The 61135-nt window shown below is 39.8% G+C and overlaps 2 protein-coding genes across 9 annotated transcripts; one reads left to right on the top strand and one right to left on the bottom strand.

Annotated features, from left to right (window-relative positions):
• The first annotated feature begins 573 nt into the window (after window positions 1-573).
• On the top strand, window positions 574-28519 carry SAC3B (SAC3/GANP/Nin1/mts3/eIF-3 p25 family). Of its 5 annotated transcripts, XM_088902222.1 has the most exons (15): window positions 574-812; window positions 944-1219; window positions 3509-3742; window positions 5000-5236; window positions 5745-5862; window positions 6252-6505; window positions 6668-6768; window positions 6855-7070; window positions 7797-8024; window positions 8104-8195; window positions 8286-8379; window positions 24543-24635; window positions 24722-25503; window positions 25589-25703; window positions 26466-28519. In XM_088902222.1, exons 4-15 carry the CDS (start codon window positions 5104-5106, stop codon window positions 28323-28325), a joined length of 4086 nt encoding a protein of 1361 aa, XP_088758348.1. In that variant the 5' UTR covers window positions 574-812; window positions 944-1219; window positions 3509-3742; window positions 5000-5103; the 3' UTR covers window positions 28326-28519. The 5 variants fall into 5 exon arrangements, with proteins under 5 accessions (XP_088758348.1, XP_010242535.1, XP_010242537.1 ...); XM_010244233.3 differs by having other exon boundaries at window positions 591-1219; window positions 5686-5862; XM_010244235.3 differs by lacking the exon at window positions 574-812 and having other exon boundaries at window positions 950-1219; window positions 5021-5236; window positions 5686-5862.
• Window positions 28520-29857: 1338 nt separating this feature from the next.
• On the bottom strand, window positions 29858-35536 carry LOC104586863 (putative protein phosphatase 2C 35). Of its 4 annotated transcripts, XM_010244232.3 has the most exons (5): window positions 33520-35531; window positions 31685-31816; window positions 31010-31234; window positions 30866-30929; window positions 29858-30386 (listed from the first exon to the last, which is right to left on the bottom strand). In XM_010244232.3, the coding sequence occupies exons 1-4, from the start codon at window positions 34456-34458 to the stop codon at window positions 30927-30929; spliced, it is 1299 nt and encodes a 432-aa protein (XP_010242534.1). In that variant the 5' UTR covers window positions 34459-35531; the 3' UTR covers window positions 29858-30386; window positions 30866-30926. The 4 variants fall into 4 exon arrangements, with proteins under 4 accessions (XP_010242534.1, XP_088758444.1, XP_088758445.1 ...); XM_088902319.1 differs by lacking the exons at window positions 29858-30386; window positions 30866-30929; window positions 31010-31234 and adding an exon at window positions 31920-31960 and having other exon boundaries at window positions 31674-31816; window positions 33520-35536; XM_088902318.1 differs by lacking the exons at window positions 29858-30386; window positions 30866-30929; window positions 31010-31234 and having other exon boundaries at window positions 31524-31816; window positions 33520-35526.
• Window positions 35537-61135: the final 25599 nt, after the last annotated feature.

The following is a 61135-nucleotide window of genomic DNA, read 5'->3' as shown; positions in this document are numbered from 1 at the left end:
TGCCGCCCTCCCTTGGGATAATTTGGGGGGTTGGTTCGGCACAGACCACGGCCCAGGCCCGTGCGGGCCCATGTCGTGCTGTGGGCCGAACCTTGGGCCAGGTCAGGCCAAAGCTATTTATTTAAAAAAATAGACAAAAAGCTTAAAATTTTAATTTTATATAAATTTGATATATACAATTGCTTATATATATAATAATTAAATAAATTAATATAATAAAATTAAAAAAATATTTATTTTATTAATATATTATATATTATTATATAATTATAATATTATATAAATATATATAAAATATATATAAATAATTTATATGTGCCACACCAACCCAGCCCGTGGACCTAAAACCCCATACTCAACACAGCATGCACGATTATGCCAGGCTGACACGACGAGCAAACCATCGTACCGAGCCGATCTAAATTCGTGCCGGACAGCGGGCGGCATGGCCCGGTATTCCTTTCTAGGCAATTCATTTTTGGGCGATGGAACTTCCTTTGTCGTCTAAATCGCATCACGATTTTTTGATTCTTCAGTCAAGGGCTTAAATTCTAAGATGTATTTACTCGGTTTATTTAACTTCGATTGGAGCGGTTTCGAAGATGATACAACTACAATAGCTTGAGAGGATTCCAAATAAAAAAAAAAAAAACCACCATTTTTCAGTAGATCCTTTCATTTTCTCTAATTTTGGAGAGGAAATATTATTCATTTTCAACTTTAGTAGCAAGTTAGCAACGGACGAAGTCGGCGAAGTGCTAGAATTCTGAGGCAACGTCGACGACTAAGTTGCCACAGTAACTGAGACTGAGGTCAGAGCAGAAACTCTCGACTTTGCCTCGTTACTTGATCCATTGGTCTCTTTTGAATCTACCTTCTGTGATGCGTTTATTGTAATTTCTTGGTTTGACGGGCACTGTGGTTGTCTTTTCAATCCATACAGATGCCACATCTGACCTCGTCAGAGAAGAAGATTTTAGTACTCAAACCGAGGTTACTTATTGCGTAAATCCGTTACTCGGAAATCCTTTTCTGTCTGGTCGAGAGGAAGAATTGCGGACAAATCTCTACACTATGCATTAATGGCTTTTCAGGGGTTTGGCAAGAACTCTGGCCCTTCTGTTCCTCCTAAAGCACAGACACCTTTTGGGACTTTACCTCGTTCTCCCTCTCCAACAATCTCTCCCCACAACTCAACCCTTGCCCAACAATCTCGAGGGTAATATTCCGCCTTATTTGTATCTCTTTTATTTCTTAAGTTGTATCTTTTTTAATACCTCCCGGATTGATTTTTTCACCCGTGCATTTGTCTGTCTAAATCTGTCATGGTTGTTACCAGTGCGAGGATTTGCTCAAGAAGTTATACTACTTTTTTCTTTTTCTTTCTTTGTAATGTCTTAAAGAATTTGGGAACTAGACGCACCCTAAATCTGCAGCCAAGTGTCCACATTAAGGCTCTTCAATTTGTTTCAAGATGTTGCAATCGATAATGTACAACTAAGTAATTTTCCTTAGTTTAGACTTTCTTGTATTTATTTTAGCAGTTTGGCTATGGGCAACCCGCAGAAGCAACACAATTCATATCAGTGTATTAGTTTGAAGAATCGCTATAATGGATTGAGTTAGACTGTAGTAAAGCATATCGGGAAACCCTAATTTATAGGGTGTTACGCCTGCTCCAGTTCTTATAAAGCTTTGCACTTTACTTGGTCCAGGTCGTTGCTAGTTCTCTTAGGTTTTTGCTCAGAATCATATTGCAGTAGATGCTTCATCCGTCAAGTTATTAAACGTGAAGATGCTGAAGAGGACATCACCCCTATAATTAGGGTTAGGGGTGAGGGTGAATAAAGTGTCAGATGGGTGCTGGCCTGTCGGGAGTGCAATGTGATCCTTGTACTATTAAAATTGAAGAGGAAACGTTTTAGGGCCAATGGTGCTTTACTTATGGTCCTAGGATCATCTGGATTAGGTGGGCTGTTTAGAGGAGCAAATGGGAAAATTGCTGGTCTACTCAGGTTCAGGTTCAATTTGGGAGGGGTCTCTATAAGGGATTATATGCTTTCATCACCACAGATTTTACAGCTTGATTCCTTGCCTTAGAAGACCTCTTGGCAGAGGTTGGAATGAATGCTAATGCACTCAGATGGCCATTGGGCAGTGGGCACTGAGATATAATATTAGAAAGGCATGATATTTTGTAGAGAAACGACTTGCCACATGACAATTTCCTGTCTGTTTGTGGTGGGAATTTGGTCCTGGTTCTTTTCTCTCTCTGGGTGTAGGTAGCTTCTTCCATCAGATTTGGGAACTCTTTTCAAATCCTCATTCACTCTACCAAGGCAAAGTGGCATGATTATGTAGAGAAGTAAAAGAGGGGTGCTTGGAACAATTTGGAAAGAGAGAAGTGAAATAATTTTTAATGGTAAGACTCGGTTTAGGTGTGCAATAATTTAAGGCATCACAATGAAGGTGGTATGGAAGAAGATATGTAGTGAAGAAAAAAGGGAGATGAGGACTTAGGGGGCTGTTTCTAGCTTAAGCTGGAGGAAGCTTGGCATCTTTGTATATGATCCATTTTGTATTCTTTTTTCATAATCAATAAGATCACAGTTACCAATAAAAAAGTATTCCATTGTACTTTTTTTTTGTGGAAATATAACTATTACTTTGATCAAAAGAAGGGGAGGGATGCACATGAGAAGATGCACAAAAGCAAAGGCCTTGAGAACAAAAAAAGAGCAAGGCCAACTTTAAGTACTTGGCATTGTATTATCCCTTCCCAACCTAGAATTTTCAATGTCATCTCCCACCTGATTCAATTTTCTGGGATCCATTTGAAGTTGCAATTGATAGAGGAGACTAAAGGTTAGCCCAGTGCATGAGGCTCCTGCCAATGCAATCTCAGACCACCAATCACTGGGAAGTCTTTAGGGGACAGCAAACAAATCTTGACTAGTGGGTTTGGTTTGTTTGGTCAGAGCTCAAATATGTCACATCTCTGTGGACTCAGATTAGTAGTTTTATGGATTTGAAACATTGCCATTGAGGAAGATAATCTAATAATAGATTTGGGTGAGGATCTCCATGGAGGTTAAGTCACCAACTTTGATAGGTGAAGTCTTTGATTTCTAGATCGATTGCTTGTTCATTTGCGCTCAAGAACCATCAATTCCTTAGATAGTCTGTTAACTAGAGGAGGGGTTATGAACAATGATTTCATTGCTTGACTTTCCCTTGTTTTCATTTGTACAAGGGAGCCCACTGGGGCTTGGGCTGCCCCTATTAGCTTTACAATTCCAGGGTGTTATATGTTGTATATGGACACACCTTTGATTACTTAGTAGACTTAATGTTACTGATAAAAATTTTAAAATCTAAAATATCACATGCGCATATTTGTATTCATATGAATGCTAAACCAAAAAGTTTCTCTTAGATGTACTTTGCATTCATATAGTGTTGATGATATGCATCTCAGTAAATCCCATATGGTGATTCTCTTGTCCAGATCCACTATATCTCCTCCTCAATGGAATAGTCGGCCAGAACCACTTGTCAATGGCTCAAACTCACAAACTTTTCCAAGACCATATGCAAGTAAGCCATATGTTGGTCCAGGTACTGGAAGCAATGTTCCAGCCAAGCCTGCCAACTTTCAATACCCAAAAGGAACTGGATTGCCCCCTTTTCTGTCAGCTGATGAAGATTTCTTGGGAAACTCAAGCCAGAATGTCTCTAAAAGGTAAATCTACATGATAATTTATCTACTTTATTGATTGTGTTTAAACTCTTTGCTGTTTTTCTTTTTGATGGATGTCCAAGCCATAAATTTCAATTCGTAATATATTATAGGATGTATTAACAAACATAGTAATGAGATATAACTAGCAATTAGCCATTTATATTACAGTAAGGCAGTTGCCTTGTGAATTTTGTCACCTAGTTGCTTGGTTGGGTGCCTTTCTTACACAAGCATGGCATTCAGGTGAGGCACCTAGCCAAGGGCTCCTAGTATATGCCTTGACAACTATGGTTAGTTCCTGCTGTCATCTTAAATGCCCTTGTTCAAGGAACAGACTACATCATTTATAGAGGCCAATCTTGTGCCAAAGTCATCTATTTGTGATCACTGGGTGGTTGGGGGGATGAATTATTTTGAGAAGGAGATCATATTTCAAAGCCAGTCATTGAAGAGGCACTGATAGAAAACACAATAGTAAGGTGGTGCATTAGGTAAAATCTTTGAGGATCTTTGATCCATTCTCAATAGGTGATTTATTCATTGATTGGCAGACAGTGGCATCTTCTTCATTGGCTAGAATATTCATATATTTCTCCTTGGACTATAACAGCACCTGGCCACATTTAATTAAACTTTGATGGCTGTTGTTTGGGCAATCCTGGGCCATCTGGCATAGGCAGAGTCTTCAGGAATTGCCAAGCGAATACCGTGGCTATTTTTTTCCGGTCTCATGGGTTATGGTATTAGTAAGGGCGGGACTATAGGTAGTATTAAAGGGCTGCTGCTAGCATACTTGCACATGTATAATATATCATTATTTTCACATATTAATAAAACCTCTCATTACCAATAAAAAAATCATTCCATCAAGAGGGGGAGATGGCAAGATCATTTGAGAGGGAGATTATATACCAAAGGAATGCCAGGAGCATTTTGTAATTCTTTGACAACCTAATTTTAATGGATTTTAACACTCAATGCTTGTAAAAGAATAAGGAAATCTATGATATGGGAAAGACATGGTGCCAGAAAAGCTTTGACCAATCAAAGCCACCCCCATGAATTTTGATTAGTACCACACCTGATTGGTCACCTCTTTTATGATACCAGTTGATTGGCTGTAAGCTTTTCTGATGTTACATCTTTCTGGTATCATAATCGAACCCAAAAGAATAATATTCTTTCCCAGGACATTTGAGTCTCGTCGCCCTATTTATTTCTTTTTGTCTCAGTGAACCTCATATAATAAATGTGCAGGCCTGTTTTATCTCCTTCCAGCTGGGATAATCAATCAAGATCTCCAGTAACCTACACTGATTCACAGATTCATCAAGGTCCATCCCTGGTTCCAACTTATGTAGATGCTCATGATGTTGGAACACAGTTGCGGACCAAGGTTTCCAACAGTCAAGTTCCAACCAGAACCAGATCTCCTCCTGGTCCATATGGGAATGAAATCTTCCGAGCAAACCCTCATCCAGATTCTACTGGAAGGTAAAGTTTTCCAAATACTGATACTTGTCATTATTATTAGGTAAATACTGGGTGAAGTGAATGTTGCCACAATGGCTACATCCCACATTTCCTGTAATAACTTGCATGGTGTCTCTTGCCCTGCCATACAGTTCCCACCTGGATAATTAATCTGTATGTTGTGGCAAGGTCTATGTTGCCTAAGTGCTCCCCCGCCTTATTATTAAGGTTTGTTTGGTTCAGATAGGAATTGGAATCAGCTGGAATGGGATTTCATTCCCAAGGGAGGGGGAGGGAATGGCCATTCCACTAGGATTGGGAATGGGATTCAGATTCCACCCAAGCAAACAGTTGGAATTGATAACCCATTCTGATTCTGATTCCAGACCTGTATTCCTACGAACCAAATGGGGCCTAAGATCTCCTAGTTACTTATGCAGTTAAGATCGTCTTGTAATTTTCTTTTCCAGGCCTACTAATTCCCAAACTCACCAGAAGTCCTCTGTTGCTCGTAATATTAATGTTGAAGGTGCGGGAACCAAGTCCACCTCCTTTCTAATTCCCAAAAGGATGAGGTCACCTCCTTTACCTCCTACTGATGAGAATTCTATGGGAAGTTTATACTCCACCCAAGATGATAATGAACGGTAAGACATCATGCCACTCAGGCTGTGCTTGGTACGAGTGCAACTGCAAATATGTTCAATGCATATGCAAACATGTTCAGTACATGAAAATGCAAACTTGGTTTGGTTTTGCATTGATAAATTTTGTACTGGTTTTTACATTGAACAACTTAGAGTGAAAATGTTTGCTGCCATTTTGAATGCAAAAGTGTCAGAAAAACAAATTTACTTTCATTTTCAGTACAAAATATATTCTTACCAAATGTCTGCAAAACTGAACCAGAGTGCAAATTCACTTTAGTTCAGCATTTGCACCCATACAAAATGCAGCTTCAGTTTGACATTTATTCTCTATAGGTTTCTTTCCAAAACTTCCCTTTTGTTCTATTTTTACACCATGTATATTGCAGAGAAGCGCAAGCAAAGGCAAGGCGTTTGGCTCGATTCAGTAATGATCTAAGGCAAACTGAGCAAAGCATGCATGATCTAACAAAGCACAAATTGTCAATGTATGGACAAGATGAATCTCTGGTGGGGAGGCGGGAGTTTGTTGCAGAGCACCCAGTTGAAGCAGGGGGTGATTTTCCTAATGGCAGCACTTCTGATTTTGAAGGCTTAGAATCATCCCATGTCATAATTGGGTTATGTCCTGATATGTGTCCAGGTATGATTTTGAGCATCAAAATATGGATCTGTTTCTAGGTATTCCTAAAAGAAAAGATTTTGATCCCTAGGATCAATTGGATTGTGTTTAGATATTTTGGGTCTGTGGAATTGGTTCCTTCTCATTTGTTAAGGTAGCCATGAATTTTGCTTTGTTTTTCAGAATCTGAAAGGGAGGAACGTGAGAGGAAGGGGGATCTCGACAAGTATGAACGCCTGGATGGAGATAGAAATCAAACTAGCAAATTCCTTGCTGTTAAGAAGGTTTAACATGATCCCTTCCAGAACTGTTGTCATCCTTTATTACTCGTAATCGAGAGCATAATAAAAGTGTTTTTCCTTTTATGCAGTATAATAGGACAGCTGAGAGGGAAGCAGATTTGATAAGACCTATGCCAGTTTTGCAGAAGACGGTTGATTATCTTCTGGCATTGCTAGATCAACATTATGATGATCGATTTCTGGGCATGTATAACTTTTTGTGGGACAGGATGAGGGCAATTCGAATGGACCTGAGGATGCAACATATTTTTAACAGAGGCGCTATAACCATGCTGGAGCAAATGGTCTCTCCACTACTAGATGTCCTTTAGTTCTCTTGTGTTGTATATGCATAGGCTATTCTTTCTCATGTTAGAAAACTTCTCCTGAAGAATATATGTAATATCCCGATGCATATTGAGTTTTGGACTTGTGATAAAGAACTTTTTCTTCTCAATAGCTATAACTACATGCAATGTTAAGAGGAATCCTTGTATAAGGGAGGTAAAGAGGCTGTCCTTACTGAGTGGTCCAATTGCAAAATGGGCTGGATCCTGCCAACTAGTAAGTCCCACTTAGGAAGTCTCTTTTGCCAAAACACAACAGATTGGATGGCCTAGCAAGTTGATCTTGTACAATCTTTAGACAGTGGGAAAAAACCTTGGAACATACCAGGAGAAGAGGTTCATGGATAGGACAATTGCAATCATGTTGTCAGCTCAAACTTTATACTCAAGTGGGACCCGAGAAGAATATTCATTTCCATTGCATGCATGTCACATGTACAAATGTTGGGACTGGGGACTCAAAATCTTCCTTTTTTAGGGCCATTTCGGTTTTGAAAAAATGAATTAATGAGTTTCTCTCCATCAGTTTTACTACTTTTTTTACCCTCCTTCCAGAAAATTGAAAGTTCACAAGTGCCATTTGCTTTTACATTTTACGTATTGCATTTGAAATATGCATTAATTGGCTGGTATATGCCTTGTCATACAGATTGTCTAAATAGTCTTCTTGCTTTATTTTGCCAGATAAGACTCCATATCATAGCCATGCATGAATTGTGTGAATACACAAAGGGAGAAGGCTTCTCAGAGGGATTTGATGCACACCTAAACATTGAGCAGATGAACAAAACATCAGTTGAATTGTTCCAAATGTATGATGATCACAGGAAGAAGGGAATTAATATACCAACAGAGAAAGAGTTTCGAGGATATTATGCACTTCTTAAGCTGGACAAGCATCCTGGATACAAAGTAAGTTGTATGTGGTGGTGACCAACCTTGTTAGCTAATTTAATTTGAAGTAACCTATGAACATAAATGGCTTGTCTAGGTTGAACCTGCAGAGTTCTCACTTGATCTTTCAAAAATGACTCCAGAGATAAGACAAACCCAAGAAGTTCTTTTTGCCCGTGAAGTAGCAAGGTATTTGAAGTTTTGAATCTCTTCTATTTGTTAGTTTCAGCTTGTTTCTATCAAGCATATTCTGATAATGGAAATGATTTTCCTTTCCAGAGCCTGTAGAACTAGTAATTTTATTGCCTTCTTTCGGCTTGCAAGGAAAGCAACTTATCTTCAAGCATGTCTGATGCATGCCCACTTTGCGAAGGTATCTGTTACTCATATTATTATTGAAACTGGATTCAGTCAGTGCAAGGTCTGTTCCAACAACCTTTATAGCCTTGCATTGGGAACATCTCCCCATGAAATAAAACACAGAAGTACGGAGATGTTCCCAATGCAAGGCTGTAAAGGCTGTTCGAACGGGTCTTGCACTGACTGAAGCCGATCTCATTTTTATTAGTTTTAATCTCATCCCACATATTTGTGCCTTCAGTGCAATGCATCAAGTGTATATTTTTATGGGTGCATGTTGGGTATCAGTCTTGTAGAATTTACACAGTATTGGGCCAAGGTCCTTTGCCCAAGTTGCAGCCCTAATCTTTGGCCTTATGAGCCCAGATTCACCTTCATTCTTTTCTGCTGCCAGTTTTGTGCTTATCCAGAAAATGTTATTCTTTTCTTTTTATTGATGATTATAACCTTATTAATAGAAAATAAATATGTCAAAGAGGAACAAACAAAATTCTATTATAGTTATTCAGAATGCTGTTCAAGGAGTAAGCATTTGGATTCTGGATTTTTTTTTTTTTTTTTTTTTTGTTTTGTGCTGGTTGATTACCATTTTTTACATGTAAGGTTGGTTTCCTCTTGGGTTCCTTTCTATAAGTTGTTGGCTTGACTTATGTTTTTTCTTCCTTAACCTCTTTCCCTATTGTGTTACCTGGCATCCTTCTTGTTAACTTGTATTCTTTCTTTTTCCTTCTTGTTATTCAATATTTCTGTTACTAATAAAAGAAAAAGGAAAAAAGAATTGTTATGTCATCTACTAGTAAGAGTTGAACATACTCACAAATGTGAGTCTGTCCTTCAAATCTGATATAAAACTGATAAAAGAAATAGGAAAAGGTGAGAGAGAAAGAAAGGTTACAGCAGAATAGAAGAAGAAGATGGAGAAGAAGAGAAAGAAGAAGAGAGTTCGATGGTTCTCTTTCTCCCTTAACTAATCTTCATAGTTTTCAAGGTGCCAAGGCGAGGCTAGGCGACAGGGGGGGTGCCTGATTTTTTTAAGTAAAAACATGTATCTTATGGTAGTTCCCTAGGTTCCATAATCATATTTCCTTAATAAATATCCATAATTTTCATAAGAAAAGTATAAACTTTATGTTAAAGTTTAGAAAATCAACATATTCCAACATATTCATGAGAAGAAAAAGAAAGAAAAGAAAATTAAAAAAATATAGGGGCTGAACCCCTATTTCTGCTATAGGAAAAGAAGAAGAAGAAGAAGAAGAAGAAGAAGAAGAAGAAGAATAAATTAGTATATAAACACACAAAATTAGTTAAGAAAATGTGTTGATTGGACACCATTTTATGTTCTTCCTTGCTTATTGGTTCATGTTTTGAAGTGTTTGAGGGTTCAATACAACATTTAGCAATGTTCGTGTTGATTAAACCCTAACTAATGAGAAAATAATAAAAGAAATTAGTATATAAACACAAAATGAATATTTTAGTTTAAAAATGTCTATTTTATAATTATAACCGGAAAAAATTAAGAATATAAAAGTTTTTTATAACACACTATAGAAAACTACTTGGCGATTAGGCGAGGCGAGCCTCCAAGGGCGCCTTGTCGCCTAGGCGTCGTCTTGACAACTATGCTATAATCATGCGGATTACAAGTCTGCCCTTTAAGTGGGCGGCCAACAAAGCAATAACTTAAAAGAACTTAAAAAGAGGTTAATAGGCCCATTAAGAAAAGACCTATTAACACATAAACCAGATATAACATTACTTAAACATAAAAGAAATATTAGGGCCCATTCGGCCCAATCTCTCTACACTCCCCCTCAAGTTGAGCTTAGATGTTAATCATGCCCAGCTTGCTTATATAGTGTGTTAGCTTTCCTTTTGGAACACCTTTGGTCAAAACGTAAGCCAATTGCTCTTCTGAAGCAATAAATGGCAAGTAGACTTCCCTTGAAGCAACTTTTTCCCTTATGAAATGTCTATCAACCTCTATGTGCTTAATTCTGTCATGCTAAACAAGATTATGTGCAATGTTGATAACTGCCTGGTCGTTACAGTAGAACATCATTGGCTTTTCATAGTCAATACCCAACTCTCCCAAAAGTGATATCAACTACAATAATTTTGACACTCCATGTGCCATTGCCCTATACTCTGCTTCAGCTAAGGATTTGACAACTACAAATTGTTTCTTATTTTTCCATGAGATAATGTTCCTTGCCACCAAGGCACAATATCTTGAGGTGGATCTTCTATCATCAATAAATCTGGCCCAATCAACATCAGTGTATGCCTCTAGCTTCATGTGTCCATGCTTGGCAAACAAAATACTTCCCTGGAGTGCCTTTCAAGTAGTACAAAATTCTTTCTATAACTGCTAAATGTGTATATCTGGGAGAATGCATAAATTGACTAACACTTACTTCATAGGAAATATCTGGCTGAGTCATACAGAGATATAACAACTTCTCGAGCAGTCTCTGGAACACTCCCCTATCAGTTAACAATTCACCATCAATAGCAGAAAGCTTATGGTTTAGATCTATAGGGGTAGAAGCCGGTTTAGCACCAAGTTTACTAGTCTCTGCAAGGAGATCAAGAACATACTTGCATTGAGAAATGAAGATACCATCCTTAGATCTAGCAACTTCAATTCCCAAGAAGTATCTTAGATCTTCCAAACCTTTTATCTCAAATTCAGTGTTAAGAAATCTTTTGAGCTTAATCACTTCCCGAGTGTCATTACCCGTAACCACAATGCCATTAACATAAACAATCAGAAAAGCCACCAAAGAGTTATTTCTCTTCACAAACAAAGTATGGTCAGATTGAGTCTGTGTATAACCAAAAGAAATAAGGGCAGCTCTGAATCTCTCAAACTAGGCTCTAGGGGACTATTTGAGACCATAGAGAGATTTCTTCAATTTACATACCTTCCCTTGCATTTCCTTTCCATACACCCCTTGAGGTAAAGACATATAGACCTCTTCATGTAGGTCTCCATTCAAGAAGGCATTTTTAACATCAAACCGGTGAAGGGGCCAATCAAAAGTAGTAGCTAGAGACAACAAAGCTCGAATTGAAGTCATTTTAGCCACAGGAACAAAAGTCTCAAGGTAATCAATATCATACATCTGAGTGTAACCCTTAGCAACCAATCGAGCCTTAAATCTCTCAATAGTGCCATCAAAATGATATTTGATAATGAATACCCATTTACAACCCACTGGATCCTTCCCTTCAGGCAAGTCCACAATATCCCAGGTATGGTTCTTATGCAAAGTATCTAGCTCAGTCATCATAGCATCCCTCCATTCAGGTTTGGACAATGTTTCTGGTATAGACTTGAGAATCACGTGGGTAGAAACATAGGCAAGAAAAGAATAATAGGTAGGGGATAGAAAGCTGTAGGAAAAATGTTTAGAGATATAATGTGCTGTACACTTCCACTTGCCTTTGTGAAGGGCAATAGGAAGGTCAAGGTTTGGGAAGGTAGTAGGTGGGTCAGAGGAAGGCTGACTTGTTACCTCAGTAGTGATGGGAGGTGCAAGAGGCTTTGATGAAGGAGTGAAAACAACTTGCCCATGCATGAATCTTTGTCTTTGGTACCACCTTTAGAGAACAGGATGTGAGAAAAATATAGGAGAATGAGATGGGGGAGGGGGAGTATGAACATGTGTGGTAGATATAGTGGAAAGAGAGGCAACAGAAGAAGATGACTCAACAGAAGACTCAAAAGGAACTGGAAGAGGAATAGCTAGAGACATAGCAAATGGTTCCTTAGAATGCTCCCCCTCAGGAGGAATACCAAAGAAAGGAATAGACTTAGCAAAAGTGACATCCCTAAAGACAAAGCGGGTGCCACGAACCGGATCAAACAACAATGTCCTTTTTGTGTGGAGGCATATCCTAGAAAAATGCACTTATGTGACTTAGGCTCAAATTTGTGTCTCTGATGATTATGAACATGGACATAGCAGGTGCACCCAAAAACTTGGAGAGGAAGAAAAAAGAGATCCTCATCTGGAAAGAGAAGGCTAAACATGGTCTTGAAACCCAAAACCCGGGAAGGCATACAATTAATAAAAAAAGTGGCAGTAAGGACCATCGTTCAAAGTATCGACACGTATCGGCCGATACGTATCGTTCTGGGACCCCTTCGATACGCCCCTACAGTGGGTGTATCGGAGATCTGACCGGTTCAGGGGGTAGAGAAGACCTAAACCGGCCCCCCTGAACCGGTTGCGAAAAAAATAAAAAAAGCCTGAAACACTATCTATTCGCCCGATACGTCCGATACCGACGTATCGGGCGTATCGATATTTTGAACCTTGGTAAGGACAACATCCCCCCAAAATTTAATAGGAACATGAGATGCAAAACGAAGGCATCTAGCAACCTCAACCACATGGCGATTCTTCCTTTTTGCTACTCCATTTTGTTGTGGGGTGTAGGAACAAGAACTTTGATGAATAACCCTAAAGGTCTCAAAGTAGGATGAGAAGTTCTTCTCAAAATATTCCTTAGCATTATCAGATCGGAATATTTTGATCTAGGTGTTAAATTGGGTAAGGATAAGTTTATGAAATTTTTGCACAATAGTTGGTACTTCATCCCGAGATCTCATGAGATAAATCTAGGTATAGCAAGAATAATCATCAATAAAGTGAATAAAATATTTGTAACCCCCAATAGTAGGCAAATGATATGGTCCCCACACATCAGAGTGCACAATATGAAACGGAGAGTTAGATCTTTTATTGCTTACTGAATAAGAATGTCTACAATGCTTCGCAAGTTCATAAGACTCACAATGAAGACTCGATAAAGACACTTCCTTAAACATATCGGGAAACAAATGACTCAAAGCAGAAAAAGGTAAATGACCAAACCATAGATGACATAACATGACTCTTATCATTAAACTGACAAAATAGACTCCAAAGCAACTCCATTAGGTGGTCCAAGACTCCTATCGGGTGTGCCTAATAAGTATATTCCATTCTCCTTATGGCCACTCCCAATCGTTCTCTGGGATTTTAGGTCTTGAAAAACACAATGGGTAGGAAAAAAGGTTATGATACAGTTCATGGATTTAGTCAAGCTACTAACAGATAAAATGTTGGTATTAAGCTTGGGAACATGAAGAACCGAGGATAAAATAAGGGTGTTAGAGGCCTTGGTATCTCCTTCGCTAGAGATGGGAGCAAAAGACCCATAAGCAAGGGATATCTTCTCTCTACTAGAGAGGAGCTGATATGAACAAAAGAGATTAGATAAACTAGTCATATGGTCTGATGCACCAAAATCAATAATCCAAGGGATTTTATGATTACCTGAAATCGTAGCATGATTTGTAGCATGCGTACCTGAGTGAGCAAATACGGATGATGAGGTGTTGCCTGAAGGGTTGGATGGTTAAATAGTGGTCTCCAAGTGATTAAGTAACCTCCCGTACCTTTCAAACTCTTCCTTTACTGCTGCTAGTTGCTCCATAGCTGATCTTTCTTCACTTGTTTCCACCCTTAGGCATTGTGGCAACATTAGCATTCTTAGGCTTCCCAATAGGGGTGAGCAAAAAAAAAAACCGAAAATCGAACCGACCAAAGAAACTGAACCAAAAAATCAGTTAACCGAACCGGTCGGTTCGGTGTTTTTAAAAAACCGAAGGTACCGGTTTGGTTTCTGTTAACCAATATAAAAAACATGCGGTTAACCGAACTGACCGGTATACATATATTCTATATATTTTACATTTATTTATGTATATTTTATATATATATTTATATATTATAAATTAATATATATGCATTATATATAAATATATATTTTTAATATATGATATATTATTTATTAATTAAAATATAATATTTTATATTTATAATTTTTATTATATATTTATAATATATATTATAAAAATTGAATAACTGAAAAACCGACGAACCGAACCGGTCAACCGGTTAACCAATCGGTTTCGGTTCAGTTTTGGTTACTAGTTTTCCAAAAACCGGTAGTACTAGTTCGGTCTTAAAAAAAGCCCCATGGTTAACCGAACCGTGAGCACCCCTACTTCCCAGTCTAATCATTCTTCTTAAAGTTGTTCTGAAACCTATCCAGGAGAAGATTTGGATGAAGTTACCAACAAGTGTCCTTACTATGCTTCGACTTCTTGCAGTTAGATGTGTATAACGGGCTGTGCCGGTTCGGCACGACATGGCCTGCGGGCCGTCCTGGGCTGTGCCGCCCTCCCCAAGGATAATTTGGGGGGTTGGCCAGGTACGACCCATGGCCCAAGCTCGTGCCATGCCATGTTGTGGCACGGGCTTGGGCCGGGCTGGCTATAGGCCGTGCTGGGCTAGGCCATTTGGGCCTTGGGCGTGGGCCAAACCAGGCCAAACTGGTTTTTTTTTGACATTTTTGATTTTTTTTTTATTTCTTTGCTAAGTAAAACTAGAATATTTAACTTTCCCTTGGGAACTATTTGAAAAAATAAGAAATCTAACAAAGAAATGAAAAAATACTTAACCAAATCAGAAGTCAAAGAAACAAAGACTCAAAGTGAATAACAATTTCGAAGAAAAATAGTAATTTTATTTCGTTTAAATTTGAGTGATACAAAGCATACAATGGTTGGATGAGTGAAATATGAAAATTGGATAATGGAATAAATTAATAAAATATAAAAAATACAATATAGTTACAAAATTGAAAATAAGAAATTATGTTAATAAAAATATCAAATAAATTAAATAAAATAAAAACAAAATTTACAATAATTTGAAAAAATGCTATACAACTTTTGAGTATACAAAAAATATTGACTTCATCATTTTCTCCTATTGTTCTTGACTCTGATCATCTACTTCAGGTGAAACATCAGGTGTAATGTCATGTTCTCCTTTGTCTTGTAATATATTTTTAGCTTTCAGCCAATCTTTAAAGCAGATGCACATCTCTAGACTTTCATCATTTATACAACTTCTCTTGTCGTCCAACACCCTAGTACATGCACTAAAACAAGACTCCGGTGAAACTGTATACACCGGAGGGGTTAGTAGATCAAAATTATTTGTTCCTTTCGAGGTGAAGAAAGAATTACCTATAATAGAAAAATTTGCTTGTAAATAAAAATTAAGTTTAGTAAATGAACTTGTTGCTAAGGCAGTGGATTTCTGCCTCATACTTATTAAATAAACAAGTTTTTATCATCCATTATTGGACTCAAAAGTGGAAGATGTAGCTGTACAAGTTGTAGAATTTTTATTATTTCTTGTTACTTAGATTCATATAAACTATACATTTCAAATAATAAACTATTAATTTCTTCTTTTTTATCTCCAATTTCAATATTCATATTTTCACAATATGTTTCAAGTAAAATATCTAAACCATCTTTCCTATTCCTAAGATCTAATATTGTAGCTAAGCAATAAAGAGGAGAAATGTTCTCCCAATTTTTTTTTTAAATTTATTTTCCATTATTTCAATAATACTTTTAAATTATGGATTCTTTCTATATTTTGCAAAACAATCACTAATCATTATCAATTGATAAGCTAAATTACAACTAGTTGGATAATAAATACCCAATAATTCATTAGTTGCATCATAAAAATGTTTTAAAAAATCTATTATACAAATTGCCATTTCCCAGTATTACTCGAGTATAATATTAGTTGGCATTTTTGCATTATAGAAATCACTAAGAATTTGTTTGTGAGATACAATTTTCTAACATAGCATAGGTAGAATTCCATCTATGTTTGACATCTAATATAAAATATTTATATTTTAAACCATAATTTTGACATTAATATTTAAATTCTTGTTTTCTTGCTTCAGAACTTTTAATATATATATGTGTATATATATATATATATATATATACAATATCTAATTTTAGAAGTATGAGTAGAAATAATATTTAAAGCATCCTGAATACATAAATTTAAGATGTGACATGCACATTTGATATGAAATAATTTACCATTTAAACATGGTTTTAATTGAGATTTTAAAAATTTTATTGCCGAATGATCATTATTAGCATTATCAAAACTAATAGAAAATAATTTGTTGTCAAATTCATAAGCATGTAATGCATTTAAAATACTTGCAACAATAGCTGGGCTAGTATGTGGCTATTCAAGCCTTGAAATTCTTTTATTTAAAAGCTAATTTTCTTCAATAAAATGACTGGTAGCACAAATATAACTTATATTAAATTTAGAAGTCTAATATCAGAAGTAATTGCAACTTTATAATTAAGATTTGATAACATATAAATTAAATTTTGTTTATATGAATAAAAAAATTTTAAAGCATATGATTTATTAGTATTCCTAGAACTTTTTTAAATTGTGGGTTCACAGAATTACATAACCATTTTTCAAGTTTAGTATCTTCAGTTAACAAAAATGGTTATTCAGCATGTACAATGTATTTTGCTAATTATTGCATCATTTTTTCTTAAGAATATTTAAAAGTACCAAACTCCCTGCCCAATTGTCTGCTTGTGTTGTTTCTCTCCTTTTTTTTCTTCTAGGTGAGCAAACGTCTACCCAAATGGCCAGTACCACCTTGCTACAATAGCTGAAGTCTTTCCTACATTTTTGGCAAACAGTTCTTTTTCCCTTTCCTCTATTTCAAATATTTTCCAAACCAGGCTACTCAACTTAGTGACCTTTTTCTTTCCCCTAGTATCAGTACTAGGGGTGGAAGCTCCGTCAATATCAATCGAATCCATATCGGTGCTAATACTACCATGCTGCAACTGAATATCGTTAACATTGAACATATTGGGGAATTGGTTTCTGAAGGAGCTAACCATTTTTTTAAATTCTAAAAAAAAATAATTTAATTGCACTTACCCGCATTGCCGGTTCAGAATCCCAACTTGATTTCAATGGTTGAAGCTTTTCAACTCCAAGAGTCCAAGCCTCCCAAATTGTTAACTTGAGATACTTGAGCTGTTGAGCAAGCCTTATTCTTGTTGAAACTTCAATAAAGTTGAGAATTGGAGAATCAGAGACTGTATGAGAGATTGAGACTTGAGAGAGTATGAGAACTAGAGAAGAGATTAAGAGAATTGTTGAATTGGTGTGATGAGAATTGTGGAGGATATAGTTATTTATAGGAATTGAAAATAATTCAATTGTCCAAAATGCCTTAAAAACTAGCCGTTTTTTAGTTGTTGGGAGCGTTTGTTTTGGTCATTGTAAAGTTATTTATCACTTTACCCAAAATGCCCCCCAAACTAGCTATTATATAGTTGTTGGGGGGCATTTGTGTCATTTTCTCTCCCCCCAAAACCAAAATACATAAATACCCCCTATATAACTGTTTATAGCTGTTGGGGGTTATTTTTGTAAAAAAACCCCCAAAAAACTGAAACTAGCCGTTGGGGCAGGGGGGGGGAGCGCGGCCCACTACGGGCCTGCGGGCTGTGCTAGCACATGGGTTATGGGCGGCACGGCATGCATAGTCGTGCTGTGTTGTGCCGACCCATGGACTTGGAACCCTAGGCCTAGCATGGCCCGTACCATCGTGCTGGGCCTAGCACGACCTGTGTGCCGGTATGGCCTGATTTACACCTCTACTTGTACTATTCACATATTACTTCTTCTTAGTCGGCCCCTTTGGCTTTATTTCAGCATGCACAAAGTGTTTTGTAGATGGTCCCTGTAACTGTACTTGCCGCCTACTCTCTTCACTACTTACCATGGCATATTCTTGAGCCAAAGTGACCTCATCTTTGGCTAGGATGTTTTTTCTAGTATTGTTGAAGTCAGGGTTGAGTCATGTGAGAAATTCAAACACCTTGTTTTGTTTCGCCAGTTTTCTAAATGTTACCTTCATAGCATTGATCCCAAAGAAATCTGGAGCTTGCCATCCCAAGGATTTTAGGCCAATCAGTTTGATAACAAGCCAATATAAGATCCTTGCCAAGGTCCTCTCCTTGAGGCTAAAAAGGGTCCTCCCAGCAATTATCTCTCAGTCTCAAGGGGCTTTCATCCAAGAAAGGAAAATCTCCGATCAAATCCTAATAGCTAGTGAATGTGTGGAGGAGGATTTCAGGAAGATTGGAAAGAAAGGCATTGTGTGTAAATTAGATTTATAGAAAGCCTATGACTTTGTGGATTGGGAGTTCTTGTTGGAGGCTCTTAGGAATTGTGGATTTGGAGCAAGATGGTGTAGGTGGATGAAAGGCTGTCTACAGTCTTGTCATTTCTCAGTACTAGTCAATGGAGTAGTAAAGGACTTCTTTAATGCTAAAAGAGGAGTTAGACAAGGAGATCCCCTTTCCCTTCCTCTTCGCGATCCTAACAAAAGTGCTTAGCAGACTGATTTCGAAGGCGGATGCAACATGTATTTTAAAGGGTTGGAGAGTAGGAAGGGAGAGTGTTGTAGTTACTCATCTTCAATTTGTGGATGACGTCATCATTTTTTGTGAAAATGGAGATGAGTTAGCAGCAAGGAACCTTAGGTTGGTGGTTAACCTTTTTGAAAAAGTGACAAATTTGAAAGTGAACCTCAATGAGAGTGTGATAGCTGAGATTAACCTAAACCAAGAAGAGATCAATATTTGGGCAGAGGAATTAGGTTGCCTGTGGAGTGAGTGGCCTTTGAAATATCTAGGACTCCCTCTAGGTGCAAACCCAAAAAACTTAGGTTTTTGGGAACCGGTAATGGAGAGGTTTGAAAAGAAGTTGGCAGCATGGGAGAGAAATTATGTCTCATTGGGGGGAAGGATTACTCTTAACAGAGCCACCTTAACAAATCTCCCAGTTTACTTTCTCTCAGTGTTTAGTATGCCTCAAGCTATTGGGAAGAAATTAGAGAAGATAATGAGGGATTTTCTGTGGGAACCTGATGAGAAGAAGAGAGATCATCTAGTTAGATGGGAAGTAGTGACTAGAAGGAAGGATTTGGGAGGGTTGGGCATTGGAAGACTTAAGGAGAGGAAAGAAGCTCTCTTGGGCAAGTGGTTATGGAGATTCCCAGGTGAGACAGATAGGCTTTGGCACAAAGTTGTAACCATTATACATGGGCTCTCAAAGAATGGATGGGATGCTGGAGTTTCCAGCAGGGCATCGAGCTATTCACCATGGAAGGCAATTCACAGACTTCTCCCTTCATTTCTTAGTCATATCAGATTTGGTCTTAATTCAGGTAACAAAATCAAATTCTGGGAAGATATTTGGGTGGGGAGTCTTTTTTAAAAACCCTCTTTCCCTCGAATTGTGCTCTTTCATCCCTCAAAGGTAGACTGATTGCTGATTTTCTTGCCCCCTCCCCACCCTTGTTTGGTCCGACTTGGAACCTGGGACTTCGCGGAAATGTCAGGGACTCAGAACTTGATTCTTTGTCTTCTCTACTTCAGGTGCTTGATGGGGTGTGACTTGACACTTCTAAACAAGACACTGGACTTTGGTCTCCCCATCCTTCAGGTGTTTTTAGTTGTGCCTCTTTTTTCAAGTCTTTGTCTTCTCCTGCCCAACCCGGGGAACCCTTTCCTTTACAATAAGTTTGGTGTCGACCTGTCCCTCACAAAGTGGGTGCTTTTTGTTGGGAAGTATATCATAGTGCAATTAACAGTAGTGATCTGTTGCAGAGGAAAAGACCTGGTTGGTGCCTTTCACCAAATTGGTGCTATTTATGTAAGTCAAATGGTGAGAATGCTTTTCATATTCTTGTTTCTTGTCCTCTTGCTAGTAGCATTTGGGATTAGTTCTTTTACCTATTTGGATGCAGGTGGGACACCCTGATGAGCTTAGAAAGATTGTTTGTGCCATCTACTTTTAGATGGCCAAAGCGAAGAGGGAGAATGATGTGGAGATGCACAAGGGCAGCAGTACAATGGGTACTATGGGAGGAAAGAAATCGGAGATTGTTTGAAGATAAGGAAAGATGCAAGGCAGAAATGATTGAAAGTATTATGATGAAGGTGATCTCATAGGTGAAAATACTGAACTTATTTTCAAATTTTACAGTGGATGATATGATTAGGAATTGGAGGCTAGTTGCTTGCTCTTCCTTGGCAAAAAAGAAGATCCTGAAGGAGTGGGTGCCCCTTGAACCAGGCTTTGTCAAATTGAACTTTGATGGCAGCAGTTTCGGAAACCTAGGAAGATCTAGAATCGAAGGGGTTATAAGAAATGAAAGAGGAAATGTGCTGGGGCTGTATTTGGGTCCCATTGGAATTGGAAATTCCATTACAGCTGAACTGAAGGCAATGGTATATGGGATACAAAAAGCTAAGGAGATGGGGGTGGAAAGGTTGGTTGTGGAAGGGGATTCAAAAGTTATCATCAGTTGGCTAAAACAACATGACAGTACACCCTGGATATTCAGAAATGACATCAAGAAGATTAAAAGTCTATCCAAGGACATGCCGCTTTCAATTCAGTGGACCCATAGAGCAGCAAATGGACTTGCAGACTAGCTAGCCAAACAAGGGGTGAATAGGGATCGATGTTTCTGGGCTCAACTGTAAAACTGAAAAGTAAATTTACTAGTGGATGCATTGTAGTGGGGTAGCCGAGGCTACTCATAAACTATGCCCCTTGTAATTTCTTTACATTAATGAAACTTCTTTTTACTGATAAAAAAACATGTCTCTGCATCTTTAGTACTCTCCCTCACAACTGTCTCCATAACATCAATTTCCTGCCATAGTGATTTCAACATGGAGTAGTAAACATCTAACTCTTCTCCCCCTATCTCAGATTATTCAAATCACTCTTCAACTATAGGCTCTTGCAACATTTAACTTATGTGAATAAGTTTCTGTAACACTGTCCCAAATCTCCTTGGCTGAGGTCATCCAAAGGTAATGCTGACTTATATAGGTCTCTGCATAGAGTTGACCAACCACCCAATTGCTATGTAGTTCTCTTGCATCCATTTCTCATATGCAGGGTCTGTCTCTGTAGGTTTCACCTTACTACCTGTGAGATACCCTAGTTTATCTCTACTGCAAACATAAATCTGTATGGATTGTGCCTAGGCTAGATAATTGGTTCCATCTAGTTTAATTGTGGCCACACCAGTAAAAAAGGAATCTATTGGACGAACCCCGGATACCGACATTTGTTTCATTTCACTTCCAGATTTCTCATTGATCAAACGAAAATAAAAAAACCAGTTTTTCAGTCTTTATGGACCTAACTGAGGTCAGTACAATACATGGAGATTAAAAAACTAGGGTTTCACTACACCTGGCTATTGGGGAGGAAGAGAGAAGAAGCAACTGCTCCTACCAGAGCTTCCCAACCTCCTTCAAATCTCAAGCGCACACTTCTAGGGATCAAAATACACCTCCCAAGCCCTTAGTGTCACATCCAATCTAGTGATTTAAAAGGCGCGCCTAGGCGCACAAGTGAGGCACATTTTGGGGTATGTGCCTCGCCCAGGTCCTAGGCGCACCCCTTTCAAAAGGCGCGTGCTTGGTGTGCCTAGGCGTGCACCTAATGCGCCTTGCGCCAGGCGTGCGCCTTATTAAAATATCTTCTTAAAAGGCAATGAAAGTTATAAAATCATTATTTTTTATGTGAGAAATAAGAATTTCAGATCCTAACATAGACTTGTTCGGGCTTGCCTCGAGGGGCGTGGTACAAAGGTGACTCATAGAATCAAGAATGCAATATGTTTTACATCACATTAACTACTTGAAGCAATGCAATTAAGGAAAAAAAGAGATTGTGGGTTTTACATGCTTGAAAATGCTTTATATGTTTGCTTTTATTTTTAAATTTTCATTTGAATACACTTTACATGTTATGTTTATGTATTTTAATTTTAGATAATAGGTTTTTTAAATCATTTATTTAAAAATTTAAGTTTATATTTTTTATTAACATTATGTTTAATATTTTTTGAATTTTTTGCATTTTAAAAAAAATTGGCATTTTTTTTTGAATTTTATGACTTTTTTTTTTTGATTTTTTAGCTTTTTTTTTTTGGTAATTTTGTGCCTCGCCTCAGGTACAAATTGGCCCTTGCGCTTTTTTTGTGCCTTGCACTTTTAAAACACTGACCCAGTCCTTCTTAACTTGTAATTTGAAATCTCTATAGTCGGCTAGGGTTTTGGGCAGAAAAAATACAGCTTCAATTCTTGGCAATTTTCAGCTAGATTCTAACTCTCCAAACCCTCTACCAACTAGGCAAATAGTCCTCTAACTGATCAGCAACTTACCTCTCCATACACTTCTAATCGAAGGGTGTATGGAAAAAAAAAGAAAAAGAAAAGTGGATGAAGAACTGCTCTGATACCAAGATGTGAGTCTGTCCTTCAAATCTGATATAAAACTGATAAAAGAAATAAGAAAAAATGAGAGAGAAAGAAAGGTTATAGCAGAATGGAAGAAGAAGAGAGTTCGATGGTTCTCTCTCTCTCTCTCTCTCTATTTCCCTTCACTAATCTTTTATTAAATTTAATTGTGCTAATTACAAGTCTTCCCTTTAAGTGGGCAGCCAGCAAAGCAGTAACTTAAAATTACTTAAAAAGAGGTTAACAGGCCCATTAACACATAAAACAGATATAACATTACTTAAACATAAAAGAAATATTAAGGCCCATTTGGCCCAGTCTCTCTACACTCACCCATGCATCTTTCCGAGAAATTGGTTTTCTTGGTTCACCGATATTTTTATTGCACAGTTCCTGATGCATTTTATCTTTATCATATTATTTTTGTATCAATGTATGGCGGCTATCATACATTAGTTGTCCAAAGAAAACCTATTTGAGAGGTCTTGTAATCTCTGAAACCAACCCACAACTAATGTTGAGATGCCACAGTTGCATAGCCTACAGATTTTGATCTGGTCTTACCATCAATTTTGGCTCTTGCATAGGACAGGGGGATATATCTTTTAGTGTTATACTACCTTTGAAGAATGTGCATGTTGGACTATAGGTGATCTTGTTACACTTTTTGTGGTAAACATATTATTAAGCTGGTTATAGTCAGTGATTCAAAAGGTGCGCCTAGGCACACAGGCGCTAGGTGCCTTGCCTAGGCCCTTGGCACAGTCCTTTCAAAAGGCGCATGCCTGGTGTGCCTGATGCGCCTTGTGCCTCAGCCCAGGCGTGCGCCTTTTGAAAATTTGCTGCTTTTTTTGCCTTTTTTGAACATAATGGCTGGGATGGGGGCTCTGCCCCCGGACCCCCGTGCTGTGCCCCTTGAGACAAGCCTAATCAAGTCCACGTTAGGTCTTAAATTCTTAGCTTTCACACAAAATAATGATTTTATAGTTTTACTTGCTTTTTAAGAAGACATTTTATTAGGACAAATGAATGAACAACATTACCAAATTGGGGGGTTCTCGGAGCTTCGGTGAGCGAGCGAACGAGAACCCCCAATTTGGTAATGTTGTTCATTCATTCATCCTAATAAAATGTTTTATTAAAAAGCAAGTAAAACTATAAAATCATTATTTTTTGTGTGAAAACTAGGAATTTAAGACCTAACGTGGACTTGTTTAGGCTTGCCTTGAGGGGCGTGGCACAAAGGCGGCTCGTAGAATCAGGAATGTAATATGTTTTACATTACATTAGCTACGTGAAGTAATGCAATTGAGTGAAAAAAAGAGATTAGAGGTTTTAAATGCTTGAAAATGTCTTATATGTTTGATTTTATTTTTAAATTCTCATTTGTATATGCTTTACATAATTACATCTTATGTTTATGTATTTTAATTTTAGATAATAGGTTTTTTAAAACATTATTTTAAAATTTAAGTTTATATTTTTTTATTAATATTATGTTTAGTATTTTTTTATTTTTTTGAATTTTTTGGCATTTTTTTTGATTTTTCTTACATTTTTTTTTTGATTTTTTTTTTTTATAATTTTGCGCCTTGCTTCAAAAAGGCGCGCACCTTGCTTTGCGCCTTGCACTTTTAAGACACTGGTTATAGTATTAAAGTGAGCTTCAATAATTTGCATGCTGGGTCACATGTCATTTTGTTATTTAGATTTATTGGTTAAGTGTCTTTTGGAACTGGTTACAGTATTAAAGTAAGCTTGAATATAATCTATACTTTTGGAGCTACTGTTTCAGTTTTTGGAAGCTCTTTTATATGGACCATATAAGCTTTATGCAGTAATGAAGGTGTCCCTCATAATTGATGGAAGTTAAATGTGGCCTAATGATGGCTTGCTCTTTTAACCAGTTACGAACCCAGGCACTTGCTTCTCTACACAGTGGTCTCCAGACTAACCAGGGACTCCCTGTTGCCCATGTTACGAAGTGGCTGGGGATGGAGGTATGTTTTGTTGGTCTAATTTGGATATATTGCATATTTTCTTACACGGGCAACTTCATATCCCTTGCATTTTTTTGATGGACCAGGAAGAAGACATGGAAAACCTTCTACAATATCATGGGTTCTTGATAAAGGAATTTGAAGAGCCATATATGGTCAAGGAAGGTCTATTTCTCAATGCTGACAAGGATTATCCAACCAAGCGTTCAAGACTTGTTCACCAGAAAAAATCTCAGAGGATTATTGGTGATGTTGTCCCATCTGATAATTTAATATGTCGGCCTGTTCAAGAAGCCAAACAGATTATCTTGGATGACGGAGACAAATTTGAGCCTGAAACTTTACGATCTGTTAAAAGAAAAGCTCCGGTTGATGTTGTTGAAGAAGAAATTTCCAAATTTGAACCTATTTCTAGTCCTAGAAATAGCTCAAAGGTAGAGCCAATGTTTGATGCATCATTGTCTAGTCATGATAATGAAGATGATCACCACATAGTAGATGTGCATTTTAGGCCTCGGAATGCCCCTTTGGTTCATCATTCTCCAGAATCTCCTCCATCTAAGGTTGGAAAGGTGGACAAACCGGATTTAGGTGCCATATTTCCTGACTTTTTGGATAGAAATCTGCATTCTGAGGGGAAAGGAATGCCACTACAGAGCATGCCAGGAAAGTCCCCACATGTTGAAGAAGGATCCATGGGGTTTCAATCTGGTCCTCTGCTAGAGGATTCAATATCCGAGAGAGTAATAGTTGAAGACTTAGAAAATGAAGTAGTAATGGCTATTCCTCAGGAAGTAGAAAGTGAAGAAGCTAAAGCAATTCAGCAGGAAGATGAAGCTTTCAGAGCAAAACTTAAGTTGATCCTAAGGTGTGTAGACTGTCCAACTTGTTTGGTTGTAAATTGTGATGTATTTTTAACTGCATACCATTAATTCCTTGTACGTTTTGATCAGAATATGGAAGCGCTGTTCATTGAGGAGGAGGGAGGTACGTAAACAACGAGAGTTGGCAGCAACTGCTGCATTAAATGCACTCTCAATGGGTCCACCAATTCAACAAAAGAAAACAGTACGTCTTCATATATTCCTCCTATATTGTTCAAGTAGTTTTTTTATTGTTTCTCATTGATGATTGGAAAACTCTGTGAGTTGATCTCAGATGCCAATTCAAGGATTTCCATTCTTTTTTCCCTTTCTCTTTTCTTCTTCAAAGACCTACTGGGACAAAAAGGGAACCTGACTTGACTAGGTTTAATGGGTGGCTTGTGGAGTCATAGACTTGATCTCTTACCCACCATTACTGTTTTTTTGATCAATAACAATAATCGGCTGTATCTTTTTTATTTTTTTTTTCGTGGAGCTACACATTACACAATTGGGGGGGGGGGGGAGGAGCCCATCCCTCATCCCCTTAACCATCAAAGCCCATTGGCATTTGGCAGCGAGATTTGATCCCAGGTCTCTGCTACAACGAGTTAGAGATCCTACCAACTGAGCCACCATCAGTTGGTCCTCTTTCCCATTACTGTTGTTTAACTTAGTTGGACTAGCAACCCAAACAAGTCACCAAAGTTCTCCATATAGATGGGATCATGGGAATATGATAACCGGCATATCTCAATTTAACTCAGATTTAATGCCAACTATTTGGTGTTGGCTCTCTTGTGGATGGTCACTAAAACTATAATTCTCGTTTTGCATTTTTTTTTGAATATTTTCATGCAGTTGTGCTCCATCTTAGATGTTTTTTTTTGAACTTTTGATGTTTTTTTTGAGTTTTCTGTTCCTTTCCTTTGTTCTCATTTGTTTTTTTTTTTCCACTTTGTTGAAGCAACCAAGATTTGTTGGTGAGCTTAACATCGATAACATAGCGAGGGAGAGACATGAAAAGCACAGGAGATTTTGGTCAAGGGTGAATGTTTCTGAAGTGGTTGAGAGGACATTGAGTGAAAGAAATCCGGATGCAAAGTGCCTTTGCTGGAAGCTTATTTTCTGTTCGCAGATGAATGACACAAGGAGGGAAGGTTTACAGCAGAGAAGCCCTGTTGACGATTTAACTGGCCAGTGGTTACTCTCAAAACTAATGGGTGTTAGAAAGGATGATAATGATGGCGATGAAGAACTGTTGGTTTCCTCCCCTGGGCTGTCAATATGGAAGAAGTGGGTTACCAGGGCATCTGGTTCCCCTCCAACCTGTACTTTATCTGTTATCAGAGATATAGGAGTTGATGAGTTGGATGTTGAGATAGCTGGTGGAAGTGCTGTTCTTTTTCTGGTATTAGAAAGCATTCCGTGGAAGCTCCAAAAAGATCAACTCCATAACCTTCTAAAATCCTTACCTTATGGCTCCTGCTTACCACTGCTGATTGTAAGTGGCTCATTTTCTGAAGATGTTCCTGATCCTTCATCGACAATAGTTAATGGACTTGGCCTTCATGAATTAGATAAAACAAGGATAAAAAGCTTCTCGATTGTTTTCCTTGCTGGAAATCGGCCATTGAAACACTTTGATGGGGTCTACAGTGATGAACAGCTAAGGGAGGGACTTCAATGGCTGGCTAGACATTCTCCACAGCATCCGGTTCTTCAGTGTGTAAAGACACGTGAACTGGTTATGAGTCATTTGAATAGTTTGTTGGAGGTACTTGACAAGATGAGTATCTCTGAGGTAGGTCCCAACCATTGTATCTCAGTCTTCAACAGAGCATTGGATCAATCAGAAGAGGAGATTGTTGCCACAGCCGATATGAATCCTGTTTGTTGGCCCTGTCCTGAGATTGATGTGCTAAAGGATTCTTCTGATGAGCACAGAGTTATAAGTTGGTTTTTACCAAGAAGAGGATGGAACTCAGATGCGAGCATTAAGCTTATTGTAGATGCATTTGAAGGTTGCAGACTTCCATCCTTTCCTGATGATTTATCCTGGTTGAATCAAGGTTCAAACATGGCCACAGAGATACAAAACCACAAATCTGAACTTGAAAAATGCTTGATCAAATATCTCACCCAGTCAAGTAAGATGATGGGGTGGGCTCTGGCAGAAAGAGAGGCCTGTGTAATGCTCCAAAAAGGTGCTCGACTTGAGCTTCTTGATTCAAGTTACTGTATAGTTCCAAGGTGGGTGGTGATATTCCGACGAATTTTTAATTGGCAGTTGATGAATTTAAGCAGTGGGGACTCCTCGGTAGCCTATGTTTTGAAGAACCAAAAGAAGTGCTATATGAAGGCAAGCAATGTAACTGATCGCTTGGAACATGATCTAAGAAAGTTTGACATGGATGTAGTGTCTCCTGATGATCCTCATAACTCGAGTTTTGTTCAGGATAAAACCCAACCTTATACTTTGACACAACCGTCTCTTGATGAAATGGTTGAAATTGGCTGCAATTCAGTCACTTCTGGAAGGGAGGAGCAGGTTCGGTCTGAGTACATTGCACCTCTAGCAGAGATGGCAAATCACAGAACTGCGTCTCTGGAGGCTACTGCTGCCAATGATTTAGTAGAAGGCGGTGAGAACCCTAGACAGGATAATTTGAGTACTTATTTATCTTGTGAGTCCAACAATACTATCTGTAAATTAATCATAGCTACACAAGAGAGGAAAGAGGCTGACAGGTTGAGCAAGTTGTTGGAGCAGTGTAATATATTACAGAACGAGATAGATGAAAAGCTCTCTATATATTTCTCCTAGTCCAAGTACATCAAAATTTTGTTTGTTGTAATTATTCCTTGTACAATGAGAACAAGTTTATGGGTTAGGTTTAGGTGGAGTGCATATGCTAGGAATTGCAAGTTGCAATTGCTGATACCCAGTTGTGCGGCTTGTGCTATTGCATGAGTTGTATTGTACGTTCATTATGATGATGCTTGCTTGCCAACTTTATCCATTTCTGACTACTTAGTGATGTTTACATTCTCAAACATTTGTTGCTCCTTCTCCTTGGTCTATGCTGCTACTCTTTTTGATAATGGCCCTTGATTCGACACGCCTTGCTGTTAGGATAGTTCAGACTTCAGAGTAGTGCTGATCCAAAGGTAATATAGTCCTGTATTTAGCTTATACAGGGGGAAGCCTAGGCCCTAGATTAGTGTTGGCCACTGGGTCACGGGTCAAATGGTCTGACAGTCCACTTCAAATGCTTTAGAGGTTAGACTTAGACCTTACCGTAGTCGAATAGAAGAATTCAAGATGATGGTATTGGGTTATCGATACAAGCCAAAGATATAGAAACACTTGGATGCATTAGGTAAATGCATACAAATTACATAATTATATTAATTGCTAAATTACTTATTAGGTATAAATACATGAGAAATGCATACTTAAGAGTCTCTATGAAGAGAAACATTATAGCCTAGAACATGTACACATCATATAATAATTATCACTCTATTTCAGTTTTTATAATTCTAATTTTCAAATTTTATCAATTTTTTTTTTGTGAAAACTTATTTATTTAGTATTTTTGTATAAATAATAACTCTACTTTTTTAAATAATAGATATGCTTTTATTTTTAACATATAATTTATATGTGAAATAAAACATATATATCATCTAAGGTATATGAAACAAATTATTTTTAGTTTTTAATTTTTATTAAATTTTTGTGGAAAATTAAATTGTAAACTATTTATTTCAGTTTTATAATTATAATTTTTAATTTTTATTAAAGTTTAAAAACCATACAAAAGCGGTTGGTATAGATATTCATTAAACCATGCATTGATATGCTTCTGTAGTGTCATGGAGTTCAGATTGGCTCCCCATGGTTCAAAGTATCGATACACCTTTTATTTTTTCTTTTTAGTTTTTTCATTTTCAAATTTTAATTTTAAGTATAAAAGAATTTGTAAAAACACCTGTAAACAGGTGTATGGGAGCCCAAAGATCATATTGATACTTTGAACCTTGGGCTTCCACAGAATGCACTCCACAACACATCTCAACTGAGCATTGGGAACATCTCAAACACGGACCACAAAAAGCTAACCGTTTTACTCCGCAATTTCCATCACTAAACCTTTTTTAAAAACAGTCATCCCAAACGAAATCTACACCACCAAAAGCAAGCTTAACTTGTTTTCAATCTCATCTCAAGGGTAGAAAAACACAACCTAAAGCGGAGGAATGAAGCCTTGTGTAAAATGACGACCTTGTAAGTTGTACCAGAGCCTTTTATTTTGATAGTAAATTAAAACTGTCTATGAAAAGGATGCAACATTGCAAGAGAAAACCATCAATTTAGAGTAACAATTACATTTCAGCACATTTCTCACTGCAAATGGCGGCAGTGGAAGTAGGAGTTCCCAACAGAAGTTTGAACAAGTGAGAGAAGAAAAAGACTTGAGCTTTACAGATAATTGGCTTGTGGAATTTATTCTTCCTAGTTCCTAAGCTTCCTGTGAAGGGGAAGCATGCCATAACTCTCACCTTACTATCCATGAGACCATGACTCTTAACTTCTTCTCCGTACAAGCTTCGTGACATCTTCCAGTCTGTACTTATCCAATTTCCCCCATTCCTTTCCATTGCATTAACCAGTACATAGAGTTGGATTAAACAATCGGACGCTTTCTTACTCTTTGAATAACAGGAAGGCCAACTAAGCAGCCATGACATCCATCTGGTCTACAAGGTAACAGGAGCTCGCTAGCCTCAAGCAAATGGATAGGACTTGGATGGTAAACCACAACGGCATCAAGTCATGTTTTCCATCAATATTCCATATCAATATCCTGTTCTGCAAGATCTGCCATCCAATAAGTCAGTCAGTATCCGTGAAAAGATACAACTCCCCTGTAGATTAAAGTGGCAAAACATTTTACTTTTTTTTTTTTTTTGCAGTAAAAGTGAGACAATCAGCAACTCTAGAGTTGTAATGAAAAGCAACTTCTAATTGAGCTACAGGGTGAATGACGGAAAGCAAGGTGACCCCCATGCTCTCAATATAGGAAAAATGACCAAATACACAGATGATTTGACTTTTTTTTTTTTATCAATAAAAGTGAATTTTATTAAAGTATTGAAAATTACTACACAGATGATTTGACTTGAAACACATTCATTTTATTATTCATAGAACCTGTTGCTCTCACCTTGCTTCTTTTCACACATACACACGTGAACCAAATTCACATTTGTAATTTACTTGTAAATCCTTTTCTTTTTGATCCCCTTCAATTGATCTAAATAGAAGTTAAGATTTCTGGGAACAGATTAGATTCATACCCTTTCAGCGCACATTAAACAGGGTGGTGAGAGGCAAGCTTCTAAAATCCCTCTAGCTTGATCACTGCCAATGAAATAGAAATTGCACTTAGTTTAGAGGGAAAAGGATAAAACAATGTACTGAATACAGCACAAGTTACAAACCGTTTCTAAGCAACTGGATTGCATTGGAGACGGAACAATGCATGCAGGACTTCGTTCTGTGGGGATATTAAACTGACGAGGCTGCAATTCTGAGAAATTGCTTTTTACTGAATGATATACTTCTGACCCCGTGGAAACAGATATGTCAGCAGATCCTTTTCCCATCATCAATGGAGCTGGTTTGATAGTAACCCTACTAATTCCACCAGGAACATTGCCACCTGTCTAATTGAACGAAAGAAAAAAGAGTTGCCAGACAATAACTTATCAGCAGAGTTATTGCAATAAAACTGTCTCCAGCAGGTAGAGTGTTGTAGTCTGCCCATGGCACAGATAGAGCAAGTGTGACAGGCACATAAGGGGCATAATGTCCTGTTATGCCAAACAACTTTAATCCCACCATATTCTTCTAGATAGTCAGACAACAGTGAGCAAAGCCATCCAACAAGAAATCACATACACCACGCGAATTAAAATTATCCAACTGAATTAAGTATGGCAAAGAACTCCAAAGTAGGACCTATTGAAAGGTAGGTCATCCCTTTGGAATCCTATACATGCATAACCATGCCATTGATTGGGCAGATTTACATTCTGTCTACCTAATGGGGACCTCTGGTTTCACTTAAAAATGTAATGTATCTGCATTGGGAGGAATACTTGTCGCATTCATACATTAGACAGATCCTTGATATTTACAATGATGATTGTGATATCGTCTGTCCGATTTTCATTCTCTAACCATAACCTATATGATTCTCCAGCGATGGCAGCACATGCATCCCGAGGATCTTTGTATCTCACCACCTACATAAAAAATAGAGGAGTTTGTCATAGGATCAACAGGAATAGGAAAGCCAGAAGAGAATAGCTATAATGGGGTTGTCAACAGAGTCCAAAAGTCTGAGACCTGATCTGAGATCCAATCTGATTATTTTGGATTCGGATGATCTGTTGACATAAACAAATCAGACATGGATCCATCCCTGTTCAATCCAAGTAATATCTGTCTCATATATATATAAATATATATTTATTCACATGTATTCAGATACATATGCATGTATTTTTTCACAGCCTAATTTGGATTAGCTAAACGCGTTGGCTGTGTAGTGGGCTGTGGAGCCTATGATAACGTCCCGCACCAGTGATAAAATACGTAGGGTCCACAGTGAGAGGTTGAATGGTTGTGGGTCCCATGTATTATAACTGGTGCGGGACATTATTATTGGTTCCACAGCCTGCTGAGCAGCTACTGCGTTCAGCTAATCCTATCTCTTCACATCATAAATTCCTATTATTTGTTAAGAGGGTTGGTAGCCCACTCACAGGTAGTATGCTAAGTGCATCTACATTGGGTAAATGTGATGTAGATTACAGTTTGACACATGTCTGGTGCCCCCAATATATGCATAATTTACCAACCACCAAGCAGACATTCACTATGGGAACATTTTACTGATAAAACTATGGGAGCATTGTACTGATAAAAAATTATGGGAGCATTTTTCCATGATATAATAGTCTCTCTCACTACTCACCAGCTTCTGCCATTGGATATAAAGTTACTGGTAGACTATAGACAAGCTTTTGCAGAAAAAAAGAACACTAAAAGTGAAGCACAAAGTGTTTTGCCCTAAAAAGATTTGGATTGATGATATAGGGAGAATGCAAGAAACTATAGGTAGGACTACTATCATGCACAAGGCTGCCGCCTATTGAGTATGGCAATAGTGGAAATACATTTGTCTCCAAAATCTAACAAAAAGAAAAGAGGACATTTTTGTAGACGACTGTGGATGAAGCCAATGAGTTCTAACACCTTGGCATTTGCGTTTTGGATTTTGAATCTTGAGAAGAGAAATTAACAAGTAATTAATGAAGATGATACTTTGTTTTGGTACTCAATGAGGATGATACTGAAGGATAGCTACCTTGACACATTAAATCATGCAATCTAATGGAGAAATTTGTACTTGTACATACCATGATTCATAGAAGAATGAGTGCTGAGGAGCTGAAGGCAATCCTAAAAATAACTATGTAAATGGTCCAATTGGAAGTCCAGGCGTCACGCTAATACCACACTATGGCTGCATGGAGTAATGCAATAAATTTTTTGGTTGATATCTTTTATGGACCACCATCTACCTTATGCTGACATGAGTTAATACCAGAGTTCAGCCATCTCCTATCATGCTTAGTGACAAGGACAGAGTTCATCAGAGGAAGTGGAGAAGAAAAATAAGATAACAGGAATAACAGGCCAATGACCCCAACCCAGACACACAAAAAAGAAAAAAGAGAAATGCATATAATCAAAACATAAGATGTTGACTCGTCGAGGGAAAAAAAGAGAATCTGAACCAAAACAATAACCAAATACAAAAGGAGAAGTGTAGTGGTTTCGAGGACGAAAATAGCATTTGGATGTGAAGAAAGATATAAGCAAAACAAACTAAAAAGAAGGCTCGGTTTCATCTGTTCGGGCAACTGATAACGGGGCTTACCATATTGACGACGGCTTGGCTGGAGAGGAATTCGAATACACCATCACTTGCAATAACAAAGAATAAGTGATTAGGTGTGAGCTGAACCGTGGTTACTTCAGGAACAGCAATCACTCCAATCTTCTCAGCTATACTATCACCCACACTCCTTGTAAATGCAGTCCCAGGATACATCGCATTCTGCACCCACAGCCTTGGGGGATCACTACCCTCACTTTCTTCATCACCCCAGGTCTGAATATCTGGATCCTTGAGCCCTTCCACCTGATCAACACTCAAAACCCTTGCCCCACAAAGCTTCACCCTCTCATATTCATCCCTCCTGAATGGTGTCTGATCGTGTGATAGGTCTTCTGCAAGAACACGATTCCCACTCTTGACAGCAATTATTGCTCTTGAGTCACCCACATTTGCCACGAAAAGTTTGTCCCCACTGACCAGGACGGTAATTGCAGTCGTACCGCTCATTGAATCGTCTATCTCGCTATCATTAAGTTCAGAATTTGTGGCCAGAAAAGCAGAATTATATGCTTTTACAGGATCCTCTGTCAATGAGGGATCGACTGAGAGGATTTCTATCAGCCTATCCCGAACAAAATTCGAACACCGGGCGCCAAACTGGCCGTGCCCATCAAAGACCCCAAAGAAATGGAGGTTTGGGTTACCTTGGACCTGGGTCTTGATGCAGAAACTATCCTGATTTTCTTTATCAGGCGAGTCGGGGTAGTAGCCCCGCTGAGTGAGGGCCGAATACTCTAATTGGAACTTGTGGGAAGGCACAGAGGCGAAATCCAACAACCTCCCAGTGAGTATGTGACCTTGATTTCCATGAACATGGAAGTTGTTGCTACAATACGGCCCAACTTCTCGCATGTCTGCGCTATCTTCATCAGAGGTGGCTGGATACCGACTACAGCACTTCCCGTGTACGCACCCCATGATCTGAGAACCGAAGAACAAAGACCGAAAGACTACGTTTTGAAAGAACGCCTCGCAGACGAATGCAAGGGGACGGAACCGTGTATGTAACTGCTTCAGGCTGAGGTAGGAGAGGCAAAATGGGTTTTCATGAAAAGCAACATTTTGGGGTTCACAAGAATTTTTTGTACATAGAACATGGGTTCTGGAAACAGAATTAAGAACGAAATCCAGAACAAGCGAATGTCCTGCGATAAACCCTAGAAAGAAGCAGTAGATCTCTCTTAAAGGAAGAGAATTTCGGTTTCCAGAGAAAATTGTGATCTGGGTTTTCGGTGAACTAAGGCGTTATGCAGAAATTAGACTAATTAGTGAAACCGAGAAGAAGCTTTTCTCCTTCTAACAAAGAATTTAATTTCGGATGACGATGCAGAGAAATGTACCGACTACCGACTATTTATGTGAGTTCCTGCACAGAACCTTTATCGATACAGGGCCAGGGGAAAATCTAAGAAAACATAAAAGGAAGAATCTGAGACAATTTTCTCCAATCCTGAAAAAGTTGAACACAGAGACGACGTGTATCGGGCGTTAAAAGGTTCTTACAAACAAGAGGTCTTGTCAAAGTAACAGAACATTAGCTCAGGGGGAAAAACAGAACAAAACCCTAAAATAACCAACGCACCCAACAGGATCTGATGAAGAAGAAATGAGGGTTTCCTTCAAGCACAGAGGTTGGATAGGTCTTATACAGTATGGGGTTCTTCTCTACAGAAAGCCCATATTCCAAGAAAAAACAGGACATGGGAAGATCAGAAACCCTAAGAAAGGGACAAGATTTGACGACCCAACAAGCAAATAATCTCAGTCTGTGAGGGTTTGAAGGTTTTGCTCTGACACAGTGTGAGATGGACTTATCTTTGAGGGAGGTCTTTCTACCCTCCAAGTCATGTCTTTGTTTGGACAGTTTTTCCGTTGGCTTTCTATTTGGTGAGTTTTAGCCCCATAATCATCCATCAACTTGCTCATCACTTCCACTAAATGACAGTTTTGTTTTGGTTGTGTGCTCAAATGAGATACACGAGGCCAGAGCCATTTTGATTCTATTCCTTTCTTGAGAGATGTTTGCACAAAAAGTTGGCATTTGTATATAGGTTTTTTCTTTCTTTCTATTAAAAAATTCAGACCAGTCTGGTCCCAGACCTCTTAATTGCCATTAGGGTTCTTGTCTTTCTGCCTCAAAACTGTAAATTATGGATTGGAATCAAATGTCTTTAGCTTTTGTTAGATCATCCAGTGGTTCTAAGTTTTCATGGCGTGGACCATCTGAAAAGGAACAACATTGATTTGATTGCTAGATGGGCAGCAAGGTAAAAGATAATGTAAAGTGGGGACCTAATACATATAGTAATTTTGATTAGTGACTCTTTCTTGGACAATCTTTCTTCAATTCCTGAGGAATCCTGATGGGTAATCTGTGTGACACACAGAAGGGCCTACATGTTCAACACATGGGTCTGATTCTTCTGAATGGTGTTAATAGGGGGAAGGAAGCAAAGAACCCTTTCCAACCTGTGTAAAGCGATTGCAGTGTAACTTGTGTAATAGCTTCCATGTGGGAAGTTGTTGATTCAACATCATGTGTCATCATCTATCATGAGATCTTTGATGGGATTGTACTGAATGAAATCTTTGTTACAATCAATGATAACCCATTGAGGAGTAATTTATGTTACAGTAGTTATTTCATGTATGTGAGTATGTGAGTATGTGGAACCGGAGATATAACACATACTAGAAACCATTTTCAACCATTGTTGATCAACAGTTTGAACCGTCATTTAGTTATATTTAAGGGCTTTTTATTAAAAAAAAAAAACTTGGGATTTGACAAAAAACCATTGACTAGGGAAAATATAGTTGAATCATTGATCCGTTCTCAATCACCAATGTCACGAGTTACACACTATATATGTATATACAAACTTCGCACTTTATTGTTTAATTGGGGTGATCTTTATTTTAATTTTGGATAATTTTTTGGGATATATAAGCGCTCCTCCAAGGGTTAAAGGCACATTGCCCCACTATTTTTACCATAAAAACTACTTTTTGAAACGATAACCCATGATCTTTATGTCAACTTCGAATAATATCCATTTGACTTAGATGATTGAATTGATGACCCATGATCCAAAAACAAAAATGATTCAGTCTCTAAATCAATTTTTAAAACATTAATACAAACTATGGATTTCATGTATAGAAATATTCCAAAAGCAAACTGTTCTCAGAAATGTTCCCAAAATGATATTCTAGTCACAAATTGAAACATCAAGCTTCAAGATAATGAGATATCGTTGTTTATCGGTGCTAACAACATCATCTTCGTAGTCATTCATCGTCACTATTATCCCTGTCGTCATTGTGGACATCGTTGTAGTTAGCGGAGAGTCAATTAAGAGGTGGCTCTTAGGGGTCGTCTTCTAAATGAGACGTTAGTTGATATTCCTTTTATTTTTTTTTTATTTTTTGTCGCAGAAAAAGAAAGATGTGAGACGTCGACATACATAGCTTTCCGTCCTGTGTGGTTCATGGTTGCGCTGGAAATTTGATTTAAAAAGTTGACACAAAAGAAACTGGAGCTAAGTTATTAGTTAGCGTCATGGCTTGTGATTGCTACATAATTGCATAAAGAATTACATATTAGAAATCTTAAGAACCAAGCTCTTATCCATCAGAAAAAGTTCAAAACCTCATTTTTGTGACAGTGAAGCTATATTTTCTATTCTGCAAATTGATTCTCATTTTTTCAAAAAAAAAAGAAAAGAAAAGAAAATCTTTTTGAACCTAAACAATGAGAATCAAAATCAATCCTACCCAGAAAAGATTGATTCTCAATTTTCTTTTCAAAAATATAGTCTTTTAGAGCCTAAACAATGAAAATCGATCAATCCAACCCAGAAAAGATTGATTCTTATTTTTCATTTCAAAAATATAGTCTTTTAGAGCCTAAACAATGAAAATCAATCCAACCTAGAAAAGATTGTTCTTATTTTTCTTTTAAAAAATATAGTCTTTTAGAGCCTAAACAATGAAAATCAATCCAACCAGATAAGAAAAAGGTAAGAAAAGGAAAAAGACTATCCATTCTTGCAAGGCTGCAACTTAATTTTGGATTATGAAATGGTCCATGATTAAAAGTAAGAGAACAAGAGCTGCTTTTTTTTTTATTTAAAATTATCATGTTTAAAGGATTCCTTGATTTGGATTAAAAAGGAAAGAAGTCCTTCCATCATTTCACTCAAACTTGTCCCTCTTAGGGGGGTGTTTGTTTTTGGGATTTTGAGAAGGGGGAAAATTGGTCAGTGGAAATTTTGGTTCTCATTGACCAAGAATCCTATGTTCTTTTTTCAGATTTATGTTGGGACTAGGGAAAGTTTGTTTTCCTGGGTATCACTTATACTAAGTGGATAAACAATTTTCCCACCTAGAGGGAAAGTTGCCAGCATTTTAATGGAACAAAAATACCCTTTTTAATAATGGATTTTATGACTAAAATAACCATTAGTCATTACCTTATTTACCTGGAAAATAAAAGAACATGGGTAAATACACTTAGTCGAATAAGTTTTTCTTGAGAAACACTTACCTAGATAATTACATTTACTAGAATAAATAATTTACCGAAAAACGAAAGGACCTAACTGCCTAAGAACATTATTTTTCTTCCTCTTTTCCCTTTGCTATTTTATAGATAAAATAAGAGTAAAGAAATAATACCTATTGAAATCCTTAATTATAAGACTCATATATATATGAGTTCATAGACTTACATTTAGGTATTGACAAAATAATATCATGAACACTCTCATATATATATAAATACAATGAAGTTGTCATGTCTAGCAGCTAGAGAAGGTGGCCCATCACCTGCAGGAGTTGTCCAAGGGACCTGTATGTGATATGTACTCCCACATACTGCATTAATGCTTTCTGTCTTGGACCCATCGTCTATTTCTGAACGTATGGTCCCTTCTTGGACTCAGTTGGGTTAACAACGCAACGATAATTATTACTCTCCAACCATTACTTTTAACACACAAATAATATAGATAAAAATCTCAAAATCATATCTCTCTCTCTTTCTCTCTTGTGTGTGTTTTTGTGATGGAAGAAGAAATGGATAATATACATATTTGTATGCAATGGTGAAGGAAAAGCATGTTTTACGTGAATAAAGACCACAAAGATGCTTAAAAGAGTTCCCCATCAATGAATAAAAGAGGTTTCAATTGCTCATACATTTGGTTTTTCTTTTCTTTTTGCAATTGTTAATATATCTTGTTTAATTGATAATGAAGCACAAAGCAATCTAGGGTCTGGACCTCTATCTTCTCGAGGCTCGAGCCATCCATAACTTGGACAAGCTGCGTAAGTTGATTGAATGGGGTGGAAGTTGGGCCGGATTAGGTTGAGTTGAAATTAAGTCCAGTCCAATCTGAGGTTCTGAACCCTCAACCCTAATTCTAACCCAATCAGAAGTTGACTTCGGGTTGAGTTGGACTCTTATCCTCTTAAAATCTCATAAGATCTCTCAAAATCTTTTAATCTTTGACTAGGAGACCTAAACTCAACTTTTATGACCATTGTTTTGTTGGTATTTACTTGTTTGATTTATATTGGATTTTTAGTATAAAAATAAAAAAGAAATGTTTCAAATGATTAGATTATCATGAATTATGATAGATCTTCTACTGAAAATTTAAAATCATGAGATCAGTAATAGCAAAATATAAAATTATGGAATGAAAATCACTGATAACAATTTGTCATTAGGGTTACCACCTAAAAATCAAGACAAATGGATTATGATAATATGTAGGGGGACTATAATACATATATACATTTTTTTTTTTGATATTTTTGATGATACACCCAAATCCCCCAAGCGCAACACCACACTAATAACCCTCATCCCCAAAGTTGGTGGTTGCGAGAATTGGATCCGTATTCGTACTGCAATAAAACCAGTCAACGTACCAATTGAGTCACCTTTCAGTTGACATATATGTATAATTGCAATGGCAATAATAGAGTTGGGTTCAATTGGATCAGATTGTCGAAGGGGTCAATCCTAACCGAACCCAAAGTTAAATTGAATTAACAAAAATCAATCCTAACCCTTCATGGGATTGGATTTGAACTAACCTTGTCCAAATTGCAACCCTAATTGAACCCATACCGCCTGAGCTAGTATGGTACTTGTCCATCAGCCTGAATGGCCGGACCCAATGAGCAGATGATGGGCCAAGCATATAATCTTTGTACATTTGCATGTTTGGGGCGGTGGGTAGGGGACCATGAGCCGTGAACCTTAATATGGTGGGCCAATTCAAGCAAGGAACTAATGTACGTGTGGCTTCTTTAACCAAATTTCGTTTATTCTCCAGAGGCTGCATGCTGGCTTTTACTTATTTGCTTGTGCATACGGCATGGCTCCTGACTCATGCATGCAATGGATAATATCATTCATCAATTGACGGATTATTTCTGGTTAGTAATTAGAATAAATTATATATTATCATCCTGTACTTTGGGGGTAGTGACACTTAGTCTTTTTGAATGTTTCCATTTGCATTAAAGGCCCTTCGTTCCTAAACTACGTTGTTCTCTTCATTGGCATTCTGTCAATTAACTTCGAAAAAGATTATTTCATTTGGCTGTTACACACTTTTTAAACATTTCTAAATCCTCAAATTACTATTTTTCTTTAATTTGTTGAACCATTTTGCCCTTTCTCTTACATGTATAAACTCTTTACAAATGTTTCTTTCTTCCAGTCAAAGGAGATGAATATCGAAAGGTCATTCCGGTAATTCAGTGTCTTCCGTTAATCCAATTAACAAGGAGGGAAAATGTATTAGAACCTAAAAGTTTAAGGGAGTGCTTAAGTATCACTACCCTAAAGTATAGGGTGGTAATATATAATTTACCCTAATGAGGTAATAACTATTTGTTCATGAAGAGCTAATTAACCTATATATTATTATATTGGGACCGTGTCTTCAGCTTCTTGTCTTCATATCTTATTGGTGTCTAGTGGCTTGAGCTGGTCTGTCCAGATGTACTTGTTGTCTCTTTAGCTACCCTTACACACATCTAGTTATAGGTTGATCAATTGGCTATCAAGAGAGAGAGAGGTAATTGATTAAAAGGGGTAGTGATTATATATCAGATTCCAGGCGATCAGCTTGACATGAAATTGCTTCTAATGATCGCTGAACTGTATTGGAATTGGTATATATTTGTTGTCTTTTTTTGTTTGTTTATTTTCTCAGTTATATTCCATTCATTGTGTTCAAGCACCACCTTACCCTTGGTTCCTTCATTTCACAGTTCACACCAAGAAACCGACTGTTCTGATCATATTCATTCATACTGTAGACCCAAATGCTTCTCTTATTGCTTAGATTTCAGCCAAAGTACATTTGTGATGTATCCATAATAAGCACTTGAGTTGGCTAAATTCTACAAGATTGAAACACTTGGCTAATCGAGTGGGTCCCCTTTGTGGTTGACGGTTTGGGTTGGCCAATTAGTCTCTGGTAGAAATAGTGTGAGTTGTGTTGGGGATCTTCCTACTTGATCCAATTCAAAATCCTTTTTTTTTTTGGTTTCTAATTTTAAAGTAATAAATCAGAATTTTCAATAAAAAGACAAAAGAAGTATGAAATAAGCACCCCATGCAGGAACATTGGGCTTAGTCAGAGAGTGTGGCCCATTTCAAATAATTCACCATTCATATGATGCAAGCATTCTATGCTCTGTTGTTAATTAATTAAAACATTAAAAGGGAGAAAAAAAGAATAAGTATCAATTACTTTCATGATTCTCTTTTAAAATAAACAAACCCAATGGAAATTATTCTACCTTTTTCTTTTTAATATTTAAAATTTCATTTTTCAAAATTTTCTCTATTGTTATGCCAATTTCATTTCTAATGTTTTTGTAGATATCAATTTCTCTAACATTTTTATTCCTTCCCCCATCCCCTTTAACCCCCCCCCCCCCCCCCCCCCCCCCCCCCCCCCCCACCCATTCTCTAACATTTGTTCTCAGGCCTCTGCTACAACGAGTCAAAGATCCTATTAACTGAGCTACCATCAGCTGGTTCCATACATTTAAGTTTTTTCTAAGAATGTTATATTAATTCTTCCCCTCTTCATTATTTATATTAATTCCATACCTCTTGTTTCTTAGCCTGTGTTTGGGAGTGCTTATTATAAGCTAAAAGCCCAGTTTGGTGTTTGGTAAAAAAATCCCCCCACCCCCAAAAAAAAAAAAACATTTTTTTTCACTAAAAAAACCTATTTGAAAAAGATGAAAATTATGGGTTATTGCTAGCTTTTTACGTTTTAGATAAGCCCTTTCTAAAAGGAAAGCCCATTTTATAGCACCAAAAAGCCTTCTTAAAAAGAAGCTCATTTACATTATTGAAAAACCCTTTTTAAAAAGCTACACCAAATGCTCAATTGTCAAATGTGAAAGTTCTTCTTAAAAGGCTCTTTAAAAACAAAAAGCACTCCCAAACACTGCCTTAAACCTCTTATGTTTCAAGCAACTAAAATCTTGTCTGATGGATTAATTTCTTTACCCACCATCATCCCAAGATGGTGCAGGAACCCTTTCTGCTTCTCACCGAAATCAAGAATTATTGTAGTATATAGTTTCTCGAGAACACCTCAGCATACTTCTTGTTCATTTCTCATGCACCATGCACGCCCTGGTTAAAATGCAACACCCTAACACAATCCTCCTTTATTTGGACTTTCTTTTCATATATAGTTCACTTTGGTTATAATCAGTCACTCATGAGCAGAACTTAGTATTTTTAAGGGAAAACCTATGATACCAGAAAGGCAAGGTACCAGAAGAGCTTTGATCATCAACCAAAGCACCCCGTAAACTTTGACGATCAAATACCACCTGAGTGATTACCTTTTTTATGATACCGCCGGTTGATTAAATAAGTTTTTCTGGTATTATGTCTCTCCGGTATCATAGTCAAACTTTTTTTTTCTAAGTTAAAATATGAATAAGAGTTGGGACTTTGTATATGTTATAGCTACTCAGGTACAACACGAGTTATATATATGCTCTCTCTCTCCCACACACACAATCTAGATCATGAATGCAAGGTTTAAAGTATCAATACACCCTATAAGGTGCAACTTTTGAATCATGATCCACCTATTTTTTTTAGTTTTTTTTTTTTTAAAAAGGGGTTTTTATAGTTCAGTCCACCCCTAGGGTGGACCTAAGATTTCTAGGGGTGGACTGAATCCTGCCTGTGGTCAGGGGTAGGTTTTAGGCTTGTCTAAATCAAGCCCCCAAAGCTCCCTTAGCGTGTCAATGACCCACTGATATGATATGTTTCGGTTGATGTGGGCTGATATGTGATGAAATTTTGAACTTTGCATGAATGCCGTTGTTTATATGATTAGGTCCTTAGGTGAAATTCCGTTTAGGTGGACAAGAAGTTTTCATCTTCTAGTTTCTTCTCCTCCTTTGGCAATTGATTAACTAATCTCATGTCATCTAGTACTGGCTGTAGTTTTTGTTTCCTTTTCAAGATTGTTCTATTATAATAACATGTTCTTGAAATGCTTTTGTAATGGTATTTGTATTTTTTATTGATAGAAAGCAAGATACAAAAGAAGGACCACACAAGCCTGGGGTAGCCCGTCCTCAGAAATTATTCGTATAGATAAAACTAAAAAAACCCAACTAGAATTAATGGAAGATGGAGATGGATCCTCATGTCCAATGTTATCCAACCAATCAATACATCCCCAGAAATCACTCATATAGGTGAAGCTAAAAAACCAAATAGAATTAAGGGTCATTTATTAGAACACCTCTTATAATTTCACAGAATTATGTAAATCTACCCTATAGTTTGCATTTTTCTTAAACATCCCTTATAGTTTGCAACCTATTTATTTAATCAAACTTTCATTAAGAACTATTTGTTTTGCCATATGAAAAGAGTAATATTATCACCTAAATTAAGTGAAAAATGTTTAAGGGCATGGACCCATGATTGTTTATTCCAAAAATAACACTAAACAAAGTGAAAAATGTTCAAAGATATGGATCCATGGTTGTTTATTCTAATAGTATCCCTAACACATTTTTTTTTGTATAGAAAACACAATCGACCAAATACAGAAAAATAAGAAAAATAGAGTGGTTGTTTGTGTTTTAAGGGGCAAAAATGGCATTTTTTGTTTTTAGTTTCTTTTGATAAAATTTATTTGAATGGATGTTAGTGTTAAAACTGTCATTTTCACTTTTATCTAATGGAAGGTCGATTAAGTAAATTGATTGCAAACTATAGGGGATGTTTTATTAAAACACAAATTATAGAGTAAGTTTTAGCAGATTCATGAAACAATAGGGGGTGTTTTAATAAATAACCCTAGAATTAAGGGAAGAAGAAGGAGGATCCTTGTATCGAATGTTATCCAACCAATCCATTGCCGCATTTTCTTCACTTAAGGCATGAGAATTGATGATGCGCGACCTGGTCACTCCTAGCTGGAAGTGGCTGCGCTCCTAGCTGGTGGTGGACGAAGCACCTGTGAAGAAGAAGATGAAGGGATCTCGGGGAGCTCACCCGGCGGTAGACCTGTTCATGGGCCGGGATGGGCTGGGCTCAGGCCGGGCTTTGACTCTTTATTAACAGAAAAATGTTAGGCCCGAGCCCGAGCCCGGCCCGACCAACGGGCCTACAACTTGGGCCTGAGCCCGGCCTTGATAAAAAGCCCGACCTAATAAAAGAAATTCAAAATTTTCCCTATTCAAATAGACATTATCTATTTTTTCCCCTATTTAAATGAACAATGGGCCTACAAGTGAATCAACAACCTTCTCAAATCAAAAAAATTATTCAAATGGACATCACATAGGGTTTTTACTTAGGTTTAACTATAGGTCGGGCCGAGTTTACTTAAGTTTAACTATAGGTCGCGCTGGGCCGGGCTCGGGCCGGGCTATTTTGGCAAAGCCCGAGCCCGGCTCGAATTTTAAGCGGGCCGGGATTTTTGGCCCGAGGTTAAGCTTGCGGCCCAAAAAGCCTGTTCAAGCCCGTCCGGGGGTCGGGCCGGCCCGTCGGGCCACCCGACCCATGAACAGGTCTACCCGGCGGGAACACTCCGATGCTTAAGTTGGTAACTGGGAGAGAAAACTGGGAGCTGAAAGAGAGAGTTGCAGAGAAAAATATAAGGGCTAGAGTGCAGATCACGCAAGTTGCAATACCCTTGCTCTTTGGGGGTCGGAGCTCTTATATAGCGGTGTCCTGACAGATCTGGCATAACCGCCTCTGATTCTCTACTGCAGCCGTTACTTGACAGGGTTGAGCTGGTGGGCGCAGGTAACCGTTGCAGAGTACGGCCCTGCCAGACAAGGGACACCTCTCAGGGCTGGCAAGCACGATGCCGCCTGGTGAGAGACGTTGGTGCAGGTCTCCAGGTTTAGCAGGTACGGTTGTTAGATAGATCTTCCTGTGATACGCCGAGCTGCTCTTCCGCGAGTTGCCTTGTACTGAGCTACCCTGTGCCGAGCTGCAGGTGCTGTATCGAGGTGCTTCTACCCGAGGTGGCCTACTTAGGTTTGGGTGGGAGTAAATTTATTCTAACTTAGGAGGCTCCCGAGCTCAACCCGAAGTGCCTTCAGCTCGGAATATTCCCGACTTGGAAGAACCTTAGCTCGGGGTAATCGGAGTGTCATCTCGTAGCGAATTGCCACGCTGGATCTTGGCGGGCTGGTCGTGCTGAGTTGTCACTTATGTTGAGTCATGTCCACGTGTCCCCTCATGATGAGGTCGAGCCAAATCACCCTTCATCAATTGCCCCCCACTCCCCGAGCCAGGGGTTCTGACCTGGTGTGGGGAGTTCACGATGTGATGGGTGGATTTGGCTCGAAGTCTAGGCCGTCCAGTCAGATAGTTCATCGGTCGGACCAGTTCGCTGCTCAGCTCAATCAAAGAACCCGGGTCGCGTGCAGTTCACGCACGGACTTCACGCGATCTATAGACTCTGCGGACGTCAAAAAACGCACTAAACCGATTTCACCTCGGGGGTCGCGCAACCGGTTTTCTTGAGAGCCATTAGATCGTCTTGATCTCAACCGTTGAATCTCGGACATAGCGGCTATAAATAGGTGGGGGACCCCAGTCATTTTCTCCGCCATAAGTTCACTGACGCTCGTCTTGAGGTAGCGGCTAAGCTCTTCAGCTCAGGTTTTCCAGTTCACCATTCTTCCTAGTTCGGTCGTCTTCCCTTGGTGAGTCTCCTTGGCCTCTCCTCTTCAGTTCGGTTCTAGTCTTTTCAGTTTCGTAGTTAGCTTCCCTTAGTTCATTTTTCAGTTCGTAGCTATGTCAGACCATAGCTTCGACAGTCTTTTAGATGAGCCCGAGGTGGGTACCTCGGCTCAAGTAGGTGCCTCCGAGACACATTCCACCTACGAGGTGCGGGAGACCTCGTGTATTCCGACATCCAACCCTAATCGAGGTCGGATACCAGACAAGTTCGGTCCTTCTACCATGACAGTAGACAGGCTTAGGAGCCTGATAGCTCGGTATAACCTTCCTGCGGGCGACTTCCCTTGGGAACACGGTCGCGACAAGATCGTGATTTTCGGGGAACAGCTCATGGCCGGACTCCGTCTTCCACTGCACCCCCTAATTATTGAAGTGTTAAATCACTTCGACGTCACTATAGACCAGCTCCACCCGAACTCCATTCGGAACGTGGTCGGTACCATCTCCCTTTGCTTCGACTATGCCCTGCCTCTCGACCTTGACATTTTCGCCTCCATACTTTCCATAAAGAAGAATGCTTCTAGCGTTCTCCCCGAGCACAGGCAGATTTACTACCTGTCCCCTCGCCGGGCTACAAGCTGCTACATGACCTCCCCAATAAAATCCTGGCCTGGAAACGGGATTATTTTGTAGCTCGGAACCCTGTGGGATGGCCCTTCCCTACTCATTGGAGGGTGGCCATTCAGGACTCCGGCATTACGTTGGAACGGGATACAAGGAAGACGCTCCAGTCTTGGGCGGAGCTCGGCTTTGACTACAAGGACTTCATCCCCGAGAACAAGCTCATTGAGGCCGGTTTGAGTCCCGATAGGTCGCCTTGTTTAGAGTTAGTATTTTTCTTCGGTAGCCGGTTTCTACTTCCTGGTAGCATTACTGACGTCGAACTCTGTTGCAGGTTCTATGGAATGACTTAGTGCAGAGAAATTCTTTGGAAAAATGAAGGGAAGAAAGAAGCGAGCTACAAAGAGAGCTCGCATTGAATCTCCACGAGCTCCTACTCTGGAGCCCGAACAGCCTGCTGTAGCTCCTTCGGTGATTGACTTGGAGGGGTCAGAGAACCTCCCACCTCGGGAGCTCGAGACGATTGCGGAGCCTATTCCTGAGACTACAGACCCCACTCCCGAGACCACTACAGAGCCCGCTCCCGTGCCCGTCACTTCCTCAGGGAGCGAAGGAACAACTCAGAGCATCTTGAACCCGCAGTACAGCCTTTGGAAGAGCAAAGGGGCTGTGTATGCCGAGGTGGTCTCCGAATGGGCCAAGCTATCGCCTTCTCAACTCGGAGCTCGGGTAGCTACCCACTCTATGGTGGTAAATCCTGTTATAGTTCATACTTCTACAGTTGTTTCCTTACTGGTGCTAACTGGCATTCTCTTGGCAGGTGAACTCTGTCGTGCATGCCCTAACTTTCCAATCTGAGAGAAACTTGAAGCGAGCTCTAGCTGTCGAAGACTCAGCCCACGCAACTCACTCCAATCTGAAGCTAGCTCGCAGCCAAATCCATCGGCTGGAGGGCGATGTGCTAGCTTAGGAAGAGCTAGTTACGTCGTTGATGTCAGAGAAGGTGGAGTGGCAGTGCGAGAAGGAGGAGTTGCTGCGCGAGAAGGAGGAATTGCTACGCAAGGTGAAGAACCTTGAGTCGGATAAGGGGGCTCTGAAGCACCAAGTAGAGAACCTCGAAGCTGATGTCAAGGAGCGAATTGATATCCTTCTTGGCGCTATGGAGGAGGCCAAGGTCAAGGCCATCCAAGACTACGTCAAGTCAGAGGAGTTCGACGGGGTGATGGTGGAGGCCTACCGCAAAGGCTTCAAGCTTAGTCAGTGGCTGATAAAGCGCGAGTTCCCGCAGCTCGACGTAAGCGCCATCACCACCTCACGAATCACAGGAGAGATAGCCCGCGAAGCCGCCGAAGACCCGGACTCTGAGGAGGAGGGTGATGACGTTGAAGAGGCCATTGCCACCGATCACGCCGGCACTTCTGTGGAGGCTCTGAGCGAGAAGTCCCCCAAGTAGTTTGAACGGTCCTTGTACTTTGAGCCTGCGAGCTAAGTTTTTTCTTTATTTCCTTCTTTTGTAACAAACTCCTTGTAATGAAATATCTTTGTAATGAAAGTCCACTTTTCGCTAAGTGTTCGTGTAATTTACCTTATCTGCCGAAGTGATTATTTTACCCCGAGGTGTTAAGCTATCGAACTAAATACCCGAAGTAGGGGTTTCTTAACTGTCATCACCCCGAACTGTCTCCCAGTACTTAGGGGTGATTCTATGATGTACACCGAGGTGAGCGACATAGTAGGGTATATGCCCAACCTGTCTGTACCTGGGTTACTTAAGTTGATGTCAGTTGTCCCTAATGGGTTCAACCCGCTGTATGCCGGGGTGGGCTATGCATCATAGGGTTCACACCCGAGCTACCTGCGCCTTAGGCATTAAAAGTAGTTAGCCTATGCCGACGAGGCGACTAGGTCTTATGTGGTGCTGAGGTCTTTTGTTAGCTCGGCACTTTAGCCCTTAGGCTGGGGGAGCGACTTATAGTCCACTCTCCTAGAGTTCGCCCATGCCGAAGAGGCGATAGAGACTTAATAGTGCCGAGGTCTTTCTTTAGCTCGACGCTTTGGCCCTTAGGCTAGGGGAGCGACTTATAGTCTGCTCTCTGGAGTTCGCCCGTGCCGAAGAGGCGACTAGGCGCTGAGGTCCTTAGCTCGGCGTTTTAGCCCTTAGGCTGAGGGAGCGACTTTTGGTCCACTCTTCTAGAGTTTGCCCATGCCGAAGAGGCGACTGACACCGAGGTCCTTAGCTCGGCGTTTTGGCCCTTAGGTTGAGGGAGTGACCGATAGTCCACTCCTCTGGAGTTCGCCCATGCTGAAGAGGTGACTGGGCACCGAGGTCCTTAGCTCGGTGTTTTAGCCCTTTGGCTGGGGGAGCGACTTATAATCCACTCCTCTAGAGTTCGGTAATTATAGGTAATATTGCCTCAGGTTGACAATATTCTATGCCCGAGGTATCTGCTTCCCTTCTAGGGTTTCAAGCTCATACGTTCCTTCCTCGAGCACCCGCTTTACTCGGTAGGGTCCTTCCCAATTTGGCCCGAGCTTACCAACATCGGGCTCAGATACCATGACTTTACGAAGAACCAAGTCTTCGACGCGGAGGTTCCGCTTCTTGACCCTGGCGTTATAGTACCGAGCTACTCTCTGCTGGTAGGCCGCTGTCCTAATGTATGCGAGGTCCCGTACCTCATCAAGTAGGTCGAGGTTGGTGCGTAGCTCATCCCCATTTGCTTCGTCATCGTATACTTCCAGACGTAGCGTGGGAACCTCGATCTCGGCTAGGATGACTACTTCGATTCCGTAAGTGAGGTTGAAGGGGGTCTCGCCTGTTGCGGTCTTCACCGTGGTTCGGTAAGCCCATAGTACACTTGGCAGTTCGTCTACCCACAGTCCCTTAGCTCGCTCTAGGCATGCCTTCAGTCCGCGGAGAATGGCTCTATTTGTGACCTCCGCTTGGCCATTCGCTTGAGGGTACGCCACCGAGGTAAAATTTTGTTGTATTCCCATATCTTCGCACCAGTTCTGGAATTTAATGTCCTCGAACTGCTTGCCGTTATCAGAGATGAGTATTCGGGGTAGTCCGAAAGGACAAACTATGTTCTTCCAGAAGAAGTTCTACACATTCCGCGCTGTGATCGTTGCGAGAGGTTTGGCCTCCACCCACTTAATGAAATAATCAAATGCTACCACTAAGAACCTCCTCTGTCCTGTCGCTGGTGGAAATGGTCTGAGTATATCAATTCCCCATTGTGCGAAGGACCATGGGCTGGTGAGGTACTTTAGGTCGGCAACGGGCTGGAGGTGGATGTTAAAATGCTTTTGACATTTGTCACACTTTCTGACGAACTCAATCGCATATGCTTTCAATGTTGGCCAATAGTATCCTTGTCACAACGCTTTCTGGGCGAGGGACCTGCCCCCCAAGTGTCCGTCGCACAAGCCCTCATGACTGTCGCGGAGCACGAGCTCAACTTTAGAGGGTCGTAAGCAGTGCAGATAAGGGAGCGTGTAAGATCTTCGGTACAGCCGCCCGTCTATTATGACGTATTTGGCTGCCTGGCGCTCTACCCTTCTGGCAGCGTTACAATCTGTAGGGAGGGTCCCGTGTAGCAGGTAGCTCACGAGTGGGTCAATCCAGCTCGGCTCTGCTTGTACGATAGGAGCGACCTCCTCTACCCCCAGAGAATGCTAGGCTGAGGCAAGTTCTCTATGTACACGACTCGCATGGTGTTGTCATTTGTGCTGACTAATCGGGACAGGGCATTGGCCTCAGCATTCTCGGATCTCGGGATCTGCTTGATGAAGACTGGAAGTTGAGCAGGGCTTCTCTGACTTTGGTTAAGTAGGCGACCATGGTTGGCTCGCGAGCTTCGTATTCGCCAGTGACCTGTTGACCATGAGCTGGGAGTCACTGCAGATAATGATATGCTTAGCTTTCACTTCGCTTGCTAAAGCCAACACGACTATCAACGCCCCGTACTCCACTTCATTGTTGGACGCAGCGAACTCGAAGCGTAGCGCGTACTCCAATTTCACACCGCTCGGCCCATACAGAACGATTCCAGCCCCGCTACCCTGCTGATTTGACGAGACATTCACATGGAGGATCCAGGGCTCCTCATCCCAGGTCGGTTTTGGTCTAACCAGGAGAGAGGCCGCGCTAGTTGGAGACTCACTGTGCTCGGGCTTGGCCAACTCAGGGACCTCAGTGCTGAAAGTGCATTCTGTGACGAAGTCAGCTAAGGCTTGGGCCTTAATGGCAGTTCGCGGTTTGTACTGGATGTCGTACTCGTTGAGTTCGATTGCCCACTTCGTCAATCTACCGGAGAACTCAGGCTTGAGCAAGACTTGCCTCGGAGGCTTATTGGTGAGGATGACGATTGTATGAGCTTGGAAGTACGGTCTCAGTTTCCGAACTGCAACAACTAGCGTGTACGCCAACTTTTCGATCTCAGGATACCTCGCCTCTGCTTCCTGCAACACTTTGCTAACATAGTAGATGGGTCGTTGGACCCGATCTACTACTTTTGTCAGTACTGAGCTGATTACCTCGTCACTCGCAGAGAGGTACAACTCCAAAATGTTCCCGTCCTCAGGTCAGGTTAACACCGGGATACTAGCGAGGTACCTTTTGAGCTCGTCAAAAGCGAGTTGGCACTCTTCGGTCCACTCGAAGTCTTTGCTTCTTTTAATTGCCTTAAAGAAAGGTAGGCAGCGATCTGCCGATTTAGACATGAAGCGGCTCAGAGCAGCTATGCGGTCGTTCAGCCTCTGAACCTCCTTCAATTTCCGAGGTGGTCTCATATGTAAGATGGCCTTGATTTTATCAGGGTTGGCCTCAATACTACGTCGGTTAACGATGTAACCTAGGAATTTACCCGAGGTGACACCGAAAATGCACTTGTTCGGGTTTAACTTCATATTAAACTTACGCAAATTTTCAAAAACAGAGTGCAAATCTTTTATTAACACTCTACTTTTTTTTCCGATCAACGGCTCAAACAGTCGGTTTACAAAGCTCTGAAATGTTGCCCCGACATTTTTCAGTCCGAAGGGCATGACCTTGTAGCAGTACTGGCTGAGCTCGGTTATGAAGGCCATTTTTTCTTTGTCTGCAGGGTCCATTCTGATCTGGTTGTAGCCCGAATAGGCGTCCAAGAATCTCAGTAACTCATGCCCTGAGGTCGCATCCACCAAACGGTCGATCTTGGGGAGTGGGAAGCAGTCCTTCGGGCAAGTTCGGTTCAGGTTGGTATAATCGACGCACATGTGCCATTTACCGTTAGCCTTTTTTACCAGAACGGGGTTGGCTACCTAGCTTGGGTAATGGACTTCCCTGATAAAATTGGCTGTGAGGAGCTTCCTAACCTCCTTGTCAACTGCTCTTCAACTCTCCGGGGCTAGGTTGCGTTTCTTCTGTCTAACGGGCCTAACTACAGGATCAAAGTTTAGTTTGTGAGTGATGATTTTAGGGTCTATACCGGGCATCTCAGCCACGGACCATGCAAAAACATCTAAATTTTTAAGTAGAAAGCTTACCAATTGAGATCGTAGAGGCTTCTCAATTGAAGCGCCGATCTGGAGGGTCCGAGCTGGGTCTTCTGTTGAAGCAGGCACGAAAGTCGTCTCTTCTATAGGTGCAACTCGCTCTTCACAATGCTCCGCAGGTCGCTCCAGCTCGAAGTCATCTGCCACCATGGTTTTTCCTTTGAGGGCGACAACATAGCACTTGCGAGACTCGAGCTAATCGCCTTGTGCTACCCCAACTCCGAAGTCCGTGGGGAACTTTATGGCCAAATAATAGGTGGAGACCACCGCTCGTAGAGCATGGGCGATGGGCCGACCTATTATGGCATTGTACGGGGAGGGAGTTGCGACCACCAAAAAGCTGTGTTCGAGCCTCACTATGCAAGGCCAGGTGCCAACCTCCACTGACATGAGGACTCTCCCCAGGGGCCTGACTTCCTCTCCGCTGAAGCCCACCAAGGGAGTGTTTGCGGGCTTGAGGTCGTTCTCCTGAAGCTGAAGCTTGTCGACAGCGGGCTTGAAGAGTATGTCTGCCAAACTGCCGGATTCAACGATGACACGCTTCACCACGAAATCATTGATTCTTATCTTTACGACAAGCACGTCATCGTGGGGGTACTGGACTCCGTGCGCGTCATCCTCGGTGAAGAAGATTGGTTCCTCTATCTTGGGCCGCTTTGGGGGATTCCGCTCTTCTCTTTCGATCTCACGAGCCGAGGTCCTTGCCGCGGCTGAGGTGCAGCCCGCAACAATTGATCCGTCGGTGATCATTTGGATCGTTCCCCAAACTGGCCTTTCTTCGGGTGGCTGCCTCTGCAGTTGGTCACCTTGCCTGTTGCTGGACTCAGGAGCATCTCTACCTTGCTCCCCCTGCCACCCTGTTTTATTATCAATTTGTACAAAATTTCTTAAATATCCGTGACGAATGAATTCTTCTATCTCATCGCGGAGGTTTTTACAACTTTCGGTACTATGACCGTGATCTTTATGAAAATGACAATACAAGTTCTTGTTTCTAGCATTTGGATCTCCTCTCAGCCGGGGTGGCCACTTCACGTACGGCGTGTCCTTGATCGCCATAAGGATCTCAGCTTGCTTCGTGTTCAATGGCATGTAGTTCGGCCTATCGGCTGGAGGAGCTTGGAAAGACTGGTCTGGCCTTCCTCCCCAAGCTAGCTCTTTCTTCTTCTTGTTGTCCCCGTGGGTCGAGGACTCACCTTCTCTTTTCCTCTTCTCGGGCAGGTTGTCATTCTTCTGGTTCAGCTCCTCTTCCGTTCTGATGAACTGGTCCGCGAGCTTGAGGAATTCAGTTACGTTCTTAGGTCTGTTGACAACCACGTGCCACATGAATTCCTTGTGCGTTATGCCTCTCTTAGCTGTTGTGAGCCTCACCGCGAGGTCCAGGTCAGGTATCTGTAGGCATGCATCATTGAATCTCTTGATGTAGTTGCGAATGAACTCTCCTTCCCTCTGGACTATGCCGAGGAGGCTTTATTGGGTCCTTGGGCATCTCTTGTTGGAGACAAAGTGGGAGGTGAAAGCCTACACGAATTGTGCCCAACTCTTGATCGTTCCAGGCACAAGGTTCCTGTACCACGTGCGAGCTACTTCCTTGAACGTGGTGGAGAAGGTTACACACATGCAGGACTCACTCACCCCGACTAAGTGCATCTGCGATTGAAAGGCATCTACGTGATCATTCGGGTCGAATGATCCATCGTACTTGTCCAGGGGAGGTACCTTGAAGTCTTTGGGCATTGGGATGGCCAGGAGTTCGGGAGCCAGAGGAGATGGTATTGAGAGGAGCAGGGTGGTCTTCACTGCTCCTGAGCTCGCCTCTTCTTTGGGGAGTTTGGGCAGGCGTTGGGTTGTAGCTCGGCGAGCTCGGCGACGTCTCCACTGCTTCTTCGTTGGATCTGCATTAGTGCTGCTGGCCTCTATGTTATCGGGCACGGTAAGCCCGGGAAGGGGCTCAGACTGTTGCCGATGGTTGTGGACCGAAGGGCCCTGTCTATAATTCGCAGCCAGGACTTCGAACTAGTTCTCAACGAGCGGGATCTTGAACTGCGAAGGCTGAGGTGATGCGGGCCTGGTTGGCTGAGAGTCCCCTGACCTAACTACATGCTACGAGGTGGGGGGAGTAACTTGTCTTTCCCTCCCGCGGGATGAGATCTGACTCCCAAGAGGGTTCTGAGTTTAGGAGGTCTCTCCTCGGCGAGGGGGGGGGTTGCTCGCTGCGATGGCGGGGCTTGGCCTGTTGCGCAATGGGGTGTCGAGGAGGAACTTGTTGCTGGTTCTGGGGTAGTGGTGGAAACTGTTGTTGATACTGGTGCTGATAGACTTGGTGCAACACTTGCTGCTGATACAGCTGAAATTGTTGAAACTGTTGCATTTGGGCCTGCATAGCTCGCATGCAGTGCACCAGGTCTTCAAGCTGGTTTTGGCCAGTCACCGGAGGAACAATGGAGGGTTCGGCGAAAGTTGCTCCTACTGTGGAGGGGAGTGGAGCGTTCACAGGTGCCATTATCTGTGGCACATTCAGAGTAGGAACCCCATCCGCAGAGAGGGGGACGGTGAACTGTCCAATACAAACTGCTAGGGCCTGAAGTTTCTCCTCGGCGGCACTCATTTCTGCGCTGCGTCTGGCGTTGTTGGAGGAAGCCATGGAAACCGAAGTTGCAGAGTTTGGTGGAAGAAGGCTTTTTGAAGCATTTCCCACAGATGACGCCAATTGATGATGCGCGAACTAGTCACTACTAGTTGGAAGTGGTTGCGCTCCTAGCTGGTGGCGGACGAAGCACTTGTGAAGAAGAAGATGAAGGGATCCTGGGGAGCTCACCCGGTGGGAATACTCCGATGCTTAAGTTAGTAACTGGGAGAGAAAACTAGGAGCTGAAAGAGAGAGTTGCAGAGAAAAATAGAAGGGCTAGAGTGCAGATCACGCAAGTTGCAATACCCTTGCTCTTTGGGGGTCGGAGCTCTTATATAGCGATGTCCTGATAGATCTGGCATAACCACCTCTGATTCTCTGTTACAGCCGTTACTTGCCAGGGCTGAGCTGGTGGGCGCAAGTAACCGTTGGAGAGTACGACCCTGCTAGACAAGGGACACTTCTCAGGGCTGGCAGGCATGGCGCCGCCTGGCGAGAGACGTGGGTGCAAGTCTCCAAGTTTGGCAGGTACGGTTGTCAGACAGATCTTCCTGTGATACGCTGAGTTTCTCTTTCGCGAGCTGCCTTGTACCGAGCTACCCTGTGCCGAGCTGCAGGTGCTGTATCGAGGTGCTTCTACCCGAGGTGGCCTACTCAGGTTTCGGTAGGAGTAAATTTATTCTAACTTACGAGGCTCCCAAGCTCAACCCGAAGTGCCTTCAGCTCGGGATATTTCCAACTTGGAAGAACCTTAACTCGGGGTAATCGGAGTGTCATCTCGTAGCGAGCTGCCACGCTGGATCTTGGCGGACTAGTCGTGCTGAATTATCGCTTATGTTGAGTCATGTCCACGTGTCCCCTCATGATGAGGTCGGGCCAAATCACCCTCCATCAAGAACATTGCACGTTCAGCCGAAAAGTTCTATAAATATCATGACGCCTTACAATAGTTGTTTTCATTAATTCCTTATGGAGGTGAGATGACATCTTTAAGACTATCCATGACCAGCTTCACTAATATTATTAAAGTAATTGTTGTTCCTATTTTTCCAAAATTTCCACATGGTAGTGGCTATATTATCCGGTAGATTCAGTTTAAGTTCAGTTTGGAAGGAGTACAAATACAAATATGTAGAGTGCAAAATCTTATATTTTGTATTGTTTTATTATATATATTTGTACTGTATATATTCGTATTTGTACTCCTTCCAAACATTGCCTTAGGGTCCATAGCTGATAAATTGCAAATATTATCCCACCAATCATGAATGCCAATTCCATCTCTATTTGCCCCCAGGTTTGGGTCAAGAATAGTGAGTCAAATTTGTTTAGCTAATGAACAATCCATAATCAAATGTTTTGAATCCTTAGTCTCTCCACCGAAGGGACAATCCCCATTGACATAAATGCCTCTTTCTCTTAGAAGAGCACTAATTGAGAGCTTACCCTCCAATAGAATGTACATGAAGAATTTGGCTTTTGGGAGGCACATTACTCTCCAAATCTTTCAGATTCCCCTAGTTTCAAGTATTGTTTGGATGTAGAGATATTGTGAATGGTGTTCTAATAAGTGGTTGAGGTTGATTGGGTTCAAAATATTGACTTGATACACCTTGTATGGTATAGGTGGAAGGACACGATACCACTTAGGATCTCCTGCTTGCTTGGCTGTGTATCACTTGCCATGTAACCAATCATGAATCTCTTCCAAAACCATGTTACCCACATATAGTATATGAAACACTGGTTTGTTCACTTGTCATGGCAAGTGAAGCACAATTAAGCAAGCAACAAATCTAGGCTTGTTGAAGACCTTTGGTGGTGGTCATTATACCTGTTCACGGGCTGGGCTCATCTTTGTATTAACAGAATATACTCAAGCCTGAGCTTGAGCTCGGCCCTTATATAAAGTTAAGCTCGGGCCTGAGTTCGAGCCCTGCCAAAAAATTGAAAAAAGAATTATTTTTCTTTTTTATTTAATAAAAAAACTGTTTTATTTATATTAAAAGATCTCAAAACCTAAAAAATAATGAAAGATCTCACTAAAAGTTCAGGGGCAAGTCATAAGCATCACCAAAAGTTTTTAATCATCTACATTAGGTCAATGAATTGTATTCAATATTCATCCAAAATTTTTGATAGTTTTTATAGGTTGTTTTGATAGTTTGGACAACTGGCATGTATTCAATTACATTGGTGGTTCAAATTTGAATTTATCCCTAAAAAGTGAAAAATCCAAAATTATAAAAAATACATTTTATTTGTTATAAATAGTTTTTATTGTAGGAAAGAACTATACTATGGATCCACTAATGATCTATGTAACTTACGAATGGCAACGGGGCAGATTAGGGATGGGAACCATACTTGACATCCTTGACCCTGACTTTGAAACAAGTCCCATCTTCAACCTCAATCTCCACTGGAGATAAAAGTTACTTTTCATCCCCAATCCTAGTAGAGATGGAATTGAGGACCCAAATCACTGGATTTTTTTAATTAAATTTTTTTGGAAAATAGATTTACTTGAAATAAAGGAATATTTTAAAATATAAATAATATTTTAAATATATTTTGATATATATATATAATATAAATAATATAATATTATATATTTAATGTAAATAATATTTAATATATATAATTGGGGTCAGGGCAGCGTGGGGACTCTCGACCCTATCCCTATCCTTGATCGGGGATCCCTATTAATCCCCACCCCCATCCTTGCCCTTGCCAAGGCAATCTCCATTCCTTAGTACTTAGAGGGAGTAGGGGAAACTACCCTACTTTAACTCATTGATCTAAGAATAATTTATATCTAAAATGATTTTTTCTTAAATTTATAGAAAAACAAAATTTAGAAAAAAAATTGATATTTTATATTCTAATTAATTTGTATGGTAAGAGAGAATTATAAGATGGATGTATCAATGAGCTATCAAACTCATTAATTTAACAACAATTTTTGATGTGTCTTGTAATGAATTTTTAGTAAATGGGAATATCATTGTTTGATGTATTGTTAGTAAAGTTATTTCCCGATATCTATAGGTTCTAGACTCTCGTTATTTTTAATTGTAATGTATCTCCTCATATAAACTATACTATTAAAATGTGCATTTTCTATGTACTGTAGTATTTCAACCTTAGATTTAGTTTTATTCATGTATTTATGGGATTTGTAAAGTTTTTTCCTAATATATCACTGTATTTACATATATCCAAAGCATATCCATATTTTTGTCCATATCCTAGCTTCTCAATATGATACAAGATATTGATAGTTTTAACCTTAGTGGCTGGTGAGGGGTTTGTATGGTGGTTTGGGTTATGATAAGGGGGTTTTAACTAGGTTAAGTCAAAACTATATACAAAGGTGCAAAATATATAATTTTTAAATAAACCTGACTTATATTAGTGCTCATAATTGTTGTGATCACATGTTTGTTGGCTGTTTTGATATGGCCACCACCATTAGTTCTCATATCTTTTCCGTATCATAGATTTTCCCCAAATTAAATCCAAATCCAATATAAATACACTAAGGTCTGAATTCGAATTGTGGGTCATCAAATCCAATCGGATTTCAAAAAAACAAAAAGTAACTAATTTTTTTCTTTTTTACATTTTAAAAATTTGAAGCAGAGTCAAATTAAATCTGAATCCATTCCGAACCCATTAGTCAGATCGGATTCAGATTTTGCTGGACTCGGTACAAATCCAAATCCAAAACCAGTCCGTTACAACCTTAAGAGATAAGAGATAACGAAGTGGGGTATTAATAAATTAAGAAGGGCACTTTAAGGAAATGAAAAAGTTGACAGAAAAACTTTTTGTTATTTTGTACTGTAGAAGTTAAAGCAGAGTTAGGTTAAATCCAAACCCGATCCAAGTATTTTAGGATTTGAATTCAAATTTGAGTTCTTCAAATTCAATTGGATTTCGGAATGTTGAAAAATAATTATTTTTTTTATTTTTCTATTTTTAAAAATTAAAGTAGAATTAGATTAAATCCGAATCCGATCCAAATTCGTTAAGATTCAAATTCAAATTTTAGATCTTCAAATTCAATCGAATTTTGGAAAGTTAAAAAGTAATTAACTCTTTTATTTATTTTTTGTATTTAAAAAAAATTAAAGCAGAGTTGGATTGAATTCAGATTTTGCTGAATTTGATCCGGATTTCCAAATCCGGTCCATTTACAATCTTAAAAAAAAAAATAGGGTATTAACAAATTCAGAAGGGTGGTTTAAGGTCAAACATTTACGAAAAGAGCATTAAAATCCCTCAACAAAAACCATAAGATTCTGATTTATCCACATAGGCTCGTTCCTAGATCCATAAATGAAACCTCAAGTAAAGTTGGGTGTAATTCAAATGTGCCATGAGCTCATATCTACGCCCCACATTAAGGCTGCAAATTGGGCCGGGTTGGCTCGAACTCAATTCGGAAAAGTTGGGTTGGGTTGGGTCGGGTTGATGTTCAGGTTAGGGTTAGGGTTGACCCCTTAGCTACTCGACCCAACTCAAACCCGACTCTATAGTACATGTCATATATAAATATATGTTATATGTAATATACTAGCGGGGACCCGTGCGAAGCACGAGATTTATTAAGCGAAAGTTAAATAATAGAAAGGGTCATTTACTAAAATACCCCTTATAGTTTCACAGATTTATTAAAATCTATCCTGTAGTTAGCATTTTACTAAAACACCACTTATAATTTGTAATGGATTTAATCAATCTTCCATTAGATGACAGTGGAAAATGGCATTGTTGACCCTAATGTTCATTTGAATAAATTTAATCAAAAGAAAATAAAAATAAAAATACATTTTTTGCCCTTAATAAGACACAGGCAACCAATCTATTGGCTATATTTGGTCAGTTTTGTTTTCTATACTAAAAAAGTGTTAGGGTATTTTTTTGAATAAAAAATTATGGGCCTAATGACAAAACAAACACTCCTTAATGAAAGGTTGATTAAGTAAATAAGTTGTAAAATATATGGGATGTTTTAGTAAAGCGAAAACTATAAGGTAGTTTAAGTAAATATGTAAAGCTATAAGGTGTGTAGGAATGGCGATGGGCGGGTTCGGGGTGGGGACCATATTCCTCGTCCTTGACCCCGATTCTGAAATTAACCCCCATCCCCGATCCCCGACGGGGATGGGTTCCCCATGGGGACCCAAATCCCCAAAATATTTTCAGATAATAGTAATTTTTTAAATAAATTTATTTAAAATAAACAAAAATTTTAAATTATAAAGAATGTTTTAAATATGCTTTGATATATATAATATAAATAATATAATATTATATTTATATATATATATATATATATATATATATATGTGTGTGTGTGTGTGTGTGTGTGTGTGTGTGTGTGTGTTTATATATATATAATTAGGGTCAGGGTGGGGTGGGGACCTCAATCCCCATCATTGGCTCCATTAGGTTGGGGAAGTCAGGTCCCCGTTGGGGATGGGGAAATTTTCCATCCCTAAAGGTTTGTTCTAGTAAACGACCCTAATAGAAACACACAAGAGTGTAATACAAAAATAACAACAATTAATTTTAGTTAGGTTTATGATAATTATGTATTTTGATGCCTTAAGGGCATCATTTTAGAGGTATTTTAGACCTTAGACTAACTAATCTATACCATTTTCTGGATAAATTCAATGTTGTAACCTCTGAGGGTCTCTGTGCAAATTCTAAGTAAAAACTGAAAAATTTACAGAGTTTTCTGCGGATTTTGGGAAACTAGTGAGAATTCCAGTTAAGAGAGGGAGTGTTTCTGTGAAAAACTGAGCACAGGAGGGTGCCTCCTATCTCTAAACCTAGAAAGGCGCCCCTCCTACTGATTAGCATACTCCCCACTCCTTAACAAACCCTAGGGCACCTCGTCACTCATTTTTTTCACCTCTAGCAAACCCTAGCCGCCCCTAACTACTAAATCTTCACCTTCCACTCCTCCCTAACATCTAATCTCAACCATCCAAGCCTTAGCAACCTCTCATTCCCTTAGATCTTCACCTTACAATCTCCACCCTCCATTCTAGGGTGCCACCTAACTCCTAATCTCCACCTTTCAGCCCTAAGTGCCCAAATCTTCACCATTCAATCCTAAGAGCTTAAATCCCAGCCCTCCATACTTATAGGCGCCCTCTCCTTTTCACTCTAGTCGTAGGATCACTCTAGTTTAATCCTAACCCTCAATTCTTAAATCCTAGGGGCGCCCATTTTCTGCATAAACCCACTAGCCGCCCCTCTCTTTCTCTCTAATCCAAGTTTTGTCCACCATTCTCTATAAAAAGGACCCCAAGGGCCCTGGAGAAGGGGTTGGTCAATTCACCCAGTTCACAAGGCTAAGGTTTCTTGAGGAGTTCAAGGGTTGTAGAAAGGAAGGACGCCCAGATCTTGTCAAGAGGGGTTCCTACAAGCAGTCCAGTGAATTTGCATCTACCGCCACTGGATTTGATCAGCCATCCCTTTCGTTTTCTTTATTTTCTTTCATGTTATTTTTATTCTGGCAATCTTTTAGATGTAATTTCTGTTTGTTTGTGTGTTTTGCAGAT

This window comes from Nelumbo nucifera, chromosome 3, assembly GCF_055504915.1.
Source record: "Nelumbo nucifera cultivar China Antique chromosome 3, China Antique-T2T, whole genome shotgun sequence".
NCBI lineage: Eukaryota > Viridiplantae > Streptophyta > Magnoliopsida > Proteales > Nelumbonaceae > Nelumbo > Nelumbo nucifera.
Note: the sequence above shows the minus strand (reverse complement) of the source record. Positions and strands in the feature narration are given on the sequence as shown.

Coding starts and splice junctions, on each gene's coding strand:
- SAC3B (XM_010244233.3), top strand. CDS start 1,083: ATGGCTTTTCAGGGGTTTGGCAAGAACTCTGGCCCTTCTGTTCCTCCT. Junction 25,504..25,588: donor AAACTTAAGTTGATCCTAAG/GTGTGTAGACTG, acceptor CGTTTTGATCAG/AATATGGAAGCGCTGTTCAT. Junction 25,704..26,465: donor CAATTCAACAAAAGAAAACA/GTACGTCTTCAT, acceptor ACTTTGTTGAAG/CAACCAAGATTTGTTGGTGA.
- LOC104586863 (XM_010244232.3), bottom strand. CDS start 34,458: ATGGGGTGCGTACACGGGAAGTGCTGTAGTCGGTATCCAGCCACCTCT. Junction 31,817..33,519: donor GCCAAGCCGTCGTCAATATG/GTAAGCCCCGTT, acceptor TTTTTTATGTAG/GTGGTGAGATACAAAGATCC. Junction 31,235..31,684: donor ATATCAAGGATCTGTCTAAT/GTATGAATGCGA, acceptor TCGTTCAATTAG/ACAGGTGGCAATGTTCCTGG.